Raw genomic sequence first — 72089 nt, 5'->3', positions numbered from 1 at the left:
TTTATCCATCTCTGCCCTGAGATTACTGAAAAAAATCAGAATCACAGATAAATATGAGTGTGCTTGATTTTTTGTTTCTTTTCACTGTCGTTCTTCACTCTCCACTTGACTGATGTAGATGTTCCCTGAACTCTTATTCTTCCCCCAGGTACTGCATATCTAGATTCATGCAAGGTTAACAATAGTCATCCAATCAGCTCTCATTCCTGGCTTTTGTTTGTCTTACTGTCACTGACAGCCAGCGTGAGTCACATTGAGGAACTCGTGGAGCCCCCAAGCGACAGAGGCAGCTGGGAACATAAGCCTCTGGATGAAATAGCAAGCAGAAAGAGAAACCAACTCATAACCTCAGAGCACTCATAGGGTAAATAGCTCTTAATATTCCAGTAATGGGAATCATGCAACAAAAACATTTTGACAACAACAGCGCTAATGAAACATCCTGTTTTCCAAAAGCCTAATCAACACTGTGGATGTTCCTTTGCAGAAGCAGCGGGGAATATACAATGTACTTGTTGATGTAACACATTGAATGTGTTTAAGACAACAGCAACACCTAAACTTGAACCTGCAGAGAGAGTCACATGACTGCTTCCTGTTACATTAGGGAAGTTTAAGTCTAATAGCCCATGTGATTCTTGATATTGAGAATACAATAAATTATGTGAATAGCTCACCCAAAATATAAACAACAAAAAAGTAAAATAAAATTGTCTGTCTATGCGGTACAAACATTAAAAAGAAGAAGACTGTATGAGAATACAGAGTTAAAGGAGTTTTACTGTTCAGTTTTGCTAAAAAAAAAACTTCAGCACCCATAATTCACTTTTGATTTTGGTGCCACATCTCTGTGTAGGGGAACACTCTAAAAAAATGGTGCTATATAGCACTAAAAGTGGTTCTTTGGCTTGTAATCATAGGGGAACCACTTTTGGTGCTGTATAGCACCAAATCTTGCTGCTTCAGTGGTTCTTCAGCGGTTCTTCACCAGTTCTTTGGCATGACTGAGGTGCTATATAGCACCGCTACCATATGCAGAACCATATGGTTCTTCAGCGGTTCTTCAGTGCATGGTTCTTTGGGGTGATTAAGGTGCTATATAGCACCGCTGCTGTACAAAGAACATGTTAAGCCACTTTAAAGGTTCTTTACGAGCCAAAGAACCACTGTTGGTGCTGTTTAGCACCATTTTTGTTGAAGAAATACAATGCAATATGGCACCTCTTATGGCTCTACATAGCACCATTTGACAAAGGTGCTGTATAGCACCTTTAAAGATATGGTGCTATAATGCACCAAAAGTGGTTCCCCTATGATTATGATCCAATAACTACTTTTAGTGCTATATAGCACCATTTTTTTAGAGTGAATACAAAAATGCCAGAAGACACAAAATCATATGTTTTGCTGACAAATAAACAGATTGTTCTGGTTAAAACGGAAAGATTATGCATTGTTCATTTACATCCTGCCAACATTGAAACAATACAAAGCTGGGTGAAAATTGGCAAATTTATCCTTTATGGTTAGACTTTCTTTCTTCTGCAGACATGTCCTCAAACCTGGCAAGACACTAGATTTTTAGTTTAAATTTTGATCTGTTCCTTACAGAAAGCTATCGACTTCAGAGGACTTGAAATATAGCACACACGTTGTTTGGACTACTTGACAGCCTTAGCCTGTCTGGATAGTCTGCTAAATCTCTCAATTTGTATTTCACAGATGCAATAGAATGACTTGAGGGTAATCAAATTACAGAATTTCTAGGTAAACTGAATCCCTCCAACATGAATGCATAATGTCATGTTTAACATCCACCTACATCTAAAGACATTTTGACATCATTCGTATCAAGTTGCCCCCAAAAACACTGCATTATTCAACAGTTTTTCTTTAAAAAGGGTAGTTGACAAATGGTTATGGACATTTTCCAAAATCATGGTTTTAAGTTACAATTTAAATATTTCTTAGTTTTTAGAAACTATTCATTTTCCATCATTTTAATCAAATTTTTGATATTAGCTAGATCATTTTAATGGACTTAAAGTGACATTATTTTTTTGATAATATAAAATACTTAATGTACTTCCTTATAGGACATGAAAACTGCATGCAAAATAATTACAATAAAATGTTCAAATGTGTATGCATTTGACGGATGATTTCGTCTTTTTAAAGGTTTTAACAGTTTATATCTTAGAATCCAACCCATGGCCTTGGTGTTCAAACAGCACACAAATAATGAAAAAGGCTTTTAAAATATTTTTCAATGTAGAATATCATAAAGGAGGCACTGCTGTATGTATGCTGAATCTTTGCACACTGCAAGATATGTATTTTGAAACAATTGTAACTCAAAAAACAGTATTCACACTAAAAAGTAAATTTTTTAATTTATACCAATACTGTTGCACATCATAGTTTGGAGGCATCACATTAAAAGTTTAATTACTAGGAGGTACCTCTGCCTTTTCCTTACAAACCTGAAAAAGAAAAAAAATATATATATTTACAATGTTTGGATCCTGATTTACAAATTTCCAGGCATCCCAAAGAGATTCCTATAAAGGATTTTATGCACCAATTTGTGCAAAAATAAATAGTGAGCAAATTAGTGAAAAAAATAGTGAGACTTTTTTGACATTGTTATGGCATTGTGCAATTCATGTTAATTTTCCCAGTATGACAACTTCCACATTTTACTGGTGAACCCCCCCCCCCCCCCCCCAAAAAAAACCCCCATGGCTGCCCACTAGCCACTAGCATGTTTTTCAGATTTTTCCACATCAGGCCCTGTCATTTTCATCATATAATCTACATCACATTAAGTCAAGAACCTGTGGGCAGTTCTCCACATCTCTCCAGCAACCACTTGTTCACTCAGACTATTTATACTCTAGAACCAGTTGTACTCTCTGCTGGCTCTTCATCCCTCCTTCCCTCTGTCCTCCATCATTACTTCATGTTTCCTATTGAGTCCGGGCACTCGGCTCGTTGGCAAAGTCGTCACCCTCCGTCTGTTCATCCTGCTGATGACAACACTCTCCCCTTTGAAGATTTTTTTTTTTTTTTTTTCCTTTTCTTGTTTTTTTTTATTTTATTTTTTTACTAGACAGTCTTTAAATCAAGTTTAATCTCTCGTGTTATTGAACTTTTTGTTTTTAGATTTTCTAAAATGTAATTTGTTCATTTTTAAACCCAAGAATAGCCTAAACAAATAAACATTAAAAGCTACACAAGTTCACAAAAATGTTTAACTTTGCCTGTATGCAATTGGCAAGTGTACATATATTATAAAAAGGATAATATTGACATGTTCTTGACAATAATTGGTGAAAAACATGTACTTTTACTTAATAATGCAAAGTAATATTGTATTAAATGAACAATAAAATGGCCAGAAGAGGCTGTTCTGGAATCAGCTGCTCCCATGACTGAAGCCTTGAGTATGAGGAAAAGCAACTTCCTGAAAAACATCTTTATCTTTATTTTGGGTCTGTAGTTTTATTGGCAGCAGAATGAGCCAAGAAGTCTCATGCCAAACTAGCGGACAGAGCTGCCAGTGCTTGTCAAGGTTTGCTTGAAGGCTAAATCCCTTCAAGAGTGCCATTCCATATTTAGACTCTTTTGAGAGGGGCAAACCAGGCTCATTGGAAATACGTAATTCTGCTTACATTTCTGCAAGACCAGAAATATGTTTCTTCAGGTACACTTCTTTGCAATTTCCAAGTGACCATCCACAAGAGACGCTATACAGGCAATGATATTTTTTAACAGCCCAGTGTCGTGAAAAAAATAAACCACGCCTGTGAGTACACTTTTTTTTTTTTTTTTTTTTTGCAAAATAATATTGTTTCTTTGAGGATATTTCAAGACAGTTTTGAAGAGAACTGTCCAGTGCCTCATGTAAAATAGCGTGTTTAATTTCCCTCAAACAGTTGACTGTGGCAAAATTTTATTATGTTGATTAATGCACATACTACAGCTACTCTGAAATTAAATGTTCTGTGAGTGGTGACAGAAGTTAAGTTATTGCTCTATACGGTGAGTGACAACAAAACTACCGTTTTTCTCCCAATAAGTTAATATACAGCCTATTAAGATAATGCTGTAAATAAGAATCTAAAAAGAAATAAGCTTTAGATAATTATTTTAACGTGCGTGAATAAATCCAACCACCATTATTTCCCAGCTGTTTACCTTCACAGACATAACTGACTGTTTTTGTAACTCATGTGTGTTTTAAGGTAACTGTGTGTGAATGAGAACAGCCGCTTTCTGTCCGTGTGCTTCGGATGTGTGCACTCATGAAACTGTATATCAGAAGTTTAAACTAATATGGTTTAAAACGCATGATTTCAGCATGATAAACATGATAATCAGAACCAAAACAGATGTTTTTAGCAGGTACGAGCTGAAATGGTGCAGCTCTATTCTGGAAAGGGAGTGGGATTTAAAGACACAGGCACGAAAATCGGAGTGTTTCTGCTTCCACTCAAAATAGGCTCAAATGTTTTTTAGAGTTTAGTCGCCGTGTTTCTGCACATTGTTGCGTGAAAAACGCGTCCACAAAAGGAGTTCATTCAGAGCCGCGCAGACACGTTCATGCATTCAGCGCATTTTGTGCAGATAACCCATAAATTGTAATATTGACGTTGCGTTGTTTAAATAACGAAGCGTATTCTATATGAGATAAAGGAGTTAAATCCCATTGATTAAAAACCTGCTATCAAATGCTTCACTCTACTGGTCATCTTCAGCGCGCACAGCTCAAAACAGAAATGCAGAACATTAATAACTACCGTCATACATAACGTTATAATGAAACATAAAACATTGTGAATTCTTAGGGTTTCGCTGATGTTTCATGTTAACTATCTTTTAATCAAAACATAAAACATTATTTTTGTATCTGCAAGACGTCTGTTACACATTTTCCCTGTGTGTTAACGTCAGTAATTAATTATGACTGTCGAATGTCTGACTTGATTCTTGGTAATATATTTTGCCCCCCAACATATGATTCGACTATCAGTCGACTATCGACAAGATTCGAAAATTCTGATTCGACTGTGAAAATCCTTAGTCGGGGACACCCCCAGTATACCACCTAGACTACCTAAACGATAGTGTGAGCAAAAGCAAATGTGGTATAAAAACACACTTGCCCAAGCAACCATGCCATTCTACCTTCTTTCTATGAGATTTTGAGCTCTTTTGTGGAGTGTTGTGACATGTTTCATGAGACTCGTACCTGAGTGCTGTGCAAGTTTAATGCTGTACAAGGTGGGCTACCAAGCAAGTTTACTATGTCAGAAAAGCCATAAATATGGGGCTGATTATGTGATGCAAACATCAGAAAGTATTCACTTACAAATCATGCACAACGGTAAAAGTGCTTATCGGTCAAAACATTGTGTTCCCTGAGATCTTATATTCTTCCCCCAGACTTTTTCAATCAATAATCGACCAAAAATCTGTCAGGTTTTTTTTGTTTGTTTGTTTTTGTTTTTCTGACATTTTCATGGTTTTCCCCCTTCTTATGAATCAGCATGCATGAAACGGTTGCAGAGCCACTGCATTTTAATCTCAATCCAAACAAACATGCTCCACCCAGGCTCACTTGAAATACGTGCCCCTACATCAGGGGTGCCCAAACTCGGTCGGGCCGGTGTCCTGCAGAGTTTAGCTCCAAGTTGCCTCAACACACCTGCAGTGAAGTTTCTAGTATGCCTAGTAAGCGCTTGATTAGCTGGTTCAGGCGTGTTTAATTGGGGTTGGAGCTAAACTCTGCAGGACACCTGCCCTCCAGGACCGAGTTTGGGCACCCCTGCTCTACAGTACATACATGTCTGCAACACCATAATTATGTACCTTACTGCACGTTTCGCAGCAGTTTCAAAGTGAAATGTCCTAAAACTCACGTTAAATACATGACCGTGGCACGTTTTTATTAAGTTCGTACAGGCACATATTGCAGCGTTTTTATTATGCTGCTTGAGGTTCATTTTGCGGCCGTTCAGAATTCAAATATCCAGTGAGTGTCGCTAAAGATTAATGCTCTATCATGTTGGAAATATTCCCTATACACCAAACCCAAACCTAAACCTACTTAGTGTTAACAAATGTAAAAGTGATATGAAAACGTTTAACTTCCTTACGCAGATTTGAGCTGTTTTGTTGAACTGCAGTTTCACAGGATTCGTACCAGAGCTCTTCATTACCTAAGCCCAACACCGTATTGCGTGAGCTACCGAGTATACATACTGAATTAGAAAACTCATATGTATGAAGCTGTATATGTGACAACAGTATCAGTTTTCAAATCGTGCAGGATGTTAAAATTGTTTTGAAGTCATAACATAACATTCTACAAGTAATTGTGTGAAAATTATTAATCAAAACTGTACTTGTAAATCATACTTTCTGTGAAAAGGAATAAAATTTGTTGGAGTTTTACTGCCTCTGGTGTTCATTTCAACTGGAAACAGTGAATGGTACATATAGGTACATTTTTTCAGTTTTTCAGAAATGTATGTAGAGGCAAAAACAGAGTGGTCTAACCTTAGCTTTGTGAAATTATGCTATATAAAACATATCTGCACAAAACAAAAACAGCAGACGGACTGAATGAGAACGCAAATTCACTTTCTGACAGCAGGTGGCGGTTATACAGCGTTATTGCTGGTTACTGCGCAAACAAAGCAGCGCTGTGCTTTTAAAGGTTAGATGAAAAGAAAATAGGCCTACCATCTAAACTTTTCTGAAGACAGTTAATTACCCTTGGAGATACATTCATAAAAAACAAAATGCAAAGGTTTTATTTAAAATCCACTGGGTGTATGTACAAAAGCATGGGCTGAAAATGGATTTAGGCAAATGTGTGTAATCATTGACGTAAGATCAAGTTCCACATAGTGCTATTACACAGTAAACTCATGGCTAATTTGCTTCTAATTAGTTTAATTTCATGGTAGTACAAACATGCTTAAATCTATTCATTGCTCATTATGATACATTAGTAAATTAGCATTCAAGGTGCAACAGCACAACTTAACAGATTCAAAAATAAACATCTCATGTGAAGACCATTTCATGTGGTGGTTTTCGGCACCGTGGTGTCTCGCACAAAGTCTCCCACTGTCTCTCTCACTTTCTTTCAGTTGGCTGAAATCTACATGAGGAGATTTTCAAGAGATAACAGTTACTATGACAACCCCGACTGCATCACGTCACGCCTCTTTATTCTCTCAGTAACTGATGTAGTTTGTGTTTGTTTTGTGTGCCGCACTTTTCACATCCCTTTGCTTTGGTTTACACATGAATTAAAGGCATAGTTCAACCAAAAGTAAATAAATGTCATTGTGTTCTTTTCATAAAGATATTTTATAGCTTGAGAACCCTTATGAAACAAAAGTGTGTTAATTGTATTGAATATGCAGTTGTAGTGTAGTATATGTAAAATATAATTAGTGAAATAAAAGGGCACTTTAAGTATTGCATTGCTTAACACAAGTACACATTTAAAATGTGCAATTATTAATGTCAAATTTAAAAGTTTTAAATAATTGTTTTTTTAATATACTAGTTTTACACTTATGTTGACTAGCATATAACACAAGTACTTGATTAACTGTTGTATACATTTGATATTAAAGTTACCATATTTAAGCTAATATAATTAAATATTTACTATATTTTAACTTCATAATTACAAATGACGCTACTATGTTACTAATGCATACTTTTTTTTTTTAAAGGTAAGACTTGGAATATAGTTTACAAGTTAGTGGGCGATTTTGTTTCTGCTTTTGATGTATGAAAATGTATGTATGTGTTCCACAAATAAAGAATATCCTGAACGAAAATTAGAGTAAATGATGACTTTGGGTAAAGCCTTCACAAATTTGATTATTTTAGAAATAATTCATAATCATGGACATTTCTTTTTTTAATTTTACGTCATTAACCATTGATCGAGATGTAGAGATCAGTGGTCATAACACTTTTAACATTCTTTAAAAAAAAATGCGGAATAACTTTTGGTTTAAATTTGGATTAGGCTTTTGAATCACATATTTTCAATGTAATCTTACACTCCAAATGTATATTATAGCACCATATTATCAGTTCATGGTCAGTTCAATAATTAATTCTTTGAAAATGAAGGTGAGAATTTATACAGGCAAATGTGCTTTAAAAAAAAGGTAAGTTTGCAGAAGGCAAGTGTTAAGTTGCCATAAGTTCAAGCATTTTATTTATTTATTTTTAAACCTTGAAATAATGAAACCATCATGACACTGACTTTTAATAAATCACTTGTGTTTCCTTTCCACGTTTGATAGCGGTTATGAAATTCAGTGAAAAGATTGGATAGTTTTATGGCAGCAAAAAATAAAAAAACTGTGATTTTTACAACAATGTATTCCACTCATTTAACTGTAGGGGGCTTCAAAGTTGCAAAAACTCAAAACTACATTTTTTTTCACACTTGCTTTAAAACTTGCATTATTTTGTCAATAACCTAAAGTTTTTATTATTATTATATCTTTTTATTGAACAGATGAAAATGTTGTGCCTCATTTAATGTGTGTCATAATAATAACCCCCTAAAAGACCATCAAAACAATGAACTAATATGTAATTTAATAAAAGGAACAAGTGCATCCTGGCATCACAATAAGTTATTAAATATTAAATATCATACATTTGACAATGAGTTATTAAAGGTCATATTTATTTTTTTGTTGTGTAGTTGGCTTACACGCATCCGTTTCATCAATCTTTCGGCTTCTAACATTCTGGAGAGGAAAGGTCCTGCTGTGACCCAGCTGATCCAAGACTAAATCAGTGTGTGACACCAGCACTGTTGCCCTTGCCAAGAGCTCATCTGTTCTTCAGGCCACATCCGTTCCGTACTGTGACAGGTGTGATTCCAGCACTAATGTGAGAGCTCACCTTTGCGTGCCTCTGAGACAAGTGTCTTATGCACTTGTTTGTGAGAGAAGCTTTTATTTAATGCTAGACAAAAAAAAAATGTCTGCAATCTACCCAGGAAATTACCCAGGAAAATGTAAATATAAAGCAGGCTTATGACATTTAACAGTTCATTAATGTCATGGGGTATAAACCCGTAAATGGCATTGGACACTGGGTGGAACTGCAAAATTCTGCGTTATGATTGGCCATCTCACAAGTCAGAGGCGGGACCTTCAGATGTGGAAATCACAGGACGCAGCGAGCCGAGGACTGATATATATGGAGATGGAGAAATATAATTTTAGCTCATTTATTTATGAATAAAACATGGATGCAACTTCAAATAAACACTTTAAACATAAAAGTCAAATTTATTGAATTCTTTATATGACAGAATTGGATTATGGAAGTTCAACAATTAACCCATTTAATGCCACCAGTCACAATGGTGACAGTAAAAAAAATGTCATTAATAAAGCTCTAAAAACCTTACTGACTGATGTTTTAGTGCACTAAATAAAGGGTCTCAATTAAATATGTGCAGTGTAGCATTTGGACCAATCAGGCACACAACTATATGTTATATTTAACAAATAATCTCTTATGCCCCCTCACCTGACCAAAGGGCCAACTATGAGGGTCTGTGGACCCTTCCCCCGAAAGGCAGAACAGACCTCTGGTTCCATGGCAACCCATCTGATAACACTTGTTTTATTGCTCAAAGGAATGCGGGCAGAGCAACTCACTTCATTTCCCCTTAGGAAAGAGACATTATGCCATAAAAATGGACTCTTCTCTAATTAATTCATAGAAAAACCTTTCTTTGAATGAACACACATATCTTCAGGTCATTGTGTATATTATTACTGTTCTTGTATATGTACTTGTATATGTATTGTATACTGTTTTATGCATGCTTACGATAGATCACTAGTTAATATCACCTACCATGTTTAGTCTCTATCAATTCGTCTTCTGATTCTGATGAATTGAGAGTGAACATTACATGTTGATACCTATGCAACATATTAGTGTCCTAAGAATCTTTAGTAGTTTGTGCATAAACCCAGGCGAATTACCTATGCAAATTACCATGTTCAGAACAGAGCAGGGTTAGCGTCATCAGAACAGGGTGTTCAACGCACCACCGTTTTGTAGGAGCTGAACGCAGCCCTGATTAGTGCAAATTGTCACATGACCAAAGCAGTTTATTTCCTGTTTGCACCTTGAGAAGATGATGGCCACATCAAAGCTCCAAAACAAAAGGCTAGTAAAGTTAACAAAGATATGACAAAGATTTTTGGTACATATTATCTTTAATTTGTCTAGTATTAATATATGAATTAACATATTCAGTTTAGTTGAGTGTGGTCATAGAATGAGTAAACATGTTGATGGTCACAATAGTGATCAGTGGGATAACAGTGAATTTAGGTATATAATATAATATTGTGAAAATTACACAAAAATGCTGCAACGACAAAATATTGCACTAAATTAAAAGTTCAAATGTTACAAATAAGTTACAATATTGATGTTGTAATACTGGAAGCATTAATATAAAAATTTGATGATATATTTTACAAAAAAGTAAAAATTTTGAAAAAAGTTGATGGTTATATATGTTTTTTCTTTTATCAGTATTCCTATCAGTGTTGTAAAAGTGTTTTTTTATGCTTAATAGTAACCCTAGAATGTTATCAAACAGTTTAAAATAGCTGGGCTAAGATATATAACAATTCTTATGACTGCAGAAATATAATTCAGTTCACACATTACCCCACTGGTCACCGACCATAAAACACGATTTTCACACACTTTTCCAAAAATAAATAAATGTAGATTTTTTTTCAAATGGTTACCAATGACACATCCTTTGTATATTTTCATGTCTGGGAAAAAAAATGGGATTAAACGGGTTAAGTATCACCAACTAGCAAAATGTTCAAAAGTGAGAAGACCATCCGAGGACACGATGAACACATCACTGTTACACATGTAAGATGTTTATAATTCATAAAGAGTGGGACAAGTTGTTATATTATTGCGTACTGTGAATGATTTTAAGGTAACAGTGTATTAAACAACAAGAGGAGTAGGAATTGTGAACATTAGTGCTTTATATAAATGAATCAGCATAATTCAAAGCCACATACATCGTTAATTAAAGATGTGCACCAGTTAACTTATTCAACTCATTTTATGTATTATTCCACACAGCTCTGCAATCATTATTTGGACGCAGCAACTCGATACTACATCCGACGTGGGTAATGTGTCATTAATTTTTCACACTTCCTCACACATCTGCTTATCTCTCAAGAAATGAATAGGCCTACTGACAAAATATTCACCTATGCCAACAGGAAGTTGATTTTAGTGGGTAACTTAAATTATTGTTTCATGTCACATTGGAATGACCCACATGGACCAATCCATTCAACAGATTTATACATGCCACTAGTCATGAAATACTTGGGCCATATGCAAATGTGCTGCTGTCATGTTTGGGTTGCCTGTGCTACAGAATACTTTATGGTAAGTTTTTGAACACTTTTTAGTTACGTAGTGGTGTGGAGATGTTCTTGAGATGTTCTTCACCCAGTGTGTGAAACTGTTGCTTGTGAGAAAATAGAAAGGATGCTGAGAGGTGTGTTGCTGTATAAATCTGTGCCGTATAAAAGGCAATCTTCACAGGAATATCCCAGCTTAATAAAATGGGTTTAATGCACCTACAATAAATGGGGTACTATTGTGAACCATAAATACCAGCAGAATACCATAACATAATGTTGTTTTGCACAAATATCATGCAAAAGTTTTACACTGTCCTGATATAAATTTAGAAACTGGACATAATTGTATTCAGACTTATAATATTTCTGGTACTTTACAGTTTCCCTATAGACTCTCATTGCAGGTGTACTTCTGTAGCCATGTACTGTACTTGTTTATTAATTCATTCAAACTGATGGATGTCCATAACAGTTTATATTATTACCCTTTTTTAAACAGAACAAGAAAGGAAAAATGTTCTCAAAATTCTATGCAATTTATAATGTAAGTTTTGATTTTTAGCTTTCTATTATCTGTGAAAAAAATTAAATAAATAATATAAACATAACATTTTAAGTATATAAGATGCACATTAATGGAGCCAAGCACATTCATGCACACACGCAAATCAATCAAGATGTTCCCAAAGGAGATTGCTTCTACATTTACCTCCATTTACAGCTTCTTCACTATTATTGACTCAGATGTCAAGGTCGGTAATGCTGAGAAGAGTTGTTTTGCATAGCTCACTCGGCCTTGTGGCGGTGACGGCACTAAAGGGCCTTTCGAACAATTTAGCCTATCAGATATTTACATAAATACATTTTTTCATTAACCTGTTATGGCGCATTTAGATAAATGCCGTTTGGCTAATTTTCATTCCAGGCCTATTTTAAGAGGCATTTCTTGCCCATCAATGTTGCATAATATTTGCAATTGTAGTGCAGGATGATCTTACACCTGGAAACACATTTGAAGGTGAACGTTACCTCAAGATTTTTAAATAGCTCGTTGAGTGTTCTGTCAGTTGTTGATGTTTTTGTGGATTCTTACATTTCAAGTTGACCTTTGAGCAAGGAAACTGTATAATTGATAAGACTCTGCAGGTCATTTCTGAAAATGGTTTCAACTAAGTGGAAACAGAAAACGGCAAACAAACCATTTTTTGTTCAACTGCGTTTATTTCCAAAAGGCACTCACTACATTGAATGTAATGGTTGCACAAGATACTGCGAAAAGCAATTTACTAGCATGTGCAGCCCAAAGTAGAGCTCAAACATGTACATTTCAAAGTCTCAAGAAGCATGTTTGTGGTACAGTCAATACCATAGCATGATAGCATATTAGCACAATAGCATGCTTTAGGGATCCGTGTTTTTAAATAGTTTTGAATGCTTTAAAATGTTTTACATTTTCATAGCTTTTTTCTTATCACAAATATTCAGTCTGTTGCTGCATTCGCTCTAGACTATTGCAAACATGAAAAGAGTAATTAACATTAGCTCAACAACAAGCATTTAGCTGCAGCTGTAAATGTGTATGTGTGCGTTTACGAGTTGGTGGGAATGAGGTACCGATACGTGTGTCTGCCTCAGGGAGTTTTCATTAATACAGTCAGCAAGACAACAATCACATCAGACAAAGCGGTATTTGGTTTCAATACAATCACACACACAAATATGTCAGACACTCCCAGGCGATTAGCACAACATTGTTTAGTGGTGAGTCAAAAGTCTAGTCCAGAAACATTCTGGAAAAGAAGAGACGAAAATCATAAACTAAAGACAGAAACTTGTAAAAAGTGCAAAATGGTATTTTCAAACAAAGGTATTCTTGCAAAAAAGAGAATAACATTTCCCTGTCAATCCTAAATGACTATACTTTCATAAAAGCTAAAACATAAGTATACAGTATGTATTTCATTCACATACAGAATGTCTAGTAGACTTCAATCTAGTCAAGATTTTACCCTGATCATTCATAAATCAACATAACATTGTGAATATGTTATAATGTTGTGTAATCAGTGCCATCAGTCAACTAAATAAAGTAAGCGATTTCTGCAAAAAATTTGATATTTGAAATGACCAAAACCAACAGGCCCCTAGCCAAATGGAGCTTAGCCCCAGATTCACTAACATGCTATGCAACAGACACCTCCCCCATCATGAGTGGACACGCCCCTTACTGGTGATTGGCTACAAGATTCGATCCACTTTCAACTGTGTTTCTCAGAAATCGCTTACTTGACAATGGCTTAAAAGGACAGTACACCCAAAAATGGAAAATGCCTTCAACATGTGTTTTAGATCTTACTGACTTCAATTGGATAGACAAAAAAACATTTTAAACATTTGTGTTCTGCAGACGAAAGTAAGTTATATAGTTTTGGAGCTTTATTTTTGGGTAAACTGTCCCTTTAATTGAAATAAACACATATGTTTAGTCGTTTGTGATTAAACTCTACTAGATATTCTACCTTACATGACGTTTACCATGAATTTCTATCTTATGGCTTCTCTTTTGTCCCATTGTCCTAAAATTTTAAACTATGAAAACAGTACCGTGTAGCAACAGCTTTAGATATTTAATGAGAGCACAGCAAATTGTATGTCAAACATACCGTACAATTGAACAATTACAGTAGGACTACAAGCCCTGAGATTTCATAGTTTAACTTCATAAATCTGGATCACATATTGATGCACTCAACTTGTTTTACAGGACAGTAGAGCTCTGTGAATATACAACGTGTCACCAATTTAACATGGTTTCTTCATATTCAAAGAGTTTCATCATCTTTGATCATGGGGGATTCAAGTCTCAAGGTGGGTTTCTTCATTTTGAATGGGTGGGGGATCTTGACAGACATTGTTTTTAAGCAGTTATGCTTCTTGACAAATGACCTTGAAGTACAGTCTGGCAGAAATAACACTGAAAGTGAAGCACTTTCAGTCACACTTCAAACAAACTGCCAATGTAGCTTGTTACAGATTTTGTCCAGGATGTTTGGAGAGATTCTTTCCAACTTACACAAGCATTTTTCAGTGGTCTGAAGAAGAGAACCAGTTGTCTTCCAGTGCTACTGTCGCCATATTTCCATTATCAAGTTATCAGGACACAGTGAACAGTTAAATGAACAGCAGAAATTGAGATTCTTACATCTCAGCTCAGGGTAAGGGCTAAACAAGGCACTTTAGGCATATGTTATTTTCCTACACGGTTCCCTCTAAGGCTCCATCTGCAAATGAAACTCTATGTCTTCAAGTTTTGTCTCGTTTTCTTCCTCTTTGGTCTGTGGCGGTAGAGGCATGAATCCGTTTTGTTTATTGGGGCTCTCCACAAAGAGAGGAAAGTTGGTCAGACTGGTGTTGACCTCTTTCTCAAGCTCCTCGTCCTCTGTCTCTTTCTTCTCCTCATCCATTGTGGGAGTAATACAGGTGAAGGAATCTAAGGTTTTCCGACCATCGTCTGGGATGTTTTTCCTCAACTCTTTGTTCTTGTTCCGTTTGGCTAATTTTGTGACTGAACCAAGGCGGTTGAAAATATTATCTTCAGAGTATGCCTGGCTTGGGTCGCTCCGCCGATGCTCATTCTGCTCAAGTCGTAGACGCAGGTTGTTGAGCTTTGTGTCGATGCTCTCCTGGGAGGATGTTTTGTAATTGGTGGTGTCCAGACTGTTGAAGGCAGCTCGACGTTCAGGGGAGAGCATGTCCAGGGAATGGGCCCGCTGGTCGAAACCTAGCTGCCTGCGCTCCATGCTGCGAATAGTGGCGGCCCTTTGCAGTTTGTCGTGGACTTCCACACTGAGTCGGCGCCTGGTCTCACGGAGCTCTGCACGGACGTTGGCCTTCCATTCGGCGGCGTGAGCCTTAATTTCACCCACCTTCAACAAGATGACAATGGTCAATAAACCTGTAAGCTTTAAATTGTCCTTCCAAATAAGTGTTTGAACATTTTATGGGTCAATGACGTTTTCGAGTGTCTATGATAAAGAAAAGGAAAAACACGTGCCAAATTCTTTGAATGTATTCTTTGTATTGATGTTGGTTTCATTCATTTTTGAAAAACTGTTGTGTAACCATTAAGTAAAAACTAATATTTTCTTTAACATACATACTGTGTACTGAATGTACACATCTTAATGATTATTCTCAAAAACTATTAACATAAAAGGAGAAAAATCTTTAAGGTAAAAAGTTTGTTTTACAAATATCATGAATAACTATATACGTTCATTAATGTTTTGATGAGATGCTCCACACATTTTTTTTTTCCAGATATTAAAAGAAGCGATTAAAAGAAAAAAAATATTGTTGTTGTTACAAAGACAATTTTTGTCTTCATTATAATATCAAGAAAGTTGTATCACCCTGATATTTTGCTTGTATGCTCCTAAAAATATCAAAATGAATGATAATACAGAAATTAAAAAGACGTTCATCATATAAGAGAAGTTAAAGTTATTAGTTTTATAAATGCCATTTTTGGTGTATTTTTTTGTAAATTAATCAAATAGTGTCATGTCATTGACCATTGCATCATATTTAGAAGTATTAAAGTTTAGCTGGAATAATCCAACAAAAGTCTCACCTCCATTTTTGTCTTTTTAGAAAGCACCCTGAGCCAGTCTCCAATCATGCTCAGAACTGCAGCAAAGTAAGCCAGTCCAACCAGTATCCAGAACCACACCAGCGGTCTGTACCATTTACGGTACTCTATTCTTCTATTACCTCCTGGAAGAGATGTATAAATGATGCTTTCATTTCAGAGGTAGGAGCATTTGATTGTCTTCTAAACAACCACATGCTTTTTGAGGCATTCATCAAAACCTCCTGCCAAATTCATGTAAGCTATTTCCTGAGAACAGAAATCAGAATAGCTCAGTTTTTTTCTTGACAATTCATGGTGAATAGAGAAATAAAAAAATAAAAAAATAAAGAAAAGCTTTTATATGGACTTTGTTATATTCAAGCACTAAATGGAAACAAAGTCTATAAAGGAGTCCATTCAACTGCTTAAGTTCTTCCCTTCTGTGATTTGCCTACCAAAAGCCATTGAACCTCGAAAGGGATCCACAAGAGACTAAATGTCAAATGATCAAATCATATATGGAATATGGATGTTTCTTTAACTTCTGACTCATTTATGTCACAGAGGTCACCTTCCTCATTTGCTAATACCCCAAATAACCTGTATAGATTTTGTTTCACACTTGTCTCAGACCTAAACTTTTAATCTTAAAATATTAAACTCCTTCAAAAATGTTCAATATATAAACAGATAGATAGATAGATACAAAGAAAGAAAGAAAACAATTAAAAATGAAAATAAAATACAAATAAAATGTTTATTTCATGAAAATTATTTCTACTTTAAAAGCTATTTTATGCTATTTTTAAAAATTAGGTTACTTAGTTACTAAAGATAAAATACCATCATTGAACGCATGAGATGAAATATGAGATGTTAAAGGTGAACAAAATATTGAAATAGGCCTTAGTATAACAAAGAATCTGCCATTATTTTAATAAATACATATAATCATCACAGAAGTGATTTTCCGTATTAATTCTAAATTCTAAAATCTAAAACTAGATTCTGTCCGTACCTGCAACATAATCTCCGATCCCAACAGTTGTCAGTGTGATGACCACGAAATAAATCGCCTCCAGCCCAGTCCATCCTTCAATGTGCTTGAAGATGATGGCTGGTATGGTGACGAAGAGAATGCAGCCAGCCAAGATGAAGAGCAATGTAGAGGCCACTCGAATCTTGGTCTGGCTTATTTGATTGTGTTTGCGCTGGGGGGGGTGAAATAGACAAAAAGCAATATCAACATGAAAGATCATACAAGAGCCATTCTTAGTCACGCAAACAGCACGACTTCATTGCCAGCAGCGGCTACATGTGGCATGAGAAGACATTTCGTGACTTTGTGAAGGTGGCATGTGTTCATTAGCTCTCTGATGGGCCTAATGATGATCTGAATGAGACTGATTAGCCCTAATGAGGTGTGATCTCAGCCCGTACTGCAGATGCCACTGCCTCAGCATGCTAGAGCCTCAGTTCTGTGTTTATTTACTAGGCCTGTATCTCTGCTGTGCAGGGTCTGACTAACCTACCACAAACAAGAGCTTGCGATCTTCCTGACTAATGCCTCCCAGGACGTCAGGAAAAGAAGTGACCTTGCATAGTCTAATATGATAACCTACTTGAAATTATTTGCCATAGTAAACATTTAATATTGGAACATTTAGCATTGAAATACATTGTTGGTTTTGTTTGTTTGGAATCATCACAGTAGTGTTTTTCAGGTGCATATATTAACGTTCAAAAGTTTTGGGTAGGTAAGATTTTTTATAATATTTTAATGCTAACATAGGGTAACCATACGTGGCATTTTTCGTAGACGCGTCCTGGCCAGAATTTCTGTATTGCTTTGATTCAAAATACCTCGAGAGCGTTTCGAAAACATACGGAACCGATGTTATACACCGATCGGTCTGCACATGCAAACAAAGCCAAATCCTAGATATTTTAGGCAATATAGAAATCCTGGCCAGGATGTGTCCGGGAAAATGGCACGTATGGTCACCCTATGCTAACAAGACTGCATTTATTTGATCAAAAATACAGTAATATTGTGAAATATTATTCCTGTTTATTTTCAGCTGCCATTACAGCAGTCTTCAGTGTCACAAGATCCTTCAGAAATCATTCTAAAATGCTTATTTGCTGCTCAAGAAACATTTCTTATTATTATCAGTATTAAACACAGTTGAGCTGCTTAATATTTTTGTGAAAACCCTGATATATTAAGGATTATTTGATAAATACAAAGTTCATTTTTAGTAGCGTTAAATGTCTTTACGGTCACTTTTGATCAATTTAATGCATCCTTGCTGAATAACAGTATGCATTCTTTAAAAAACAAAAATATGACCCCAAGAAACACTGCATGACCTGTGGTACTATATGCAGTGTCCCCTAAACATATTCATATTCTGTGGCCGCGTTTTTTATTACATTGGTACATGCATGTATTGCAGCATTTTTACTGCATTGCTTCAGGTACATATTGCTGGGGTTCAGATTGCCTGGGGAGTGTTGCTAAAAGGATAATGCTCTATCGTGTTGGAAAATAGCATACATACACCCTACACCAAACCCAACCTACCTGATAGGGTTAACGAAAGCAAAAGTGATATAAAAAAAACGCATTCAATGATGCATCCATGCTATTTTAACTTCCTTAACTACTGATTTTAGCTCCTCACTTCACAAGTGTACCGCTGATATCGCATGAGCTACCGAGCAAACCTATTGCATTAGAAAATGTATGCCTTTGAAGCTGTAAGTGTAAAGTTAACATTCAAAAGTATCAGTTTTCAAATCTTGCAGCTTGTTAAAAAGTCATAATATTCTGCATGAAATTGTGCGAAAATTAGCTTTTCTTAATCGAAACCCTGGCTTTGTGTGAAAAGGAATAAAAGTTTTACTGCCTCTAGAGTCGGAGTTTTACTGCCTCTAGTGTTCATTTCAACTAGAACATAGGTATTTTTTTTACAGAAATGTGGGTAAAGGCATGTGTTACCAATATTGACAAAAATGTACTAAAAATAGAAAAGTTACACATAAAGAATCTAAATACATTCGTCTTCATTTTGAACGGTATCTACTGTCCTATTTAAAGGGTTACTCCACCCCAAAATGAAAATGTTGTCAGTAATCACTTACCCCCATGTTGTTCCAAACGTAAAAGCTTCGTTCATCTTCGGAACACAATTTGAGATATTTTGGATGAAAACCAGGAGGCTTTTGACTGTTCCATTGACTGCCGAGTAAATAACACTGTCAAGGCCCAGAAAAGTATGACGTGCCTCACGGATACGTCTTCTACGTGTATTTGAACGAAAACAGCATATCCGTGTGGCGCGGCTGACACAGAAGTGTACGCAGTTTGCGTCCAGTGGATACTCTCCAAAATGGTGCTACGCTGACTAGGAGGTGATGAATTGTTGAATAATGTTGTTATTTTTGTTTTCTTTGCGTACAAAAAGTATTCTCGTAGCTTCATAACATTACGGTTGAACCACTGATGGCAGATGGAGTATTTTGGCGATGTCTTTCATACTTTTCTGGACAGTGGTATTTACTTGGCAGTGAATAGGACAGTCAAAAGCCTCCCAGTTTTCATCCAAAATATCTTAAATTGTGTTCTGAAGACGAACAAAGCTTCTACGGTTTGGAACGACATGGGGGTAAGTGATTAATGATAACATTTTCATTTTGGGGTGGAGTATCCCTTTAAAGCACAACAAACTACTAACTGTATTTTATAAAGTTTGCTTGTGAAATCTTTCTTTAAAACAAATACCACATCTATCCATAATTGTGTTATCTATGTAAGCCCTAAACCCTAAGATGCAGTATATTACAATGTCTTGTTTTGTTATGGTCACTACTTATTTAGCTTATTTCAAAATACCAAAACATGTTTTTTTTAGGATCATAACATTGTTCTTGACATCTTGGTCCTATTCAGAAGATGAATTAAATGCTTAAATAAATATAGAATTACATACAGCAAATATAACATTATAAATATTAAAAAATAAAATCCAGATGACAAATCAAAAAATAATTATGTTTCCAATTACTGCTAGAATTAATTAAAGAGAAAGCATATGATTTAGAGTTCCTTTGCGCCATCAAGAATAATGACTGTGTCTTAATGCAGATTCGCAGAACATTACGTGATGTCTCTGTTTATTTGTGGTGAAAAAATATCATTCATCCATGCAAAAAGTTGAAAACAATGTGTTCTAAAATCAGCTCAAAATATCAAACCGGATGGAATCACAGTCTGAAGCTAAAAATATCAGAGTCTGTGCCCATCATTCCCTATTCCCATATCTAAGGGTACAACAATGAACATGATGTTATTGTTTACATGGTCGTCAAGAATACGCAGAGAGAATGTGGGCAGCCACGCCATCATTTTCAAAGGTCTCCGTTTTGGTCTGTTTACATTGAAATGCAATCCCAGAGTTTTCAAACTAAAACGGGGTCTGCAGCGTTTTCAAAAGTCTCCATTTTCGAGGGTCGAAAACGCCGGAGTAGTGTAAACAATAGGCGTAACCGTAGCAAAAGTTATGCGTTTTAAAAGGAAAATGCACTAGCGTAAAAGGGGCCTAAGTCTGTCAACTCGGACTGCACAAAATCAGATTTTCAGCAACTAGCGTAACCTGTCTAGTCTGCAGATCGGGGCAAAAGTGGGTAGAAGTTGTGAAGTGTATTACAGCCTTCACATGCGTACCTTCCCACAGAGTCCATTTAACAGATTGTACGTCTATCCATCACAGCCTTGTTTTCAATAACCCTAGTTTTGTGCTCCACAGTTCACTTACCCTGAACATTTTCTCCACTTTAGCAATGCTCTTCACAAAAATAGTCCCTAGTTGATCACCAACACCAGCCAGAAGAAAGCCAAAGAGTGGGATGCCAAAAATTGCATAAAGGATGCAGAAAATCTTCCCACCCTCTGTGCTTGGAGAGATGTTGCCATAACCTTAAAAACATAAGAGAGTAATGATGTAAATTAAGATGCAACTGAAAAGCAAATTTACCACTGTACTGTATATTCAAAGGGACATATGAAAGAATGCCATATAATGGTAAGTGGACTTTATTGGATAATTACATGGATATTTAGTTGAATGCCAATTCAGACTACACAAAATCGAATGAAAGAGTCATAAATGTCTTCTAATTTTGCTATATATAAATTCAGACTCAAATCAGTCTGTTAATTCCAATGCAACCCAGTCACATATCCTCTGTAGGTTTAAAGGGAATCGCAGGAAATTACCTACTATAGTCCCCATGGATCAAAATGTGTCTACTGAGTGCATGGTCGAAGGTTGGGCTACTGAAGTGTAAAAACTAATCTTGTTTATGCCTTTGTTCATTGCCAGCTGGATGGCAGAGCCAATGAGAAATGTCACTGAGAGTCCTGTCAGCATTTAGATACTAACCTGTATTGCACAACAGCTTCTTTAAGTAATCAATCACAGGCCCTGGCAGGTAACACACCGGGCAGCTTATGGACTTCAAATGCATTACATCAAACCTCCAATGGAATGTGCCATATAACTGCAAGTAGTGAATTAATGCCTTGTATTTTGAAAAATAAATAAAAAGGCTTTTTACCTCAAAGTTTTTATGTTTTCTCTTGCAATTTTAAAGTTATATCTCACAATTCTGACTTTTTCTGTTACAATTCCAAGAAAAATATAGAATTTCAAGATATAAACGTGCAATTTAAGTATTTTTGTGTTTTAACGTACAATAAATCAAAATTGTGAAATACAAATGCAATTGTGAGTTAGCATTTCAACTTTTTCCCATTTACGGTTTTGATTATTCACCCCCCCAACTTATTTCCTTGCTGAGACTATAAAATGTTTCTAAAAATCAATGAATCGCTCCATAAGCATCAGTAGTTTTATTTGGATTGACAGCTGAAGCAGGCACACTTTCACACATGGAATATAAATGGGGCTGAAGGAGAAAATGATTGATTGGTGGTGTTGGGGGTAAGGCATATTGACTGAAACCAAGACTATAAATGTATGACACAAGCAAATTCCTTGTAAATGGCTTGAACTATGCATATTAATGTGGGTGAAGAAGTCTAGAAGTGTATGTATAATATCCAGGGTTGTGTAGGTGCTACCTATTGTTGTTATTACAGTTCCAGCGAAGAAAAAGGAGCTCCCTAAGTCCCAGTGACTGGAGTTGTATGATGTGTCTCCGATAGGACTGACGCCAGCGTTCACTGCATCTACAGAGTGCTGGGAAGAGATAAGACTGGAGTTAAGGTCATTGTATGAGAAGCACATCTTCCATATGATTAACAGTCGATTCCAGTGACAGATCATTTAATGTGGTAATGAAAATCAAAATTGGTATCAGGCCAAAATAAACAAATAATTTCAACATCAAAATGGACTGAAACTCTGAAAGCCATACTGACAGTGAATGCAATTTGAAATGATTTACTTGAAAGGGCTGAACAATTTAAATTAGTCTTTTGTGTAATTTCAAAATCCACTGTGTATCACCTATCAAAAATAATAAATCCACATATATATTTACAGAGTATTAAAAATAATAATAAATATGTAAAAATAATGATAATATAGCAATCCAGGCTTATTGGAAAAGCTTTCCTGTGGCAACATTTCTGCAAAAAGACATTACTTTGCTTCTTGCACATGTTGCGATGATTGATTTCCAAGTGAAATGTCCAGTGAGTGACGCAAAAGATGTGTTCAATTTTATCTGAAACACATGAATCTGGCAACATTTTATTAAGTTTATGATGTTGTACATATTGCATCATCAGTTAGAAATATGTGACCTGAATCAGGTGTGTTTGATTTAGGAGACATGCGAAATGTGCAGTGTTGCAGGGGTCCAGGAATGTGGTTACAGATCACTGCTCTAATAATGTACCACCTATACTAAACGCCACAGTAAACCTTCACCGAACACAAGCTCTCCACAGCCCAAGTGCAATGCTGTACCAGGTGCGCTACTGAGCAAGTTTACCATGTCAGAATAGCCATACGTATGGAGCTGGTACAAAATATATTTCTTTCTTAATCATGCACTATGGTTAAAGGGTTTTTAGGTGATAACAATGTTGTTCAAAGTCTGTTTTGTGTGTGTGTGTGTGTGTGTGTGTGTGTATGTGTGTGTGTGTAGTTTACTGCAGTGCTCATTTCAACTGGAAATTGTATATGCACCATTTTGGAGTTTTTAAAAAACATGCATAGAGCCTTTTCCAATGAACCTTTGTATCAAGCAGCACATAAAACATCCTGCTATATGTTTTGAAGCACGATGACTCATGATGCGTCAAACATTCTAGTCATTCCAAATAGAACAAACAATAAATAGATCCTCTCTTTTTTTAAAGCAAACTGTAGTTTTTGATATACAATTTGTCATGGTCAAGGCAAATGGTCAGCCCAACAGGACGCCTCGAGAGCAGATGGAAGTACTATACTGAGATCGACAGGAAGCGGCTCAGGTGTGAGAAATGAGCGTGTGGGCAGCTGAAGGGCAGGTACACAAGGGCAGATTCAGAGTTTGTCGGTCTAGACTGGATGTATAATACGAAGTTTGAGCCAAGTGTAGCCATGAAAGCAAAACCTCATGCAAGAGAAAAGAATGCAAGCTTATTAAATTTGGGGGAAAAAAAACAACTCTGATCAAGAACAAAATAAATTATGAAATTTATAATAATTTATCATATCTTATGAAAAGCAGATTTCTTATTACAATCTTTGAATTTTTGAGTGTATTAAAACTGAAATAGTCACATTTACATTATCTGTATCTGAACAATCAATCAGTTTGAGATTCTTTCTCAATCCAAGAATGGAAACTGCTGTCCCTTGGGTGGATGCTCTTTGAAGAGCTCAATTATCTCGTATAATGTGATGTCCTCAACCATTAAGTGCAAATGGTTTTACCTCAACACAGTCTGCTAGAAAGCACAAATTTGCATTCCATATGTCTGCAGCTCATCTTCAATTTCTTTTCTGAACTGATCTGAATAGCATTTTACTCCATCTGCTTGTCTGGTTGACTTGTATATGCGTCTGTGTCCCCTATACTGGGAGACGTTATACCTCTTTTAAGGTGGTAAGAAGATGATTTCGAAGAAATATAAATGCGTCTTCACAGCAGACAGCGGGTGCTCAGATGAAAGCTTCTGAAAGCTTTCAATCCCATCATGAGAACTGTCACTGTGACAGAGGTAAACAATATAGAAGCTGTATATACTGAGCGTCATGAGAGATGTATTTTTCCTAGCTATAAGATTCTGCCTCAAACACAGAGAGATTGATCAGGAAACCCAGTCTCCACTAATCACCACTGCACTGTGTTATGATTCTAAATGAAATACATACTGAAAGCATGGATTTCGAAAAACCACATACTGTAGCTGCTCAACTGATGTGTGCTAACTTGTCATATACTATATCACCATTTTATATATATATATATATATATATATATATATATATATATATATATTTTTTTTTTTTTTATTGTGGTAAAATATGACTTGGACTCCTGATCTTGACATTCACAAATGGTATAATATACCCAAAACATTCTACAAAATATATTATTGTTAATTAAAAATACTTTCATAAAGTTAACAAAGCTTAGTAGACTTTTAAAATCAGTGGCATTGTATCATTATTTTCAAGACATTTGGGCTTACTTTACTCTCCAGTTCTGACTACTGTAAGGCTAAATATAAAGACTTATTCCCAAGTAATAATATCTTATGGTAGCAATATGTTGTATTGTTTTTAATTACAAAGTAAATTATTTAATTAAATAATTCCAGAACCCTATAGTAATAATTTGTTGTACATCTATAGTATATTTCTTTAGCCGGTGTTAGAGGTGCGGTAAGTAAGATAAATAACAGTACAATGGCAAATGTAATGAAATATTTTCTTCCATTTCCTGGCAGGTAGAGTGATGTAACTGGAGGTGAAGAATCTGAGCAAATGCCAAAGCAATTCTTAGAGCTGTAGACAGTACTCTAATGATTGAACATTTCCTGGCAATTTTAGCTGAAAACACCTTTTGATAGTCAATGTGCAAGCATTAGTGCACATGCTCTGTCTGGTCTACAGCTCAAAGAAGTGCTTTGGCATTTCTTCAAATTCTTCACCTCCAGTTACATCACTGCCAGACTGCAGTACATATGCACAGCTCACAGCCTTAGCAGAGCGAAAGCAACAGCTTACATGCAGCTAATCCACACGCCACTAGCCTGAATCAGCGACGCTTTGCAGTATTTCTAATCAGCAAAACCACAAGTTGCGTTTCCCGCTGCAGATCTGTTTTCCGTTTTCTTTGTTCCACAACTCCCAAATCAAACATCATTCAACAGCAGAAGCTGACAGGAAGCAGCTGTCATATCCGCCTCTCTCAGGCTCTACTGGAGTCGGTGAGGCTGAGCTATTCTGAAATGGTGCTTTGTTACAAATCTCTCAAATGCTGCTGATTCTAGATTAAATTAGAGCATCAGGTTATTGATTCAATTATGGTTTTTAACCTCCCCACCTCAGTCATTCCAGGGAGCATTGCGATGGGCGAGCTTCACGTTTCCTCTGCCCATACTCCTGATGGAGCCCCATTAGCGCAAAAGGAATCAAGATTCCCCAGCAGATGCTTTTAAGACTTGATTGTTCTTTATCTGCGGAGCTGGATGATTATCACCACTCATCTATCAAAGAAGCTACTGGATCTTTAACTTGGCTTCATCTCTCAAGGACATCTTGTGCAACCGAAAATCACAATAACAAACACCAGAACTGCATAAAAATATTGACTGCTCAACACAATTAGGTTAAGAATGTGTACTTCAATAAATGGTCTTCCTCTGTTGGTGTAGTGACCCGTTGAGTAAATAATGAAACTGACAGAATAGTCAGCTGCTTGATCCATATGAACGATTTTCTGGAAGCTGAGAATCTGTCAGTGTCTAATTTGATCTGCATTGTGTAAAACTCTCAGGACTTGTTAATGGATTCCAGTAAATCAGATAATGTGATTGTGACAGTTTTATTTTTTTTTTCGTGCAATCCTTATGCTAACTCCCTAAGATTTGCATATCGTAAGTTTGCATATGTAAATTTACCAGGAAGACTCACAGCAGCTTCCACCTGAAATAAACATTTTTGGCAGTTTTTTTTTTTTAAATCCCTTTCACAGAAATTGTGATTACGAAAAAACATATATACACTAATTCATTTTCACATTTGCATTACATAATCAGCTCCATATGTATGGCTTTTCTGACGTAGTAAACTTGCTTGATAGCCCACCTGGTACAGCATTGCACTTGCGATTATGAGTCCCATGAAACACGATTTGTGATAAAATAGCTTAAAGACTTAAAAGGCTTAAAGAAGCAAAGCTAAAATGACATGGTTACTTCAGCAAATGCCTTTTTATATCATGTTTGCTTTTGCAGGGTTTAGTGTAGGTGAAAGGCTATTTTCAAATGCAATAGAGTGTAAACCTTTTAGCGCAATCAGAAAATTTCATTTCTGAACTGCCATGATACATACAACAACCAATGTCTCTAAATGGACATTTCACAGCACAGCTATTTTAACAAAACACTTTATCATTGATTGAATTCTAAGCATATAATATTTTTTTCTCTCACCTCATCTGTCATCTTCCTCAACATTATTGCATATTCCACAAAAGATACATGCTATGCTTTAGATTTTACCTGGAAGAATGCATCCTTTAAAAATGCCTTTGCAGTAGGCAGCTCATTTGCTATTGGAACAGAACCAGAGTCAATTTCTGGAAGGTCTCTGCACTTGGGCGCCACTTTCCCTGTTTTATGAGGAGCTGTGAGCACTGGTCCCTGAAAACCCCAGAACTAGTGAAAAAGAGGGTGACGCAGTGCAAGACAGATAAACTGCATCTGTCAAGCTTGAGTAGAACCTGACCCTTGTAAACCAGGCTACAAACAGATCATATCGACAAGAATTTCTTAAAATAAAAACTGATATAAACATGGGTCTGCATGGAGTGTATGAGAAAGTAAACATGAAATGTATACAAAGAAATTGGAAATGAACATGACTTGTATAAAAAAAAAAAATTATATATTTGCACTTTATACTTGTATACTGCTTTAAAAGAATACATGGCTATTTCTTTAAAAGATGATAAATGGAGAATGTCGCTCATTGCAGCCAACAGGGTGTAATTACATAATCTACCAGCAGGTGCAAATAGATTTATGCTCATCAGCAAAACTTTGAACCCTTGACTGAGAGGGGGAAACTCAACCGTAAGTCTACAATAAATTAACTCTGCAGGAATGAAAAGTCATTTTTGTCACAGTGCTACACATCACATAACAGACCTGACAAAAATATATTAGTCAGGTTTCAGAGATTGAAAGGTTGCAGGGTTTGCAGTGTTTCCTCCATAAATCTCTGCCATTTTATTGCTGAGAACATTTCTGAAAAGTCGTGTTAAAGTAGCCTCTGTAAATGGGAACTATTAAAGACGAGAATGGACTTTGCACATAGCTTCAACACTGCAAAACAGATTGATTACTGCCATCATGGCCACTATCCATCAAATAATTCAACGCTACACCAAACGGCTTGCTGTCATAAGTCTGCTATGACAGTCTCCTCCGATATCGTTACATTTATTTTCGTCACTTGCTCCATTTAGAATTGTCCAACCGCTTTGCCCTGGTCTATTGCATGAGTGAAGCTCACATGTCAGACAGATCGATGAAGCTATATTGTTACACTAGATCTGAGATCCCACAAGGGACACTAGCCAAGCTCTACTACAGACGACCAACAGTTTTACCTTGATGAGCTCTTCCAGCTCATCTCGTGTCACGCAGGTATGTTTCTCCAGGAAGGCGGCTTTCTTCAAAGTGATGGTGTCCTTTTGGTTGCTCTCAAAGGGTTGCTCCAGGGCTCTGAACACCAGACCGCCGGCGACCAGGTATGCAACCACCACCACAAACACGGCAAGGACGGTCTTCCATTTCATTACCGTGAGGAGGGCTGAGCCGTCCCCCACTGCTTCCATGCTGGCCACCATACTAGTGGGCCGGGAGACAGAAAGGCGAGGTAAAGAGCAACCCATGGGGTTCTGCATGGTGGCCACACTGGCCTGCACCAAGCTGGATTGCAACATCCCTGATTGGACCTTCTTCGGCGGCACCAGGTTGGTCTGCACTGGCACTGTTGAAAAAAGAGACAATATATGTTTACAACACTGGATTTGCTTCAGGATTTTATATAAAAAATCAAGTCAAACTTGTACAAAACAAAACAAAAATGTTTGTAAAATCTTAAATTATATAAAAAAAATAAACATAATCATTTTAATGTAGTCTATGTCGTTTTATTTTACCTTGCATAGTTTCGGTCATAGTTTTCGAGGATGAGAGCATGAAATGCAACCTCTTCATGATGGATTCTTATTTGCTTGGCTTCTAGCAACTGACAGATGAATTTGCGACAGTACTGTAAAGTTTGAACCCACAGCCCTGACGTCAAAAAGACGTGCATTTTCTCCTCTTTTAAAAGAGCTGATAAACCTGAGACTCGCTACACTAAATGCAATAATTTGCATTTTATTATTTTGCATTTTATTTTTCCCTGCTGTCCACTATCCTATCAGAATAGACCATCAATGCATTTTTGTCTTGCAAACCACTGATATATGTTGTTATTAATCCACTGCAAAAAGCTTATTCAAAGCAACAATCAAAGTAATTTGCTTTTTGAGTTTAGTGTTTGCTCCTGTGCTCATTTTACTTTCTTTGTAAACATGAACATTTTCAATTAATGTAAACACTCCAGGTGGCAAAGGGTGGTGTTTCACATGTAATGGTCCCAAAGCCTCTGATCATTGCTGCATATCCACACATATACGCACACATGCCTGCACACACACTTCTCTTGGCTTTCTGAAAACCCATTACTGTAGAAAGCAGCAGTATCAGGGTGGAGCAACGATAAGCTACACTGTTTCAAACCGCCTGACTTTGTTCATAAACACATAAAAGCATAAGAACATTACTAACCAATATGCATATTCTATAAAAATCATCTTGTGGAGGTGGTACTGTACATAAATTAAAATGACCCTATAATCAATAAACCAAAGAATGCATTAATCACAGAAAGCACATAAAGACTGAGCCCCAAATAACTTTCTTGTAGTCAGGCAACCCCTTCACCTGCAATATGATGTAGTATTGCACAGCTGTTTATGTGGACACTATCCCTGCAGCATGACCGCAATAATTTACTGTGACAATTCGATCGGTTGTTTACAAGCCATCTTGACCATACTTTAAGATTATTTATATATATATATATATATATATATATATATATATATATATATATAATTTTTTGTTAACTTAAAATTCAGAGCAAATAATTAGGTGAACATTATGATTTTTAATTTGACTTATTAATTTGAATTTAGATTAAAATACAGTTGGACAAAAGTGACTTAAACTGTAGTCGCGTTGTATAAAGGAGCTGTTGTGGTCAAAGTTATGTTAAAAAAAAATCATAATAATAAAACAATAATAACCTGATCCCAAACTAAAAAAAAATAAAATAATAATAATTCGCAATTTTCTGGAAAGTCAAAAAAGTATGTTTGTTATCTCGTAAGACGTTATCTGCAACGCGTTTAAATATATAAACGCCAGTATCGTGCATTTGTGTGATTTGCCTGTACATAGTAAGATTAGGTAATGCGCGTGTCTCCCACGTTTCATTATGCATCTCTCGTGTCTCTGCATAGTACTCGCAGACTTGTATGCGTTATGCACTTCTGTTGAAGATTTCTAGAAAATGTAGCTTTTAATTGCTTATATAGACGTCTTTATGACTTCTTCCTCTCCCACCCTGCAAAACTATTGCAGACATGAACCATAAAGGTCTCTTGGTAAAGTCGTGATTATGATTTGTGAGGAACACCTCTTAAGCATCAAGGGATGTTGTGATTGAAAAGCGCGGTTGTGAATCTTAATGAAGGTGTCCACTGAAAAACTGAGACTGACACAATGAGATCCTTTAGGCTATTAGAATGAACAGAGACGTTAAACATTTGGTATTGCACCACTAACTGATCACAGTCAACTACCTCACCCTTTGGTTCCCCATCATCATTTTGCGCATCTTGGTTAAGTGTTTTTTATTGGATTAGTTGGGTTCTTAAATCACTCTACATGACAGCTGGCTGCCAGTGCGCATGTATGCTTCATTATGCTGATAATAACTTCTGCCAAAGATGCAGAATGAGCAATAACGCATGTATGCCACTGGAAATGCGTTTTGGAAATGAAATGTACCTACCTGGTGGAGGGTTCCAGTTCCCTGGTTTCCTTGGGTTTTCCGTTGGAAATTTCATTTTGGATTGCAATTTAATTCATGATATGGTAAAAAAAAAAAGCGAATCATGCAGCGAATTTGCTTGAAGACATTGTTTTTAAACGAGACAGGGAGGTAAACGGGCGCAAGCATGAGATCATCTTCATCTTCAGGCGTGTGGAGCGATAGATGTGCTGCTAGACTGGGATGGAATCTGCTTCTGTCTCTTCATGGCACTTAAGAGTTCCAGATCACTCCGCCTTTTGCCAGTTTCACCATTTTCCACGCGTCAGAGCCCCTTTGTGTGTGAAGTAAACAGTGAAGGTGCAGCAGAAGTCCTCGCGCTGTTGGGGACATCGTCTAAGCGCTTCGCGAATGGACCATCCAGAAGGCTATTCTCAACAGCCGCAGTATATGGCAAGCGGGGTTAACATTTATCCAACAAGATTAACTGTTTCTTTTTATTTTTTTTTTCTTAGTGCTTATTTTTAAAGCAGTGGCTATTTGCACTAAGTGTAAATAGCGATAGAGACTATTTACACTAAGCGCAAACGATAATGGATAGAGTGCAAATTATAATTTTAATTCCAATTATTAAATGGATGTCACATTATTGGGACAATAAAGCCCTCTCTAGACCAACCCTAACCCTACCTGATACTTTAGTTTCAACTTCTTGGTTATGTCCTTCATTTTTATTGAGAACAAATGCCTTTTCGATGTGATGAGATTTGAAAAGGGGGAAAACAAGTTTGGCAAAGGGTGGATTCGAACCCAGATCAATCGTGTCAAAAACACTGTGTTACATGCTTTTCCATCTACACAACTGAAGCTGATATTTGACAGTCGTTGACTAGCCCAATCACATGTTAGTGGGCAGAGTTAGTGTAAATAGCCTCCAACAAGGCGGTCTATTTGCACTTAGTGTAAATAGACACTCCGAATTTGTAATTACTAACAAGTAATCTTCATGTTTGGAAGCCCCTATAAAAACTTTAAAAGGTAAATGTGATTTATTTTTTATTTTATTTAGTTTTTATCTCACAATTCTGCCTTTTTGTCTGAATTGCTAGTTTGCATCTGCCTATTCTGATTTGTATTTATTTATTTATTTTTCAGAACTGCGTGATATAAATTGGCAATTGCAGGAAATAAAGTCAGAATTGTGAGAAATAAACTCACAATTCTGGCTTTTTTCTCACAATTGCAAGTTGTTGTTTTTCCAGAATTGGGAAATATAAATTCTTGGAATATAAACTCACAATACTGACTTTTTATTTTCGCTATTCTGAGGAAAGAAAGTCAGAATTGTGAGTTTATATAAAGTCACAATTACCTTGTTTATTTTTCATTCAGTAGCGGAAACACGCTTCCAAACTCATGGAACCATTTCATGAATATTTTTTTTATTGGATGTAGGCTACTACCATTTCACAATATCTCACGTGAATGTTCTGCATTTCAATGTAACCACAGTCTTCATCTGGCACAAACTATAGAACATGGTACTAGCAATGGAAACATCTGTTAATTCTAAAAGATTGCACAAAATCACACCTTATCCAAATAAGTTTTTAAGAGGTCATGAACTGCCTTTTTAATATATTGTATTGTTTTTTTAGGTCCACTTATAATGGCAAGATTTTTACATCAAAAAACACCATAATTAAGAAGTAATAGTTATTTTCTGTCCTGTTTTAACCCCCCTCATCAGAACGCTATATTTGAATAGGTGTTGTGAATTGTAGACTTTGAAGTAAACGCCCACTGTTATGATTGGCTAATAATCGTGTCTGTTTGACATCCTTTATAGATGGATGCTGCTGTGTTTTAGGTTAAAAATGCATAAATACTCATTACATATCAAACGATCTGTAATAACAGACAAAGCAATAGTGATCATATAATAAAAACAGTTACTCACACCTGTGTGACAAAACATTACTGTTGGATCCAATATAGTCAGCACACCTATCATTTTGGCAGACTGGCTCTAATATAAGCTGTTTTTAGACTTAAAAGTTTTGAGTTCTGAATCTTACAGGATATTTTTTATAGTATAATTATCTCTTATATGTCAAAAGATCGAGGGAAATTGGATTTCTCATGGTGTGTTCACACCAGACGCGAATGAAGCGTCAAGCGCGAGTAATTTACATGTTAAGTCATTGCAAAGATGCGAAAAGACATCCTGCTGCACGATTCACGCGAATGAGGCGGTGCAAAAGACGCAATTCGCGTGAATGATGCGGCGCGAATTGAGCGTTTCGGGCGTTTGAAGCGCAAGTTGAAAAATCTGAACTTTGGCGGATATTCGCGCCGCGTTAACCAATCAGGAGCTTGCTGTAGTTGTGACGTGATTACGAGCGGAGGCAGAAATCCAAACAACAATAGAGGACAAAATCATCGTCGCTGTATGTGGATACCCGGATCTGTACGATAGACCAAAGATTACCTGTTAGATTTATCCAAAACTAATTATATCTTATGTTTATCCACTACAGAGACATCAGAGCCAGTGGCAAATGTCAGAAGGACTAGCCGAGGTTATGCTCCTCTCTTCGGGATACATGAGCACTGAGCGCCCGGTGATCGCCTGGAGCTCACGGCTCCGAAATCGGCTAAGCACATTTTCAAATAGGCGCTGTTTTTATAAATAAACCGCAGATTTGAGTTTTAAAACAACTACATTCTTGGCTGAAATACACGTGTCCAGTGTTTCCATAGCACATAAAGTGCAACTACCCTCTCAACAAAATCCATGTCAGCCATTTCTCAACGAGACTGGAGCCTCCTGGCAGAAGCTCCTCCATGATGCGAATTCGGGTCTGTTGTGAAGTCAATTTCATGCGCAAATGAAGCAAGTAAACTCAAAATGTTCAAGCGTCCAACTACGCACGAATAGCACAGTTAATTCGCGAAAGTCGCGTCTGGTGTGAGCGCACAGTCAGTTTTAAGGTAAAGTGGGGGCAGTCATTTGTAACTTGTAATAATTTTAGCTATATACAAACACAGTCCACATGCTGCTTGATATAGCAAACTAATATTTGTTATAATTTTATTTGAATTTATTATTGCAATTATATACTGACTTGTTTGTAGTGCAAATAGTTTTACCATTTACTACACATCATTACCTTTAATGAATCAGTCTTACACATTTACAGAAAATAACTTACTTCCACATCGCCAAATAAGGTGGATAGACGGAGGTGGGTCCAGTTGTGTGGGTCCAAATACACTTTATTCCTTCTTGATTTCACAGCTGACACAGCTTTTCCAATGTCTTCAAAAAAAGGTTTAAACACTCCTATACTACTTCTTATTCACTTCCAAGTAGCATGAAGGCCAATTCCAGTTATTGCTAATGTCTATTCTAGTTGGTGCTTGCATCAGTGAATATTTAATACGTACCAGCAATAACTGGAATGCATACATTTTTAGCCTGAAATGTGTATTTCATAGCTCATAAAGGGATAAGAGTGTTGAATTACTTAACATTGACTTAGTAATTAAAAACAAGTTCTAGTAACACCAAAATAGAGGTAGTTTAAAAGAATAAATGTTAAAATGGCTTGCCACAGCAGTATGGAGCCATCACACATAAGGCTCCAGCTATAAACCAGGCACCCCTCTTACCTCACCCGATTATACTGCACTGTTGCGCCAAGTGCAGGTGTGTAGTCAGACAATACTCATTCTGTGTGCTATGTGAAGTTCAGCCAGTGTCATTTATACAGCCTGCTAGCTAAACGGTCAAGCTTCTTTTCTGTGCAGGTAGAAATGCCGCTGCTTCCATGACACCATAAGATTTATCCTGGAAATGTAACAGCAGAATATTAGATGCCAAGAGAAGAAACCTTCTGCGGTAAAGCACTGACTCCATCTGTTCACTCAGCATTATAGCACTTATGAAAGATACACGCAAATATGAAGTCATCATCTTACATAATGAATCCCATTATTCAAGATATGATCAATATGGGATCTCTTTCAAACAGTGGAGCTTCAAAAAATGTAATATATGAAATATTACAATATTGTGAAATATAATGACAATTTTAAATGATCGTTTAGTATTTTAATATATTTTAAAATTGTATGTGTCCCTGTCATGTCAAAGTGATTTGTCAGCTTCATTACTTCAGTCTTATGGGTCACATAATATGCATATTTGCTACTCAAGAATAATTAATTATTATTATTATCAGTTATTATTATTATCAGTTAAAAATAGTTGTGGTATCTTATAAATCCCTATCATATACTTTTAACAGATGAACATTAAAACTTTCTGGCAAACACAATATGCAAACAGAGAACAGCAAAATTCCAGCAGAACTCCTATAGTGTCTTAATTGGGCCAAAGTAGGTGCTACACTGACTGACATTCATGGTGGAAGTAAGCAACGTTAACTAATTTGGTGGGAATTTATTGCACTTTTTGGATTTCAAGTGTTTTGTAGGAAATCTTCCAATTACAGAAAGGCTTCTCATTTTAATAGCATTGGCCATAAATATTTAGCTTAAATTACATTAGGACCAAAACAACCATTGTGTAAAAAGATAGGAGAATATGTGCAATGGGGCAGGGTCATATATCATCCTTGGTACCTCTTGGCACCATTCCTGACGCTGTACATACTTTTGCTTCAATCTTAAAAATAAATGTTCTTTATTGGCGTCCATGGTTTCTCAAAGAATCTTTGACATCAATGGAACCTTTCCATTACACAAAAAGTTCTTTATAGTGAAAATAGGTTTAGATTATCAAAATGTTCTTCACACCAAAAACATCAATAAAAATGGTTCTTTAGTTACAGGTATTAGGACTGATGGGATATACTGAGACATGTTCAAATTGGGACTGTCATGACAACAAACTAGGCTAGAGATATCTGATGAATGTTACTGCTCAGTGGTTTGCCAGCTTACAGTATATGGTTTTATAGACCACTGTGAAAGCATTTTCGAACTTAATTCTCTGCTCCTCTGTGACTCACTATATATGAGCTGCTCCCAGATGTCTCATGGAAAAACACGGCTTCTGGTAATTCCTCAAAATGGCTAAAAATGCATTGGATTCTAAGAATGTGAGTCTATAATAAACAACTCCCTGATGTTGTTTGAGTGAAGCAATTTAATTCCTGTCTCTCATTAGGGTGTGATGAGGAATAAACTGTGGCCTGGGCCAATGAGGCCAATGCTCTGGGGTCTTCTGACTGCCAGAAGCTTCAAACTAAAGGGCCTGCAGTGGCCTGAAACATGGACAAGGGGAACTGCAAATGTAAACTTGATGTAAAACAAAAATAAATAAAAATGCATATGAACAAAACTATTTCTAAGCAACATTAAGAAATTGTATTTTCAATAAGTCATATTTACAACTGGGAAACTTGGAGATCATTTCGATACCAGAGTTTCCCAGTTGGGCCATAAACTTTAAACAGATAGTTAGTGAGTTTTAAGTTGTATTAGTTTTTCCCATAACAACTAATTAGCTTTCTCTTGCCGTTACAGTCATGTATATGTATGTATATTATTTGATGTGTTCTGTGTATTTCACTCAGTGAAACCAGCAGCTATTTGTCTGAAACTTCAGAATCATCAGCAATGTGGTCAATGTTAAAAAAAAAATCCATTGTATATTGGTTAAAATCTTCAATACTTTTAGGCCTTATTATGAGTTCCCCCTTGAAAAAGGTAAGAATGAACCTGGTGTCCTTTAATGGTTACTATTCTTTCTGACACCAAACCACTTGAACACCACAAATTTGTAATTACAACTTCAGAAGTGGGAAGATGAAATAGCTTGTGAAGGTATACCATCAACCCCCATCAGGTTGCTGTGGGAAGAAGTGTAAGGCCAGGAGGGGGCGCCTATCATGCTTTCTGTATTTCTCTATGATGGAGGCACTACACTGTAAAAATGAAATTCTTTCATGTATTAAACTGAGGTCCTGACTCTCTGTGGTGCAACCAGTGTAACTCTGGCCTGCTGGTCTCCTAATCATCGTCATATGCATATATCACTTGTCTCCTCTCCATTGACAGCTGGTGGGTGTTGTGGTGCACCAGGCCTAATGTTGCATCATCCAGATAGATGCTGTGAAGGACACTGTGAAACACTATGATTGACAGACACACACTCACACACAATTTGGGTATCTGTAGAAATGTTCAATCAGTTGTAATATCAACAAAAATGCAACTATGAAATTGCTTTATTTTATTAGTATTATGCATAGTACCGCTTATAATTAACAAAGCTTTTAGATTCTATGTATGGTGACACATTCAGAAAAAAATATAGTGACAGTTCGAGTGACTCACTGCTGTCGGGGCACTCCTTGGTTTCAGCACCTTGGACAGTTACACTAATACAGTTCTGACTGCAGCTGATTGACAACACACTGAACTTTTATTTGACCAACAACAGATTAGACAGCAGTAATTGGTCATTTTAATTTTCAATGGTCCCTCGTCCTTGCATCTTACATATTAGCACTTAAATGCCAATAAGTAAGTGTAAAGTGTAGTGAAACTCTCACAGAAAATTGTAGAATCCAGAATTCACAATGAACATACTTTATTCTAATAAAAATAGAGAAAGAGGGGACGTGAACTCGCGTTGTAATTTATTCAACCAACCATGAAAACCCAAACGTACATACAGTATGAGAGTAAGTATAAGTGTAATCATTATATTATCTCTTTTGCCATCTGCTGGACATTTATTAAATAGGCAAGTGGTAAAGATTTGAAAGAAACCGATTTTGCGCCATCTTGTGGCTAATATATATTTCTTAGAAGCACAGACATGATTCATTTACAGTTTTTCTCAGTCGCTTTGGTACATTTCTCGAATTTGCAATAAAAGTAAGTGCATTTCTCAAAACAACTCGAACAAATAGCAAAACACCATGGATTACCTGCAAAAGCCAGTCTCTTGCTCAAAATACTTAGTTCATCTCTCAAAAATAAATCTCTGTGTCAATGAACATGTCTGTGCCATCAGGATGACAAGTTGTGTCAGTGTGTACGGGTAAGACAGTCATGTTGTCAGTATAACAGTGTACTCTGGAGGGATCTTCTGATGTAAACTACAGTTTGGATGACAGTTACTGGACTGAAATGCAGAAGGCTGCACTTCTTATGTATGCCATATTTCCTTTCAAAAGTACAAATTTACACATTACTGTATGTGGGATATTGATTGAAATAGACTGTTTCAAAATGTTTGAATTATTGAGGATATGGTCGATCTCCCAATTTTTAGCTGCACCCTTCAGCCATTGTAAGGCCATGATTGACAACAGTATTTCATCTGATATGCACCTCTGTCCTTGGCCTCTTCTTCCTCTTCCTCTGTTTTGCCTCTGTACACTTCCATGCATCCTTACTCCTCTTCTTCCTCTTGGCTGTTGTCCCTGATCGTTTTCTGGATGTTCATCCATCGTCAGAATTTGTAACTTTTGTGTTGTCCTCTGTCTATATATGCTTTCCAATTGAAGGGTCATGAAATGCACCTTTGAGCTATTACAGAGAACTGGTTTATAATTGGTTGATTTATATTCTCTTCATTAGTGAGAGTCAAGATTCACTTGCACAATGCAAGATTGCAAAATTTACAAAAAGTCTAATAGAGATGTGTAGCAAATATGCTTGACAGTTTATGACAACTAGATCAACCATTTTGCATTTAATGACTTATACGATGAACTAATGACTAGATGTTTTGAGGGGTAAGACAATAGCACAGACAACTATACAATACATTTTGAGCAACATGACAATAGCAACTGATAATGTAGGAAACGGCAGACAAATGTACATAATCAGTTGCATGAATGTACCAAAGCAATCGCAACTTGTTCAAAAGAATGAGAAACTGCTTTTATGATGTGCACACGTGACTAGATGATGTGGAGGTTGAACAAGTGGTTTTGAGAATTTCATTTCTGTTCTGAGAAATGCACCAAAGCAACTGAGAAAAACTGTCATTTTAAATCGCTTAGATCACAGCAATAGTAAAATCTGGATATAGGCTACTGTCCCTTCTTGATTAGAAACAAATCTTTGTTATTGATGATACATGCACGATTGACAGGGACGAGGTGGACAGTAGTGAAGAATTTTTACTTTACGCAAGTAAATTTAAAAAGTAGCCTACCTGTAGTTGTTCTTTGGAAAACTTTACTTCACTACATTCCAAAGCACAATGTCATACTTTTTACTGCACTACATTTCATAAATAAAAATTGTTGTTTGTTTTACCTTTAATACTTAAGAACATTAAAAATATAGTACTTTCTTGTATTCAAGTAAATCTTTGAATTACTTTTACTTGAGTAACAGTAAGAAAGTAATAGATTTCTAATGTAATTAAGTATTAAATGGTATTTAGTAGTGCAGTAAAAAGTATAATATTATGCTTTGGAAGTAAAGCTTTCTAAAGAAAAACACTGATAAAGTACAGACACTTGAAAAGTAGTTTTAAAGCGGAGTAAAAATACTTCACTACTGTCCGTCTCTGGATGTCATGCACTTATTATTTTTGAGGGGGCCTCGTCACGCTTGTCATGTGACACACAGCAGCCACGATAGCGCTGTATCTGTTGTAGGCTTATTGGTTTTATATTTAATTTTCCTTTTTTTATTCAAAATATTCCCATACATGTTAACTATATCATGAAATATATCGATTCTCAAATATGTGTTAGCAAATGCATTTTGCACCTCTACAGATCATGTTAGTTGATGTGTAACGGGCGATAGGCAAAGTGGCCTAATGTTAGTGTAATCTATTTACTACGCATAAAACGCATTGTTTAGTTACTAATTATAACACTTTCATTGTACAGAAAGAGAGGAACAAACATTTACATTATTAAAGAACATTATCATTGACTTCAGTCTAGCCCAGGGTTCCTCAAATCTTTCCCTGGAAGGCCAGTCTGCTGCAGAGTTTAACTCCAACCTTGATCAAACTCACCTACCTGTGATTTTCTAATGATCTTGAAGACTCTGATTAACATGCTCCCAGATTTGAGGATGCCTGGTCTAGCCAGAGTTCAAGCACTCTCAAAAATAGCAATGATTCATCTTTACGCCTCTGATTGGCCATTGCATTCATAAGCTCAACAGAATCGTGTGTGATTGGTTATAATGTGCAGCAATGTACAAACGCGTCTGCCTCTTGCTCAGTGTAAGCCAAAGAACAAACTTAGATTTGAATTTAGCAGCTGATGATGAGCCGCACTAAATGTTCTAATCACACCGATGTGATCATATCATTTATTAATATCAAATATTATTATTATTAATATTTATTTTTTAATTTTTTAAGCTCCATATAAAATCCACTTGGCTCAAAAAGCTGAGATTTTAATGGGCATGACCTCTAATAATTGAATGAATTACGTTTATAGCCAGGTATTTAGAACCTATACTTGGAAGAGCATTTTATTTTTTTTATTTTTTTGCAGAGATTATTTGCAATTTGCATATTGATCCAATTACAAAAAAAAAAAAAACTATATCTGTGTATTTGTAATTATATTACTGAGCAACAAAACTTTCATTCTTTACACTTTACATGTGCTTACAAACATCAAAGTATCATCAATATAATTAAATTTACCACACTACCATTTTGCTATTTTTTGATAGAAATAAATGCAAAAATTATTAAGCAGCACAACTGTTTTAAACATTGGTCATTGAAAGTATATAATAAAATGTTTCCTAATCAGCAAATCAGTTTATTAGAATGGGTTTTCACAAACCCAAACTTTTGAACAATAATGTAGGCCTATTATTACACTATGGGGTAAGTTGTCGCACTCCTTTTTAAAAAAAAATATAATAATAATATGAAATACTGAAACAAAAACAATTCACAGCATACTTATCATTGACCAACAAATTGCAACAGCTAAATCACATATGTGATATCTTCCAACTTGAAATGAGAGCAAAGCTTAACTGTCGAGAATTGACCTTCATTTATTGTTTGACTCTATTCTGAATGTCTGAAGTGTAGTTTTATTGGGTTTGTTTGTTTACCCCCTCCCCCCTTGCAAAACATACAACATTTCTGAAAATAGCTCTTGTGACAACTTCCACATGTAACAACTACTATCACTCTTCTTTATTAGTATTAAACAGCAAAAACTGTCGAACTAAATGTATTCAAACTAAACATCATATAGCCTATAGTCTGAATATGTGTATGTATGTCATTCTACAACATTCCAATTATCTGAATTAAGAGATTAATTTTTATGAATGTACTTCAGCATCATTCACGCTTGTCTGAATGTGGATGGTCACCATGTGCTGCCAACTGACCCAATTAGTGTTCGTGGAACTGTCATGTCCAGCCAAGCATACCCCTCCCGACCCCACCACTGCAGGGATCAGACCTGAAGGTCAAGCATCTGTCCGACTCCCACTACCCTTAGTCTGGTGAAATCATCACTCAGTGACTCACACAGAGCTGGTGGTGTATTTGGGAGCGAGTCATAACAATACAACACTGAGTCATTACGCAATACTATTCAGTTATTGATTTAAATAACACACGAATAGTAATAACTTTATGACTGTTAAAAAAAGTGTTTTCTATGTAGTGCCCAGTACAATACAATACAAATAAAACAATATGTTTTACCCTACAAATGTAAATGACTTTCAAATCTAAATTATGGCAGACCAACTGAAAAATAAAGGTAATTCAAGACACGTGTTGTTGATTTTAGACAAAATGGTTGAAAGCCCATAAATAAAATCACTTGTAATCTGACACTATTGCTTATCACTTTTGACCAATAGGTGGCGCTGGAAATGTGGTGTAGTCAGTGTGGGGTGACTATGGCTATGTTACACTTCAAATTGTATGCCCTCCCCTCTCCTTGACTATGATGTATGTCGTTGATTATGTTGCATGAGCGCCCACTGCTGGCGGAAACCCTTGCAACGAGCTGAATTTGAACGTTTGTTGATTGAGCATTCCATATGGTATGCTTGGGCTTTTTTAAATATTTAAAAATAATACATATATCATAAAGCTGTTTGAGGAAGGGGTAAATTAAATGCAATCTGCGGTGACGTCACAATCATGTTGTATTGTGGTAAATGAAGTGGCCTGAATTGTACATATGAAGTAAACTCGCTCCCTCCATCAAAATCAAGGGGTTGAGGGTCTGTCTATATAAATACCTCTTGTCCACTTATCAAAGTGGAAAACAGCTGGGATTCCCTTGAGGGAAAGTGTTTAGGGAAGATTGCAAGTGTGTGTCTAAAAGCAATCTGGAACACAGTCCTATACACAAAGTTTGTTGTCAATATGCCAGTGTTGCAGAGATACATCCTCAGATCCAGTTTGGCAACATGCCTTAAATTTTGTTGATGTAGTAATCAAAAACTTTATCAATGTGAAATCATTTCATTTCAATCATTTCATTATGATACGCCTATGTGTTTATAACATTTTACAACAAAATTCTAAATGGCAGGCGGCCAAAATGGCAGACATAGGAAAATTTGATGCCAAAGTTCGTGAACCCTTTAGAATTTCCTACATTTCTGCATAAAAATGACTCAAAACATTAAAATCAGCGCCTCACACAAGTCCTGAAAGTAGACAAGGAGAACCCAATCAAACAAAGGAGACAAATATAGTTTCATTATCATTTATTTATTCAGGAAAATTATCCAATTTTACATATCTGTGAGTGGCAAAAATATGTAAATCTCTAGGACCAACTGTTAATTTGAAGGTGAAATTAGAGTCCATCTGTTCAGAGGTATTTTCAATGAGTGGCATGACTATCAGGTGTCATTTCCTGCCCTGTTTTATTTAAAGAACAGGGATCTATCAAAGTCCGATCATGATTGTGGAAGTGAATCATGGCTTGAACAAAATAAATCTCTAAGGACCACAGAAAAAAAGAGTTGCTGTCGCTCATCAGGCTAGAAAAGGTTACAAAACCATCTCTAAAGAGTTTGGACTCCACAAATCCACAGACAGCCAGATTGTGTACAAATGGGGGAAATTCAAGACCGCTGTTACCCTCCTCAAGAGTGGTCAACCAACAAAGTTCACTCAAAAAGCAAGGCATGTAATAGTCCGTGAGGCTGCAAAGGACCCCAGGGTAACTTCTAAATAACTAAAGGCCTTTCTCACATTGGATAATGTTAATGTACATGAGTCCACCAACAGGAGAACACTGAACAACCGTGTTGTGCATGCAGAGTTACATGAAAAAAGCCACTGTTCTCCAAAATGAACATTGCTGCTCATGTGCAGTTTGCTAAAGATCATGTGGACAAGCCAGAGGGCTATTGCAGAACTGTTTTGAGGACAAATTAGAAATTTTTTATGAGAAGTGTTATGCTTGGATAAATGAAAACACTTCATTCCAGCATAAGAATCTTATCCCATCTGTGAAACATGGTGGTGGTAGTATCATGGTTTGAGCCTGGTGTGCTGCATCTGGGCCAGGACAACTTGCCGTCATTGATGGAACAATGAATTCTGGAGTATACCAGCAAATTATAAAGCAAATGTCAGGACATCTGTCTATGAACTGAATCTCAAGAGAAAGCGGGCCATGCAGCCAACAACCACACAAGTCGTTTTACTGAAGAATGGTTAAAGAAGAACAAATGTAATGCTTTGGAATGGCAAAGTCCAGACCTGAATCCAACTGAAATGTTGTGGAAGAAGCTGAAGCAAACAGTTCATTGGAGGAAGCCCACCAATATCACAGAGTTGATGTGGTATTGTTTTAAAGAGTGGGCTAAAATTCCTACAAATCGTTGTACAGGACTGATCAGTAGTTACAAGAAACATTTAGCTGCAGTTATTGGGTCACACCAGATACTGAAAGCAAAGATTCACATACTTTTACCACTCACAAATATTTAAGTATGTAGTAATGTATTATTATTAATGTATGTATTTTGTAAAGATATCCATGACAAGGAACTGTTTTAACAGTTATTAACATTAACATGAGTGCACATTTGGACAGTTGGTGTCGCTAGAGGGTTTGAGTTAGAGACTACACATCTGCTGTGGTAAATGTTCAGACTGCGTGCCAAATTTCAATTTTACTCCAAGTGGTTCACAAGAAGCACAAGAAAAAGAAGAGAACTACAAACAGATACAGGTGCCTACACACCTTTGCTACTTGACCCCAAATGAAAATAAGTCTATGAATCAGTCCCCATAAACAAAAAACCATAAAGATTCAACATAATATCAACTCACAGGTTACTATTTTCCAAAACATGATCATTTCACTTTTTCAAAACTGTTCAGACGAAATACATCCCTCAAATGGTGATGTTGAGATGAAAACTTAATAAGAGCATAACTATTCATTAAATGTCCTAAGATGGCCATACGGGAATTTAAAGTTGCGGGGCATATTTGTTCCCCTGCTTTTCACAACTTCAGGTAAATAATTTGAATGAGGAAATCACAAATGCATCTTAAAAATAATCAATATTCCTGGCCCACACAATGATTTTTTGCGTGCGGGTTATTGGATATTTGTTTGTTTGATAGAATAGTGCTATGCATTACTATGTATATTGATGTATTTTTGAAGAGATCACTTATTGATTGGAGAATTATTGGATCACTGTTGGCCAGCTGCCACTAGATGGTGGTACAGGTACAATTTAGACTGCAGTACTTCTATCATTAGAAGACTCCAACCAGAACATGGCATTTCTGATCATGTGGTTATGCCCATGCACATGTCAGTGGATAAAATTAATCGTTGCCCAAAGGCATAGCATTTAATGAGACAAAATGTTCCAATTAACCTTTTTAAGAGTGCCATTTTCAAAAGATATGAATGTTGCCTCACTGTTTAAGACATTTATGGTCTAACCCATCGGCCAAGGATTTTCCCACTTGAGGCAAACGATGTCATATTTTTTAGTGTTGCGCTTATGTGATTCCTCACCTAAGTGTAAGTTTACAAAGGACATAATTTTTCGCATACATAACTTGCCTTGCTCCTCACACCGTTATTTTACTGTATGCAAACACATGCAAATGAACAAATACTTGAATGACCTACTTTCTTCAGAGAAATTGGTTTAAGAACGCTAACAAGGAATTATTAAAACACAGCTTCCCAGTGCTAAAATCATGTGACCAGCTTTGCTGAGCAGGACTTGTGTCATGTTGATGATTAGGATGGTCCTCAAGAGCCTCCATGACCTAGTCAGACTGCTCATCTTCATAAATGACTGAACAATATTACCTTTGAATTGAAAAATCAGGAGCTCATGAGACGTGACAGTATATACAGTCTAATGCATAACTCGTGTATGCTTGAGAGCATTGTGATTTATTAACATCTATGCTATTCTAATGATAGCATAAGTTGCTGTGACTCTTGTGAGCGTTTCTGACCTTTCTAAATCATAAATTTTGTTAGTTTTTTCCACATACTTTTTAAAAATCCATCTTTGTGCGTTTCATTTGGGGCTGTCAGTAGAGCACATTATTAAAATATTACTTCCAGGCTGATGTAATAATAATCACAGCCAACCATCTGTACTGTGCTTTTTATGATACATAACTGACACAATTTTGTAAAACATTTTTCACAGGATACTACGGCACTGTGAGACTTAAATAAACTACATTTTTAATAGTATCTGAAAATCTGATATCTGGGATGAAGAAGGATGAAGGAAAATAGAAAGTATTTAAAGGAAGTTGTAGTCATAGAAGTTTTAAAATAGCAATGCTACTATTCCCCTATTTTAATAATTTTTTTCATTCAGATTTATTTGGATTTATTTAGAACCTCATTAGATATCTAACTAACTGAGATATCTATTGATTTATTATGTGCATCTTCTACAAGGTAAGTAAATATATTTTAAAATATATTATGCTTGTGTTAGAAACCTTCTGATTTTAAGGTTTATGCATAAATATAAAAATGAACAATTTACAAATGTAGCATAAACACACACACACACACACACACACACACATACATATATATATATATATATATACATACTTATATACATACATACATAAATACATACATACATATATATGCTGTATATATATATATATATATATACTGTACAGAAACTGAAATCTGCACGTTAATACATGCTATACTCATAGTCACGCAATGCTGATGTTATTAACATTAATCATTTGAGAACAAAGTATAGCTATAATAATACTTTGCAAGGTTTGATGTGGTGTGAGCTAACTAATCTTTAGATCTCCTTTGGTAGCGTGATTTATGGTAATGCTTTTTTCCTCAGTCGGTCAGAACAAACGTGGCAGACTTGTTACTTGTTCAGATGGTAATATACTGTGAAAATTCTTATTTTGGGTCATATATTCCAAGATATAGGCTAGAATCTGTGATTGTTCAGTAAACATTCACAACGGTGTGGTGACTGACAGCTACATATTCACCTCAAAACATTAGATTCATTAATGCTGAAGCCGTGCCAGAGTACATTTGTTTTTGTGGGGAAGTCGTGGGCTGTGGGGAAGTCGTGGCCTAATGGTTAGAGAATTGGACTCGTAATCGAAAGGTTGCGGGTTCGAGTCCCCGGCCGGCAGGAATTGTAGGTGGGGGGAGTGAATGTCCAGCGCTCTCTCCACCCTCAATACCACGACTGAGGTGCCCTTGAGCAAGGCACCGAACCCCCAACTGCTCCCCGGGCGCCGCAGCATAAATGGCTGCCCACTGCTCCGGGTGTGTGTTCACAGTGTGTGTGTGTGTGTGTGTGTGTGTGTGTGCGTGCATTTGTTCACTACTCACTGCTGTGTGTGTGCACTTGGATTGGTTAAACGCAGAGCACCAATTTCGAGTATGGGTCACCATACTTGACAATACGTCACGACTTTTTTACTTTACTTTACTTTACAACCCACACAAGCAAGATAATTCTGTAAGAAACTGCAATTCCAGGTTTTCAGACAGAGATGGCGACAAAGAGGCACAATTTACGGACTGCAGCTTTAAAGAAGTATTATTATTATTGCTGTTATTAATATTATATAATTTTTCAATTTTGAATGGTAGTGTATCACAGTTTTCACCGTGACAATATCACAATATTTAAAAAAAAAAATACTACGCATACTAAGCACAACGGCTTTTAATATTGATAATACAAATGAATGTTTCTTGAGGTTCAAATCAGCATGTTAGAATGATTTCTGAAGAATCAAGTGACACTGAAGACTGGGGTAATAATTCTGAATATTCAACTTTGCATGAAAGTAATAAATTACATTTTAAATATATATTGAACAATAAAACTGTTATTTTGAATTTTAATAATATTACACTTTTTAGATCAAATAAATGTGGCCATATATATTTAATGGACTGTGCATTTGGTTGGTTGAGGTTTGATACAGCATAGTTTCATGTCCTCCAGTGGATGAGAACCGAAGGGTGATTAATGTCTTAATTTCCTATTATTAAAGACCAGAGAGGGGATGCAGGCTGCAGATAGTCAACACGCTATAAATCTCAGCAAAATGAACGATTAAATAATCACTCTTCAGAAATGAAATCTCCACACATTAATGCTACCACCCAGGCACACACACACACACACACACACACACACACACACACACACTTGTCTGGGTGTTTCTGTGATCTCACTCAGTCACAGAATTAATTCCACACAGAATTATAGTGTTCTTCGTTGTATTTCACCTCCCTGTGTGAACCATTTACTGTACAAAATACAGTTACTTTAGAATGGCCCTGAGATTGTAATGACTTAAAACGTACCATGATCTACTCTGTCTTTTTATCTTTTCTAGCATCTCATCCACACATGCGTTCCTACAATCCTGAGAGAAAGCGAGAGAGGGAGAGAGATGAACTCTGCTCCTTTGTGCGGGGCAGACGGAGGGAAAGAACTAATCACATGCACTGGATTGATTACAGTGATGATTAATAGGGTATATGGTTTTCATTAACAATTTGATTTATCACAGATCATGAGGCTGAATAATGGTAATGGTCTCCACTCCCTCATATCTCTCTCAGCAGATGAAAATCCAGCCCTTTTTCACTACTTTGTTTCCCCGTTTCCTTATTTCTACAGATGGAAGGATTCATTTAACGGCTGTGGTTCTTTTTTGCTTGAAATTTCCACTGCATTAACTACATTTTTATTTCTTTCTTTTTCTTTCTTTCTTTCTTTCTTTTTCTAATTATTTTTGTAGTACTTTTACACTGAAATAAATTAATGTTGTCAAATCGATTAATCACAATTAATTACATTCAAAATGTGTTTACATAAAAAATGTGTGTACTGTGTATATTTATGTGTATAAATAAATGCACAAACAAAATATTGCAGAAATATATTTAATATATATTTATATTTATGTATAATATAAGTCATATAAATATGAAAATATATATACACATGTAAATATTTCTTAAATATTAACATGTATATGGGTAGTTGACGTGGCAATGTGTCCTATGGTGTGACAGCAAAAATACAAATAAAATAAAAATAAAGCATTTCTCATGTTATGTTAAGTTTTTTTTCCTACATTTTTGCTATGTCACACCATAGGAAACAGTCCAATTTTTATTTGTCAACTACCCGTGTGTGTGTGTGTGTGTGTCTGTGTGTGTGTGTTTGTTTGTATACATATAAATATACACAGTAGACATATATGTTATGTAAACACAGACTTTTATTTTGGATGTGGTTGTGTGATTAATCATGATTAATCGATTTGCCAGCACTAAAATAAATAAATACATGAATGAATGAATGAATGAATGAATGTTCTGGCAGAAAATTACCAATTCCTTTTCTAGGTTTTATTCAATCTTGAAACCTTAAAAAAAAAAAAAAAAAAAAAAGTGTAATTCAAAATATCGGTAAATCATCTGTGAAAAATTGTAAAGATTTTAAAATCCATTTTATTTTATCACTAGCTTAAAAAATAATACTGACTACAATTCTGTTATTGTTAAACAGATAGTCCCACCATTGGTCTGTTACTGGTCGGGATGCATACACAAACATGAACATTTTTTATAGCACAACAGACCAACAGCACTGTATTTTTTTTTTTTTTTTTTTTTTTTTATAAACATTTCACGTTTAATTAAATGTGTTACTTGCTATTTCTTTATAATTTCTAGTGAAATTTAGTCTTTCCATTGAGCTTTTACACTTTTCAGCACTCAACCTACATATGGCTTCCTTACGCCTGGTCTCTCCATATTTAACTGGGACAGAATAAACTATTTCAACGTCCCAAAAATTACCTTTAATGAACATGTTGATAGAGTGTGAAAAGGTGTTCATTTATTCCCAGATGTTCTTATTCCTGGATGCTTTATTATACATGCCTGTGACCTAAACTGCATCAAAGTTCGACATTCTTAGTGAATTAATATACCCTCAAGATTATTTAAGTGTTCTGGGTCACCTATATAATGAAAACAACTGGGGTCCAAATGTATGGAGAAAAAAAATATATATATATATATTAAAGCATTAGGGAACAAGGCATTTTCCCCTTTTTTGGAGGGAGGATAAGGCTTCTTTATGAGAGGCTGGAGAGAATCTCTTTTTTGGTGAGGTCAGGCTGTCAGCACATGCGCTGTAAGTCATTGAGCTGGAATGCGCTGGCTTTACTCCCCCAGTCCTGCACACATTGTGATGATTGTTCAGGGCTGCTCCTGTACTCTCTTGCAGAAGACACACTGGATGTACACACACCGCATCTTGCCAGCAAAATGACAGTGCTCAATAAATCTTGTTCCACATGTGCAGTGTGTGAGATACAGGTCACTATATTGTCATCCCTTCCGGATACCTATTTTGAAGCCTGCATGGCCTGCATATATACATGCATATATCGAATATGTACATATTTATCAGCAGCCACAAAGGAGAGAAAGAGGGAGAGTTTGGGCCATGCATGCGCTTCACCCTGTCCTGACATCGCTAATGATGTTCAGGACAGCAGAGGATGATGTCTGATTCTCTGCCAGGCCTGTGTCTGTGTGTGTGTGCTTGTTTTGGGGGGTTGGCAGGAGAATTGTGCAACCAGGTTTTTGAGGATGCACACAGGCTCAGACTATGGTAACTCATTACAGTTTAAAGCAGGCCGGGTGACAGCATGAATCAGTCAGCATTTTCCATGCACACTGTAAGCAGGGAGCGAAATACAAAGGAGGAGGAGAAGTGAAAGAGAAGGGAGAGAGGAAATGAAGTCGGAGTGCCAAGAAATAATGTGCATCGGAAGAATTTAGCCTCGGGCATGGCGCGCTCAGCCCGTGTCGGTATCATTAGCGTATTTATAATTCAAATGTATGCCTTTAATAATTCACGCACGCTGCTTTTCAAAGAGGGGCGCGCGAGATTATGTACAGACTGATGAAAGGAGGGAACTTTTCCATCTCTCCTGAAAAGTAAATAAACGACCTCATCATGCAATGCTCTCTCATCCTTTTCCTTGGAACATTTAAGTGCATATTTGCAATTATTTCGGAGTCCTTTTCAAGTACGCGCAATGTTTATTTTGCTTTTGTATGTGGTTGATTTTTCTTTATTATTTTGTGATCGCGTTTTGCATTTTCTTGTTGATGCATCACGCGTTTGAGCGTGTTTGCGTTTGTGATATTCAACTCTAATATCGCCTATTGCTTTTTTTGTTAAATATGTTTGGTTTTCCATCGACATAAGGCTCCCGTGAGAGAATTCAAACGCGAACTCGTTCTCCTCGTGCAGTCTTTGCACGGTGGGGTTTCAAAGACAGATGCACCGCTAGGTGGGGATAGAAGGTAAAGTGACTTTGAAATTGATTGTTGCGCTGGAAAGCACAGCACACGTGAAACTGGAGCCCAGCGGCAGGTTTGTAGGACTCTCGCTGGATCTGAAGAACTAGAAGAAAAGTATCTTGCGGCTCAAACACACATCCTGACGGGTCAAGCAAAGGTCAATATTTCTGAAATTAAAACGGATTATCATCACACCAACATGGGCGAAGAACACTGACATTTAAAGGTAGTTTAAAAATCGTGTTGAAAATGTTCCTAACAAATTTATGATTTTCTTTTTAAAAAGTTACAATTAAAATACAATTAAAATAGCCTCATTACAGAAAAAAAAAACATAATTCAAATTAAGTTCTTATATTAGTTGCAAAAGCTGTTCATTTCTTTAATTGTCAATATATTTATTAAATTACCAAGATTGACATTAAAGATGACGCTTACCGTTAGTCTAAATTAAAAATAATTTATTATTATAATGCCGCATTGCAAAAAGTGCATATGGGAATTTATTTGTTACTCTCGGCGTGTGTTTGTAGAAATGCATGTAAAAATATAAACAATACTAACAAACCGTCTTATTTTTAAACCGTATTTTTCAGTGCATCCTCACAATACGCTTTCAGAAGAATGTTGAAATAAATGTCCAAATGCCAGCATTCATTCTTTTAAATGAATAAATAAACGGGGACTAATACAACAAATGAAAATAAAACATTACATTTTACATATATTACACAAGTTTAAAACTAATAGAGTGTATAAGGGGAATACTTTTTAGAATTTGGCCAAAAGTAACATTTGTTGTTCGTATCACTGTATCACCGATCAAATTATATATTTAAATAAAATTCTAAAATATATGCCAATTTTCTCTCTTTTTTTTTTCTTTTGTTAATAACCTATATAAGGCTTTTTGTTTTAAACCTTAAATAATAGCTTAAAACAACATAAACATTACAATTCTAAGTCCATTTAAATTATCAAATGCAAAACAGATTATATGCTTCTGTACACCAGTTTAGCTTGTGTTTTCATCCCGCTCGATCTCGTTTTCTTTATAGGCGTTTATATATGATGATGAGACAGTCTTGCAGAATTCCCTCAGTGTCATTTATGCGCAAAAGCGCTTGGAATAAGAGGAAGATGTACAACTGCACGGGTTTTATAGTTTCCCATTTAAAATTCATTTTTGTTCCACACATTAACAATTGTTTCTTTTAAAAAGGTATATAAATATATATATATATATATATATATATACAGCGTGAAGGTATAGCCTCACATGCAACTGAACGCATGTTTAGACAGTTTATTTCATTACTAAAGGAGAACAAGACATCTAATCTATTTATTGTAGTCATATTTATATAGCCTACTTACAAAACTAAAATGAAAAACGTAAACTTATTTAACTTCACTTTAGAAATGTAATAACTTGTATATGTGACGCGCAAGTATTGAACGACAGTTAAAAAACGAAGCAGTCAAAATTTATAGTCTGTGGTAAATATATTTGCAAAGGCTCAAATGCTGTGATGCTCAGCAATTTGTTGAAATAAGGTCCATTCCCAGTGCACTGATCTGATTTTAGCACTTTTAAAAGTAAAGACACTCCACCCCTAGTAACAAAACGCAGAGGATGGTGGTGCGTCATCCGTGCGCGTATCCAATGTGAACACTCGCTGGCAGCTCGTGGTCATTGCGCTCTTCTTTCTCTTGCTTTATGTAGAGGTGTCGAGCTGGTAACACCCACCACGCTTCCCAGGCTCAGTCATCAGGGGTTCAGTCTCTTCAAGAGGAGCCTGCTCCAAATCACCAACACAATCCCAGTCGAGGCAAAGCGTGGGTCGCAAAGAGGGACCATGAGATCCGGATAGTTTTTCCTCGCAGTGTTTGCAATGCCAGACACGAACATCCCAGAATTTGGAAAGGTTCTTCTGATTTCAGGAAGTCTGTGAGGGGTAAATTGCATTAGTTAGTCAGAAGGTTCAAGTGGAAGGAAATATTTATAACCTATATAAGGTAAACGTGTCGGAGTTTTATATGTTAAGTAGCCTATAGCCTATCCGTCCGAGTGCGTTTGGCAATACGGCCGAATTGCTCAAAAACTAAAAGTGGCTGAAAAGGAAGCGATCAGAAACTCTTCACAGGACATGCTCTATCATCTCAACGGATTACCAACAGCTCAGTCCTCTTAAACCGGATGCACAAAAGGAATTAAATCACTCAAATTGCTTCCTCGTTGGATAAGATCACAATTTGCACTTAACATCAACAGAAGCGTCATATGCTGATGGCTCAACGGGTACGTTCTCTTGCAAATCCACCGCGTAAACAGCTTAAGTCGTAAAGTTTGCTCATAGTTTGTTTTTAATATTTGTATAAACTATTAAATATTACTTTTTTTGAGTTGCCTATGATGGAGTTTCTGTCTGATGCAGTACGAAGACCTTGCCCACTATGGTGGCGGTATGGATGGAGTTGGGGTCCCGACGTCCATGTACGGGGATCCGCACGCGCCTCGGCCCCTACCGCAGGTTCACCATTTGAACCACGGGCCACCGCCACATGCCAACCAGCACTACGGGGCTCACGCACCTCACAGCATCATGCCCAGCAGCATGGGCTCGACTGTCAACGACGCACTTAAAAGAGACAAGGACCAAATTTATGGGTACTTTATTGCAGCCATGCTTAATACAATAGTTAACGCAATCTTTAATTGTTCAAAAGGCGTGCTGCATTATTGCACCGCATTTGTCAAAGCAATTATTTGTGCTTTATTACAATCAGTAAATTTATTTTCGTATACGATCTTAAAGAATAATATCTGATGGTTAAGCATATAGTAAATTAACCCGTGACATGTAAATAATGCGCTGCATATTTGAAGTTTAAAATAATACTTTATGTATATAAAAAATATATATAGAGCGCGTTTAGTCACTATCTAACCGAATGCAACTATATGTGGCCGTCAAAGCAATGCAAGTAGCAATAAAACTCCAATACTGTCATCAGAATAATTGCTCGGTTATTGATATAGTGTTTTGATCTGTAAGTTTATGCAAATATTTATGTTGAATATTGAAGGCACCCGTTATTTCCGCTTCTGGCGCTGGTGTTTGAGAAGTGCGAGCTGGCCACATGCACACCGAGAGAGCCTGGAGTCGCTGGAGGAGATGTGTGCTCATCCGATTCATTTAACGAGGACATCGCTGTGTTTGCCAAACAGGTGACTTATTGATTGAAAAAGATGTATATTATAACGGTTTAAATAAAAATTCGGTCAATATTGGTTGAAAATCTAAAACTGTTAGCCTAGTTGCGTTTGGTGTATTTGTTGAAAAAAAAAATTGTCTGAATTTTTTTACAGATTCGGGCAGAGAAGCCGTTATTTTCTTCTAATCCAGAGTTGGACAATTTGGTAAGTGTGAGATGTTTCGCGCAGATTTTGTTGCAGGTAAAGTCGCTTCAAAGCTCCATGTGAGGATTCTTTGAGGGAAAGAAAGGAAGCTTTAGTGATTTATGAGGCCGCGTTTTATCAGAGGGCGTGGGGGTCTTTGCCCTGGGCTCCCTCGAAGCATCGTCTCTAGAGGAACCTATTTACACTTCTGCTATTGTCATAACATCACAAAGCCAACACAATATCAGATGTGCCAAGTTTTTGATTCGAGTGTGATTTCTCGCGCGTATAGAATAACCAACGATGTTTGATGTTTTGATGTTTTTTTTATTAGCTTAATATTATTATTAACCCATTCTTATTATTATTATTACTATTATTATCAATATTGGCTGTTGTTAATGTTGGTATTTTTGCTCAAATACTTCATGCATTATTTTGCTCATCCCTTAGATGATACAGTCAATACAAGTATTACGATTCCATCTTTTAGAACTCGAAAAGGTATGTTAATTATTTTATTATCGTTTTGTATTAGCCTATTATAATTTTATATTGTTCGAATAACAAACAAATTCACAAACTTTTTTTTTTCCGGTTTTGAATCAGGTGCACGAGCTTTGCGACAACTTCTGCCATCGGTATATTAGCTGTTTGAAGGGCAAAATGCCTATTGACCTTGTAATTGATGAACGGGATGGATGCAAGTCCGACTTTGACGACCTCTCAGGATCCTCGACAAATATCGCAGATCACGTGAGTTTTAATTGGCTTTCTATGACATCATAAAACAGGCCAATTAAACAGTGGAGCTGTTTGTATTTGCAATACAGGCAATTTATGAAGGCGCATTAGTGAGATTTCCAAAAAAGTGAGAGCAAAAAAAGCCATTTATTTTTTAACCTTAACATTTGTAGTGCCTCAGCCATGTATTTGCCTTTTTGTCTTTTTAGCTTCCTCCATTAGTCATCTCCACAATATATTTTAGTTATAAAGAGAGAGTAAGAAAGAAAGAGGAGTAATTACTTAGTTGCATATGTTAATTTATTTAAACAACATTATCTAAATCCATTTCTCTTTGCACTGATATGACTCATTAAGGCGTTGCCCCAGGACATATCTTATTTTAGAAAAGGTCTGATGATGATGATCATGTTGATGAAGCCCGTCGTGTTGGGTGCAGGTGTTGCTAAGGGTCAGGCCCCCCCCCCCCCCCCCCCCACTCCCACTGTCCAGCCCTCTGTTATCCCTAATGATCAACGTTACATTTGCACGTGAATGTGCTATTGTCTTTGAACTGATTGGATTGTTATTGTCAAGCAGGAGGGGAGTCTTTTTTTCACTCAGAGACCAACAGTGTGTTCTTTACAGTTGTGCTTCCTATTATCAACGCACCACCCCTTGTCACAGGAACAAAACCACAGAATTAAGAAGAACAGAGCTTTACATTCTGCTTAGTTCTGTTCCAGGTCAAAATGGGAGAGAGAGGTTTTCTCTATATTAAAAATACAGAATAAATCAGCCGCTTAGAACACTTAAACACCCATAATAGTTCCTACATTAGTCCTTCTATTTTCCATCATGTAAAACGTTAGATGACTTTCCCCATCCATGCACTAGATCTGAAGGCCTAACCGTCATACCTTCACTTGGTCAGCTGAAATTTATTTGATGAATATGTACCTTTGTACACTTGATGATAACTGTAATATTTTATTGACGCTCCTGTAATGTCTTATCGATTTACAAGTGTGCCGTGTGACACAAAACAATTTGAATTAGGTGATGAAGGGAGACAGTGGCCTTCTGAAACGTTATTAACAGCACACGCACACACCTAAACACACAAAACCACAGACTGCTTTTGTGTGTCCTAATGAGAAAACAGTGAAGGGTCTTATTCACACAGCTTTATTGTTGTAAGAGCTTATTCTGGCCTTTCTTAGAGCTCTTTAGCTGATCACCATCAGGCAAACAGCTGACGCTAAGGGCCTGAAGAGGAACGGCTGCTGTTTGCCTTCATGTTGAGCCTGTCTAAGTGCTTTGTACCCTGTTCTGGATAAAAAGGGGACGCCGCTGGTTTCTTGTAAGCATTTACGGTCGGACATCAGGAGAAGCAGTTACCCTGGTTGAGGGTCCATATAGGTCTAGTGTTCGGAAAAGTATTCCTAATTTGTCTGGATTGTGCGTTTTTGCTATCTTTAATTTAATCAGACTAATATTTCAGTACAGACATGGTAACTAGATGTTAAAAACTTGCTGATTTAAAAAAGCATGTGTATGTGATAGCATTACTAATGTGGGCTTCTTTTCTCACCCTTCGATCTCTGGATGTGCATGCACCTGAACCTCAGAATCCAGCGTCCTGGAGAGACATGGACGACGCTCACTCTACTCCCTCAGTCGGCACCCCAGGACCCTCCAGCGGGGGACATGCCTCTCAGAGCGGAGACAACAGCAGCGAACTAGGTATTTGCTATTACATCATAATATGCATTGTTAAAAACGGTTTATGCTGTCATCTTAATTTGTAATCCAGGCTTCAAGTAGTATTTTCTCTTGAGGTTGGATTTTAAATTATGTGTATACATAAGGGTAACCTAAAAATGCTGACATCTGAATCAACCTAAAACATAATATGTTTTGTTGAAAAGACTAGCACTGTCATATTTTTGCTGTCATCTTAACTCATTTAAATTATGTTTATAAATTATATACTGAAAAAATGCCTAAACATTTTAATTGGTTTTATTCAAGTCAAAAGAGTTATTAAATATCACTGAATTTATAAAAAAAAAAAAAAACAGGTTAGACAGCTAACAATTACAGGTTGCCACTATATTGTACATATTCTCTGTAGTATTTTGCAGAATTTAATCTTTTAAATTCATATTTTTTAATGCCTATGGGTGTAAACAGTGTTTGCTAATCAAAGTCATGTGTCATTGTTCGTCTCATCATTGTGATGGTTCGCTGAGCTGGTTTTACGATTTTCCTGTGGACACAATAGGTGTTTAATGTTCTTGAAAGGTTAAGGGTCTAATTTAATTTACCGGATCTTCCATTTGCATGTCACTTTTTTTTTTCCTTAATTTATATTGCGACCTGCCACTCCATATTTATTGTCCTTTAACGCTGTTTACCTTTTGGGGGAATTTTTATTTAATTATTTTTTTTCTGTTTTTGGTATAATTGCTTCACTTAAAATAGCCTTCAGGGTTTCTCACCTCCTTTTAACCATCGGACATCAATAGCCTGACCATTATGCAGCACAATAGCAGGATGTTCTGCAAGACAAGAGAAACCAGAACCAAAATCCAGCGACCAGATTGTTATTCTTTGACAATTCAGCCTCAGTGTGAAAGACATCTTTAAAATGTTTGGCATAGCAGCAATGCCAGTAGTGTTTCTGCAGTGCTAGTCAGTATAAAAGAGAAAAAAGCATCAGGGTGGCGGCATTTTCCCCACACCAGGCTTTTTTTTAAACAACAGTGGGGGGACATCCAAGACCCACGGCCTTTTGACCCCAAAGAGCATGCATTGAAGAAGGGGAAGAGGAATGACCCCTGCCGGCCTGAAGGACAGAGCACTTCAAATACTGCTCACAATAGAGGGTTGATATCTGGGGTGATCAGAGGCAGAGCTTGGGTTAGGATCAGGGACATCTACCTGCTGCTCCTCCAGGAGCCACTTTGGATCGGTGTTCCTCCCTTTATCATTCAAGAGATCGGTAAAGCAAACACCTTTTCCATTACAAGTGAACAGGGGGTGTTACGTCAGTCACCCAAACTCGAGTCCAAAGGATTACTGGGGCTCTTCAAAGCACCTGTCTCTTGTAGGGGGGTGCCTTTGTTGCTTGCACATCAGTAGAAGTTGCTCTTGTTTAGAAACTTTCATGCTAGGTTAAGAAGAAAAGAGGGGTGCTCCGAATGTTTTTAAGAACTGCTGACTCACCTCAGGGTGAGTTTGGGATGGTCGTGGGGGTTTTTCCACAGCTATCCTAAACATGTGCATGTTGGTGGGAATGCAGAGCCTAGGAATGTCCATCACAAAGGCAGAAAGGGAACAAAGGGAAGCTGCAGGACGTTCTAGGCCAGTGTTCACCTCGAAGGCTGCTGAAAGACACAGGCTGAGACAGGATGTTTACATCTATATCTGAACCTTCAGTGGAGGTTAAATCCCAGCATGAAGCAGAGTGGACCAACAACAAGTGTCAAGAGCCAATGCCTCTGCGTTTTAGCCGTCAATACCATCCAACTGTGGTCCAATCCCGTGGTCCTCCAGATCATATCATGGCCACGGGGGACAAGAGGATAAGAGCATCTAATCAATATGCTTTAAGTGAAACGATTAGCGAGAACAAAATCATCTGCGTTCGTCCAGTAATTATCCAGTCTGTTGCGTCCAGTAGTCAGAATTATGGCCCCTTTGGAGAAGTATAGTTCGTGATAGATTGAGGTCATGGTGAGCTCATTAAGCAAGCAAACAGGATTTATTCTGTGATGCGTGCGGGGTGGCAGTCATCAGACCCGGCTAGTTTGCGCCGGGCCCCTTTGTCTCCAGGACATTCATCTATCTCCAGTTCATCTAATTATCAGCATCAGAACAACGCAGAGCGTTTTAGCTTTGGATCTTGTCATCTCTCAGATGCTCAAGGTACCGTGATGTGACACGGATGCTGTCAGGGTCGGCTTGAAGGATGTGGGAAACCGGTCGAAAAATTGGACTTGTTTTATATGCATATCTCCGCAGAACCCCTTCAGAAGTTTTGCTTTATACGTATGAGGGAAAGTAAAAAAAAAGGAAACTAGAAGCCTCTTCTTCTCTATGTCTTAGGGTGCTGTTTTTCCCTAAACAGCCCGAGGGCTTACTCCAGCCTTCCTCCAGGCTGCTCTGGCCCCCCTCTGTGCTGCGCGTGCAGACTCCGGGTTCGAGGAGTGAGGTAGGGCTTAGGGAGCTACAGAGAGCAGCAGCCTTTAAGGAGAGTGCAGTCACACAGGCCGCATGGGCCAAGTTGCCAGGGAACAGTCAGAAGCGATTAGCGTCGGGTTGGATCAGCCCTGCGGCCTTGGTTTTCTGGAACAGGAGGAGAGAGGCTCAAGGAGAAGGGGGAGTATGAGTCTTCCTTAGATGTAAGGATCTCGCCCAGCTCTCTTTATCTATCATTTTGCCCTTTTCTTTTCTTTTCTTTTCTTTTCTTTTCTTTTCTTTTCTTTTCTTTTCTTTTCTTTTCTTTTCTTTTCTTTTCTTTTCCTTTCCTTTCCTTTCCTTTATTATCTTACTCTAGTTTCACCTTTCACTTTTTTTCCCTAAAAGTCAGTTTTTATACTTTTTTTGTTTCTAGCACATATTACATATTTTATATTTATAAATTGAAAACTTGTTTATTTTTTTTCTTATTTCCTACATTTCCTTTTATATTGTTTCATTTCAGTTTTACTTTCTTTTCTTTATTGTTTTACTTTTTTAATTCATGTGTTACATTCAATTCTTTTGTTGAAATATGATTTTCATAAACACAAGGAAAACATCACATCACATATTTACACATTATTGTTCCATTTTATAGTTATCTTTTTCTCTTTTTGATATTTGATTTTCATTAACACACTTAAAACATCTATTTTATTTTATTTTCTAATTTATTAGAATATTAATTTTCATGTTTATGATTTTTCTTCCCTTTTAAATCGTTCCTAATATAAAATATCACAAAGTATAGAACTAAATAGTGTATTACTAAATATTATCAAGTGTTGTTAATTTTTTTTTTTTTGCTATTTGAATTTGATACAAACTGAAAACCTCACTTTGTTTATGTTTTGATTTGATTTGATTTTATTTGATTTTTCTTTTCTTAGTTCTGATATTTTTTTCTTTTTAAATTGTTCCAAATTAATAGTCTCACTAACATTTTTATATTTGACTTCATAAAATTATTTTTTATTTCATTTTATTTTATTTTCTCTTTATTGTTTATACTTTTTCTTTCCCTTTCAGAACATAATACTTTCTATAAATAATTTTTCTTCATATTCACAATAAACCCTTTCCTCTCTGAGGCAGTTAAGTCGGTGGTGAACATACAAACTCCTGAAAGCATAATGAGAAGAAACAGCAGTCTGTGTTGTGTAGAGACAGACAGTGTGAGACCACTGCCCTGCCCTTGACTTGCATTTTGATTACGGCATTATTCAGCCAGCCTGAAGTCCATCTACCACCCCCCTTCTTATATTCAAATGTCATTATTCATTAACTGAAATATTAATGCATGAATATGGCGCATACAGTCGCCTTTGATTGATGCATCCCCAAAAACAAGGAGACACAGCAGGGCCAATCTTAAGAGAAGTAGGGTTCCTGTCCCGCCTCCGGGGAGGAGTCCCTCAGATACATTATTCACACACCCTCCGGGCAGGCTTTCAAGGCATCTCTACCCTCAGGGCAAGAAAAATAAGCATGACTGTTAAAAGTAAATCATCTTGCCTGATGCACAGTTAATGGAAGCGGGAGAGAGGGATGGAAAGAAAGAAAGAGAAAGGAGGGTGGGGAGGAGGACAAGACGGAAACCTTAGTTTAAAAGCGGCCTCCTGCCTGGCTCTGATCTTAAACTAGATTGGATGGTAATGGAATGAAAGCAGGCTTGATGTTATCAGAGAGCTCACAGTTCAAGAAACATTGTTTATTAAGCATCGATTGATCTTACAGTATAATGCTTTATTCACTTCATGTCGGAATTACCGTAATTACGAGTTTTCGAATAGTAAAAAGAAAACATGTATTATCAAACTCTCATTTACAAGTTGGAAACTAGGATTTTTATGAATGCTTCGACTTCTCTCATTTGACAATGTAAAATAAATAAAAATCGTTAAACGTTAATAAAAGCAGTTAAGCAATCACTTCAGCACATATTTTGTTTTGATATTAAATTTTATTATAACGAGTATTTATTTATTTATTTATTTTAAATAGGTGCAAATAGGTGATGTATATTATATACATATTTACATACAGTTATTTATGCAATTACATATTAACATTTTACACCTATATATTTATTTATTATAATATAAATAAATATGAAATAAATATAATAAATGCATTTTAGGTGTATATATATATATATATATATATATAGACACACACAAAATTGAGCATTCAGTCCTATAGCGCAAATTATATATAGTGCTAACAACATTGTGGTCAAAGGTTTGATTCAGAGATTGCATGAGCTTCAGTAAATAACTAAAATAAGCTTTTAATCATATTATGTGTATGTTTAGAACAGGCGTTTGGAAAGAAAACGATGACTGTATTTAGCTGCAGTGTTTGTACGTGGCCACTAACTAAACTTAGTTACGTCTTGCAGTGAGGCTGTAAGCGGTAAATTAGCGGTTTAGCATCATACGTTCTGTCCCTGCACTGTATACCAGTTACTAACTTCTAAAGTCTAACACGGTTTTCTCAACAATCGCTAACAGGCTTTGCTTTATTTATGTTTTCAACAAGTTTTTTCGACTTTTATTTTGAGTGCTAATTCAGATCAGATATTCTCTTTGCAGTGCCGAGTCTCCATTCCCCATTCAAGCATAGAGCCTGGACATTCATTACCCCTTGTCAAAGACAGAACTCACATTGAATTAATAGCACTGGGGTTGGTGCAGAGCTTTCCTCAAGATTTCTGACATTGAGACAGCGAGAGAGAGCGGGAGAGATCTCGCTCCGTTGATTAGCGTTCCCTCTCACTGCATGGATACTCCTGCTCGCCGCGGTCCTTGTGTTACTGTTGCTAATCAAAACAAGCCCCCCTGCGTGGCTCTTTCACATCGTGTTTGTGAGTGGTACTAGTGATCGGTCTGAATAAACAACTGAAGGTGATGTTTTATCTCATTAAAGTGACTTTCTTCTTTTGCTTTCTCTCTTTCGCCCTGCTTTCACGCTGTTGTTTATCAGGAGATGGCTTGGATAACAGCTTGGCATCTCCGGGAACAGGGGACGAGGACGACCAAGACAAAAAACGGCAGAAGAAGAGAGGAATTTTCCCCAAAGTGGCGACCAACATTATGCGGGCGTGGCTCTTCCAGCATCTCACGGTAAGATGCTCTCAGATCTTCCGCTCGGAAGTTGGAAGTCTTTGGAAAACGGGCCAGAGTGTCCAACCACGTCTCTTGGTGAATTAGTTCAATTCCACTGTTCTCAGCTCAGCGACCTGCATCCAAACTGCATTAAAACTAGCAGGGTGTGTTATTATCTGTCTCTCGGCCCTCCCATGTATTTCGCTTGTCAAAACCAAGGGCCCTATTCGCCCAGGGGTTGAGTACGTTTCCCCAGAACTTGCTGGTTTTGGGTTGATTTGTGGCGTTCTCAACCTCCTCGAATTTCGACACATTTACACTTGTCCACCTCCTCAAATTCCCACCATTCTCTAGCATCTTCCTGTTTTCCATTCTCTTTCAGAATTCCAGCACTTTCTAAGGGCTACACAGGTCCTGTACACATAGTAATCCTTTCCCTTTTACCCACCTTTAGAGTTTAGAGATAAAAAAGGAGCGCCTAATTGAATTATCCTCTCTCTGTTCCCAGCTTCTTTTCAGAGCGATTTGTGAAGCAAAAGTGTTTCCCATTGCAGGATGTGTCCTCTGACGAAAAAAAAGTGTTAGAGGGGACTTTGGCCTCTGAATGGCCCCCATTGCAACACCCAAGCGATCATGCATTCATTTGGGGTCGGGCTGAATGAAAGCTGCAGGATTACGTTTTGTCGGGTTCTACTTTGAGCCAGTGTGCGACGTTTGAGATGGGGGGGCTCTTACATATGGTCTAAGCCTCCATCTTTTGTGACCTATTCAGTGGTCCGCGATAAAGACCCCCTGTGCTGCCAATCTTAAAGAAAGGTGGAACATTAAGATTCAGTGGAACATTACAGTTATAACTGTTAGTTGCACTGGGACGAGATAGAGAGATCTCCTTTGGCATGCAAATGGGGTTGAGGAGGGGGCTTCTTAACAGACATAAGTGGAATTAGTGCAAATATGAGTGATTCTTTGAAAGCGAGCTTGCTTCAATCTTTTGAACACGTAGGTTCCTCACTAAACTTTAGTGAACAATCGCAGCGCAACCTGCTGAGAGCTTTGTGATAAGAGTTTAGAGATGGATCTCAGAGCACAGCTCGCAGTCGACCGTCACTGGGTTGTGTAGAAAAGGGGCAGAGCTTACAGTCATTCATCAGCACAATGACAGCTAGAAAGCCAGGAGGTGAGCAGGGAAATCTCCGTCAGTGTGTGAGAGAGAGGGAACGAGTCATGTAACAGGACTCATCCCTCACCACTGACCACGGGAGGTGAGGCCGTGACAGCGCCAAAATTGGTGCAAACCCACGATCCTGCGCTGTCTATACATTCACCCCTGCCTGCCATCTGCTGCCCTCCCTCTGCACTCACAGTGAGAGCAAGAGGATCAGGGGCCAGGGGCCACCGCGGGGCCACCAAGGGCCAAGCCCTATTCAACCCTAAACAAAACTCTCCATTGTCTCTCTTTCACACCCACTCGATCATTTGTCAAGTAATGTCAAATAATGTCAAACAAAACCACGAGCACTCAGCCAATGAGACGCAGGGAAATTCTCGAACTCGGGGCTGCATATGGGAAGTCTATCATACATAATGATGTAATTTCCTGAAAGAGTCATATGGGATCCACGTTTTTGCCCGCAGTCTCACATGGGGCGTGTAGACTTGATGCTTGAGGTCATTAGTCATTTAAACAGATTTGTTTTTAAGAAAAAGTCAGGTCATCTTAATTTGCTTTATTGATGCAGACTGCGAGGAGAAATACATAACTGTAAAAAATGAAGACATTTGCATGTTCCATTCATTATCGCTTTATGGATCAGTGTTACAGTGATCAGCAGTGTTATTAACTGCAGATGTTTTTTACATTTTAATATAATTTTTCTTGTTGATTCTGTCTTGCAGCACCCCTACCCATCCGAAGAGCAGAAGAAGCAGCTAGCGCAGGACACAGGCCTCACCATCTTACAAGTGAATAACTGGTGAGTAACCTTTGACCTTTGACTTTTGACTTGCCAGCTTGACCTCTCAGCACTTAGAAGTCAGGGTTAGGGATCTCTGTAACATTACCATTTCAAGTCCGGTGATCCTGATTTCTCACACTATTATTAGACGCTGTTCAAAGCCCCAATGAGACAAATAAAAGTAAGAATAGAAGCAATGATGAGGTTTGCCCAGTGTCTCAGAGGGACTTTTAGAAAAGATGTCAAATGTTATGTTGGAGAATGCTGTTCGGTCACCAGAGTTCTCCTGAACGCTTATTCATTTTGTAACCATCGTGTTTGTTTGTTATTGGATTACACAAAAATGTGACACTCTCATTCTCTCATCTTTAGAATGTGAATGTATGATATGGAGGATTACAGATTGAAAGGACCTTTTCTGTATATTTGGTTTGAATTTATTTTGATAGCAAAATTCCATATGGCTTCAAATCAACAATATTCTTAAGCAGACAATTGGTATCTATTATCATTGCCAATATAAATCGTAATAATCTCAAATCTCAAGTTTTAAATTTAAGTTTAAATTTACGTTTTAAGTTGCAAATCTAAATTTACGTGACATTTGCATCAATCATTTGTTTAATTCTGTATGCATTTTAAACCATAGAACTTAGATACTTAGACATACTTTCATAATAAAATTTTAATTTTTGATAGCATACTCAAAATATCTCTGCCTAAATACATCAGAAGAATTTTGACTTTAATATATATATATATATATATATATATATATATATATATATATATATATATATATATATATATATATATATATTACTTTGTTTTTAGAATTAAGTTTTACATTTAGTTTTTTTTTTTCATGACATTTCAATATTAAGTTTTAATTCTGTACGCATTTACACCACACAATTCAGAAAATGTTATTATGTTTACTTAATTTATAACATATACTGTCATATTAACATTCATTTTGGATAACATACACTACTACAATCAACACTATTCTTTAGCAGACAACTTTGATATCTATAAACATTGCCAGTAAACATCAGAAATGTTTTACTTTACAATACATTTTTGAGCCGGTTGTAATTTTTATATTAGCTTTGTTTTCAAATTATTTTAACATATGCTATCATGTGTTTACTGCAACAAAATAAGGTATTCACAAACATTTGGCTAAGACTCATTGTCTATGAGTAATTCCTTCCCCCAGTGCATGTCAGGGGCATTTCCTACCTCTCAGTTACGGGCTGCTGAAGCATATTAGTGTCTGAAAAGCAGTTAGGCTAATCATACCCTGAGGCTACTAGGCCAATGCTATATCAATTGAATATTTATTGAGCAATGACCCCTTTACTTGATTCGCTAATATATTGCAGCAAGAAGCACAATTAAAGCAAGTCTTAAAAACAGGGGTTATCTTTAGACTGCTGAGAAAAGGAAAAATACACCACAAATCAAATAAAACTATGTTTTTATTGTCTGCTACTCTAAAATTCACCGTTAAAACGGAAAGTTTCTCGCACACAATTTGTAAAAGGTGTTAAAATCTCTTTATTAACAAAACCTCTGCTTGTTTACATTATAAATTAGACTATTGCTTTGGTCTGGCGCTAAAACAGTACATTAGCTTTTTTGTGGACTCCTGACAGGTCCATTAACCCAAAAGCCCAGGAGAAATCGCACTGCATTAAGGGATATTTTGCAGTAAATCATAGCAAAAAGCTCACAGTAGTAAAAGTCCAGAGTGTTTAAATAAGAGTAAAATATACTGTGGGCGGTCAGTAATATAAATAGATTAATAAATGTGTTTGCTGTCTTCTCTTTGACAGGTTTATCAATGCTCGAAGAAGAATCGTGCAACCCATGATTGATCAGTCTAACAGAGCAGGTAAAGTGATGGCTTATTTTAAACCATCTTTACAATCACAATTTGTGCATATATCACATATATGTTGTGTTTTTGTGTGTTTAGTAAGTCAAGGAACCGCTTACAGCCCTGATGGTCAGCCTATGGCCGGCTTTGTGCTTGACGGCCAACAACACATGGGTCTCCGACCTGGCGGTAAGTTGCACTTTGATAATAATAATTGCACGTTAGTCATTTTTAGTGCTGTTATAAAAATGTTGAAAGCATTTGCATGTGTTTTATTGTTCTTTATTTTCTGTCTCCGTCTCGCAGGTCCCATGGGAGGAATGGGTATGAACATGGGTATGGATGGACAGTGGCACTACATGTAAACGCCTCCCCGCTTCCCAAACCATAAACGTAAGGAAACGCTTTGGTACTTAGAACATCCCCTCTCTTTCTCCTTTCACTCGGTGTGTGAAATCTGATTATGGTGGCAATTCTCTCTCCGACGACCCCCCCCCCCCCCCCCACACACACACACACACACACACACACACACACGCACGCACACGCACTTTCTTTCCCCGGCTCTATCTTCGCTGCCTGTCTCTGACAGTCCACAAATCAAGACGTATCGCTCGCCGGGGGCGGCCTGGCATGGAGAATTTTATTTAATACCCACACTGTGCTGCCCAATGAGCCCCTCCATAATGACACTTACCTTGATTAATAGAGCTCTTTATATGTAAATAGGCACCGCATCCAGTTCTCCAATCGTGCCAACACAGCCCTTTCCTCTCAAATAACAACCTCATCCTCTGCTAATGAAGGGAGAGGAGTGGGGAGGTGAGCGGAGGTTAACACCCCCCACCGAAGCCTCAGACACATAGAGATATCAGGAGCTCCGGCTTGCAAGATACACGCAGACTAAATAATTTCCAGACTATTTAATCCTACCTTTTTTTGATTGAATTATCATCGAGTCGTTACTGTAATTGCGTCATTTAGAGGAATGTTTCCCCGTCCTTAATTCACTCTGGTTAAACACCATATGCTAGTGGATCGTTGGGATCATTATGAAGATCTGTTTTCCTGTGTAAAGCGGATAGAGACACATTTATGATTTTAGAGGCAGGTGTGTGTTTTTTTTCAAAGAAATATTTTGAATTGAGTACAAGTTAACTTTAATCGACAGCATTTATGGTTGATAATCACAAAAAAAAAATCTATTTCTTTAAATATAAATACAAATAAAGGAAAAATTGAGGATACAGTAAGGCATTTATACACTCTTAAAAATGAAGGTCCTTTATTTGAATTAATGGTTCCATAAAGAACTTCGTCACTGAATCTTTACATTGCATAACAGGTTCAGTGAGGGTTCTTTAGATTAAAAAGGTGGTTATTTTAGGAAGCAAAATGTTTCCAAAATGGCATCACAGTGAACCCGCCCACCACCACCTCTTTTAGCAACCTTTATTATGAATTTGCCCATTTTTTGGAGAATTTAAAAACTGAAATAATTTCATAAAAGCACTTAAATTGATTTTTTTTGTTAAAAAAATATATATTACTATTATTTTAGCTGTAAATCAATTTTAAATAGTCATTTTTAAGGGTTGTTTTAGGGTTTTAGACATTACATGTTGACACTTAATGGTAAAATTTACTCAGAAAAGGTTATTATCAATTTGTTCAAATTAAAATCAAATTAACATGCTTTGTCTTTATCTTGTGGCTATACACTTTTTTTATTTTCATTGGACTTTATTGGAGTGTGTTTTACAAAAACATACTATTTCAGTCTTTCTACTTCAAATTTTCATATTTAATTCAATATGTAAAATTTTTTGAAAATAGTTTCTACACTATATTTGTTTTTGTTTTTTTGCAGTGTACAGCTGAAAAGTAAAAAAAAAAGTATTTTAGCATTCACAGATTCACATCTATTGCAAGTGCCTTACTGTCACCCAGATTTGTGCTTATTTAAAAAACAAATAGGGACATAATTAAATACTTTTTTTCTGATAATCAACATATTCCTTTAATGCTTTCACAATGTGGGTGTTAGTGAATAAATCTCTTAATATTGTATTTTTCACTCTGTGTTTTAGGTTTTGATGGTGGCCTCAGGAATAGTCCCAGTGCTGGCCAGAAGCATGAGGAGTCACGTCACATTCACAAGCCCCTGTCCGATCACCTCCTGTCTTCACGAGACCTCCCAAATCTCTCACGGACCCCTCATTATCTGGCCATCATATCTCCAGCCAAAGGCCTGTCTGCAGGAGCACCAACATTACAAAAACAGACTTGAAGCATTTGTGCCAAAAGAGAGACTTCTGAAAAGACAATTGGAGATCTTTTCTTTTTAAATTATTTATTTATTCTTGTTATACCGTCAAGAAGCACGGGGACCACACCATTTGTGCACTTTTGCCCAACCATAGAGTGGCCACCCCAGACGCAAATATTCCATACCTCCTCATGCACAAGTGCACACACGCTCATATTAAACGCAATTAACGGTGGAATATAGTAAAAGATGATAAAAGCCCTCAAGAACTGAAATGTGAGTGTATGATGATTTTTTTTTCTTTTGGGAAATATTCTGTTTCGGTTTGTGTCATTAACTAGTTTTTAGACCTTTGCATTTATGATTCTACAAAGTTTGATGGAAATGAAACCACTTGATGGGATCATTATGGCACACATCTGACACAAATCCCAGTATGTGAAACCACAAAGTCTTCCCCACATGAGATGTTTTGAAAAGCATCGCTTTGGAAATGAGTTGTGCGTTTATTTGTCGTTTTGGAGAGCAACAGTGCTCTTGTAAGGCTAAATATGCCTGGAGGAGTTTTTAAACCACTAGAGATGTTCCATTGTACATAATTATGTAAATGTTATTTGTAAAACACATCAATGTCAAATAGGCATTCAGTCGAGATGGGATATTGTTGTACATTTTGGTCCGTTCTCACTCTTGCTTTTCTCTATGGAAAAAGTCGATTATATGTTTGTTGATGTACTGATAAGTTTGATCGATCCTCCCGCTCTGTCCATTTTCCTTTTAGGAGTCTTTTAAAGCAGTACAGTATTTCTACACAGTCAAAAGTCGAATTCTTGTAATAAATGCTTCATTTTCAAAATGTTAAATCTCTTGCTTTGAATGTTATTTCTTGTTATTTGTTCTTGTTATTTTTTGAATCGATGACGCGATATGCAGTTAAAATTAATGTTGGCTGTATATAACATTTTTTATTGTGCACATAAAATGCAACAGTGCTACAACGTGTTTATATAGGCTAATCATTAAATAACGTGTCCGTTTAAAAGAAAAATGAAACGCGAACGAGTCATCTCAAAAATGACTTTAGATAAATATCAGACGTGTGCATCAAACAATTATAAAATAAATCACTACAGGCTACAAAACTGAGAATTTTAATACTGTATAAATAGGCATACGAAATAATTTCATAACTGTACTCTACTCCCTAAAACCAAGAAGGTATTAAAATTTGTGTAGAGCTCTATTGTAAAACGTTTGTGGCAATATGTGCAGAAATAAATCACATTAATTCAATATTTCCAAATCAGGCGGCTGTACCGCGTGTAATTTTTCAGAAACACAAGCCCCGCGCACTTCTTCATCTCCAGCATCTTTAAAACGCAATTTCGCGGTGACATTTTCAAATGGTTTTTCTCATGCTGTTTGATATCTTAGCTAAGCCTGCTCCTGCTTTTTTCGACCTCCAGTTTGTGTTGCTCTAGCCTGCAGTACTGGTGAGAAAATGCTGTAGTTTGGTGGTCATTTATCAATGTCAGCGGCGTAACGATCTCACTGCAGTATTGATGAGGAGAATTACGCAGCTGGAGGAGAAGCCACAGGCACAACAATACCTGCAATAACGCGACGCCCAATGCCCTTGCGTTTCATCTCATTCCTTTCGATAATGGAATTATTTTAATAAGACCTTCCAATCTGTTTTGTTTCTCCTTCTGTTTATGTCGACTGCTTAACGTATCCACATATAGGCTACTTGTTTGGAAATAAAAGGCTAGTTTTAGTGCACAATTCGTTCAAGACGCCATAAAATAGCCTGTGTGTACAGGAAGGCTACTTCTGTTAGAAAATACGGACGGAACATGTGGCGACTGGGTATTATAAAATGGGTTTCACCTCATAAAACATCTTACATTTTTATTAAACCAAACATTGAATTGTTCTTGCTGTTTTAAATCATAGGCTATTATAAGCTGCTTATAAAAATGTTTTTCTATGTTTTATAGAAATACTGGAATTCCAACATAGGCTAGTTGAGAAAAAGATTAAGCTTATGTGTTTCTGTAAAATAAATAAAAGTTTACATCTGGAATATAAACACGTTTAAAGCTGCATTATTGTCTCGAGCACAGCCAGTGTTGATACAGATAACTCAAAATGCTGAGTGTGTTTATCTTGGTCAGAGATAAATTCGTTGTGAAAGCTGCCGGAAACAAGAGCGCAGTTTAATGAAATATGGGTCATCCTTCAAACACTGAGTATAATGTAAAAAGATACAACTTAACAATCCACACCCAGCTAATAATATTTATTTACTCTGCGGCGTAAAAGAAGACGCCGAAAATGTCTTGCACTGAACCTGCCTAAAAATACGAAACGGACTTAATATAAGTAAATTAATAAATATGCCTTAATAATATGTAGGCATTGTATATATGTGTGTGTGTGTGTGTGTAGGCTATATATATATATATATATATATATATAGGCATACTTTTTGTGGGCTTTTTCATTTTTTCTATTTACTAGAACACAATATTTTCTCTTCTTTATTTTGGCTCACAGATTTGTGGAGATTTTCTTGGGTTTTCCTCTCTGGCTGGTTTCCCTCAGCATTGATTTGGAACCATGTCCTGCTGTAAAATCTGAACTGAAGTGAATGTTATGACTGAAACAAAAGCGATGGTCTCTAATGGTGTGTCATCGCGCCATAAATGTAATCACAACTGGTGCAACTAGGTGCAATAACATCTTAAATCATGAAATCACAGTCTATAACTGAATTATGGCAATAATCATTTTACGAATCAGCTTGTCATGGCAGCAGCAATTTCGTACACCCCTACTCAATTCAGCAATAGTTTACATCTCGCTTTGACTACAGCCAAGGACTTGTCCGGACCCGCTGAATTTAACATGTCAAACACAATTTCTATTGTGTATATGTCCTCTCTCTGGATTTCTTGAGTGGTCGTGGTGAGAACCTGGTCCACGTGAGGAGATGTTTATCCCCTGGTTACAGAACAGTCAGAAGGATTGGTGTTTAAATTTGAAGCCAAAGGAAATTAGGTGGGGAGGCCTCTCTTCAGCTTTATTTACAGCAGCGCGTGTGCCAAGAGGTCAGGGGTCAAAGTTGAGAACGAGGCCAACGGGAGAGCTATCTTGCTCCTAACACTGATTGTTCCACATGCCTGGAGTTCTGTGCATTCTCTCTTTCAAGTCCCGGGAAGCTGATCAACGTTAAACCGCTCCCTATAAGATGAGCAAAAGCAGGTCTTCTAATGTTCAAGAAGGAAAACAGACTAAGCTTTTGCTGATTGAAGGATGTAAACCAAGTGACAAATGGCTAAATAACATCAAAGCATCATTCAAATTATGTCATCTATGATGTCCACCAATCAGAACCCTCCATTAAATGCATTACACAATGGTAAGTGTGCCATAAAGTGAAGTGTGCCCCAGAAAAAAAATGTCAGTTTCAGGATTGCACGCTACAGAGGGTGGAGCTGAAGGATTTTCACTTTTATTAAGATCAGAGGGAACTCAATTCGGACAGTCGTTCTGGACAGTGGACCTCAACCATCAGCCAGATGCGCTGGAATTAAAGTGACACATGTCGGTCCAGGTTTTTTCACCTGACAACTTTATTTCCACTTTTCTTTCTTGGATCTGACAGCCTCACACACTGTAGTTAGTGTCTGTTGTGCTTTTAATTCAGCCATTTCTGTGTTTATTTTGAGATTTCTTTTGTTCTAGTGTAAATTATTTCAAAAATAGGTTAGGTTGTCCTTGTTGCAACTAACATTTTCTGTTTTAGCATGCACACTATATATACACACACTATATATGACTACGACAGTAAAGGCATTTAAAATGTTCAAATAAAAAGATTTATATTGCAAATAAATGCGGTTCTTCTGAACTCCCTATTCATTAAATAATCCTGAAGAAAGAGAGAGAGAGAGAGAGACATGTATTGTGGTTTCCAAAAAGATAATAAGCTGCACAGTTGTTTCCAACATTAATAATAATACGAAATGTTTCTTGAGTCACAAATCAGCATATCAGAATGATTTCTGAAGGATCATGTAACACTGAAGTCTAGAGTAATGATGCTAAAAATGT

The 72089-nt window shown here is 36.8% G+C and overlaps 2 protein-coding genes across 2 annotated transcripts; one reads left to right on the top strand and one right to left on the bottom strand.

Moving 5' to 3' along the window:
* Positions 1 to 12705: 12705 nt before the first annotated feature.
* LOC306879834 (potassium channel subfamily K member 10-like) lies at positions 12706 to 30939 on the bottom strand. Its single transcript, XM_079433038.1, has 7 exons — positions 30516 to 30939; positions 27994 to 28376; positions 22277 to 22394; positions 20949 to 21109; positions 17147 to 17339; positions 16129 to 16271; positions 12706 to 15421 (listed from the first exon to the last, which is right to left on the bottom strand). The coding sequence occupies exons 1-7, from the start codon at positions 30568 to 30570 to the stop codon at positions 14765 to 14767; spliced, it is 1710 nt and encodes a 569-aa protein (XP_079289164.1). The 5' UTR covers positions 30571 to 30939; the 3' UTR covers positions 12706 to 14764.
* Positions 30940 to 50423: 19484 nt separating this feature from the next.
* LOC306879893 (homeobox protein Meis2-like) lies at positions 50424 to 68830 on the top strand. The gene is made up of 14 exons (XM_079433126.1): positions 50424 to 50606; positions 52107 to 52682; positions 52819 to 53051; positions 53471 to 53612; positions 53754 to 53804; positions 54237 to 54287; positions 54393 to 54539; positions 56138 to 56252; positions 61740 to 61879; positions 63758 to 63834; positions 65658 to 65716; positions 65801 to 65890; positions 66008 to 66094; positions 67792 to 68830. Exons 2-13 carry the CDS (start codon positions 52665 to 52667, stop codon positions 66064 to 66066), a joined length of 1182 nt encoding a protein of 393 aa, XP_079289252.1. The 5' UTR covers positions 50424 to 50606; positions 52107 to 52664; the 3' UTR covers positions 66067 to 66094; positions 67792 to 68830.
* The last annotated feature ends 3259 nt before the right edge of the window (positions 68831 to 72089 follow it).

The sequence above is a fragment of the Barbus barbus genome (genome assembly GCF_936440315.1).
Source record: "Barbus barbus genome assembly, chromosome: 14".
Taxonomy (NCBI): domain Eukaryota; kingdom Metazoa; phylum Chordata; class Actinopteri; order Cypriniformes; family Cyprinidae; genus Barbus; species Barbus barbus.
Note: the sequence above shows the minus strand (reverse complement) of the source record. Positions and strands in the feature narration are given on the sequence as shown.

Coding starts and splice junctions, on each gene's coding strand:
- LOC306879893 (XM_079433126.1), top strand. Junction 56,253..61,739: donor AGACAACAGCAGCGAACTAG/GTATTTGCTATT, acceptor GTTGTTTATCAG/GAGATGGCTTGGATAACAGC. Junction 65,717..65,800: donor TGATCAGTCTAACAGAGCAG/GTAAAGTGATGG, acceptor TTGTGTGTTTAG/TAAGTCAAGGAACCGCTTAC.
- LOC306879834 (XM_079433038.1), bottom strand. CDS start 30,570: ATGAAATTTCCAACGGAAAACCCAAGGAAACCAGGGAACTGGAACCCT. Junction 17,340..20,948: donor AAGTGGAGAAAATGTTCAGG/GTAAGTGAACTG, acceptor CACCCCCCCCAG/CGCAAACACAATCAAATAAG. Junction 15,422..16,128: donor CTAAAAAGACAAAAATGGAG/GTGAGACTTTTG, acceptor ATCTTGTTGAAG/GTGGGTGAAATTAAGGCTCA.